At 32.2% G+C, this 72089-nt stretch overlaps 6 protein-coding genes across 14 annotated transcripts in view; 4 read left to right on the top strand and 2 right to left on the bottom strand.

The window, feature by feature from the left end:
* Positions 1–4105, top strand: part of LOC110825167 (flowering locus K homology domain-like) — a 19532-nt gene extending 15427 nt beyond the window's left edge. For 5 of the 6 annotated variants that reach the window (XM_088219361.1, XM_088219357.1, XM_088219355.1 and 2 more), the window contains 3 exons: positions 2984–3057; positions 3194–3210; positions 3626–4105. In XM_088219361.1, coding sequence (XP_088075487.1) covers positions 2984–3057; positions 3194–3210; positions 3626–3720 — 186 coding nt within the window. In that variant the 3' untranslated portion in view covers positions 3721–4105. The remainder of the gene's footprint in view (positions 1–2983; positions 3058–3193; positions 3211–3625) is intronic. The other variant, XM_088219360.1, reaches the window with a different exon arrangement.
* A 25351-nt stretch (positions 4106–29456) lies between these two features.
* Positions 29457–31939, top strand: HAT3 (homeobox-leucine zipper protein 3). Its single transcript, XM_022037052.2, has 4 exons — positions 29457–29790; positions 30167–30471; positions 30559–30638; positions 31311–31939. Exons 1-4 carry the CDS (start codon positions 29649–29651, stop codon positions 31609–31611), a joined length of 828 nt encoding a protein of 275 aa, XP_021892744.1. The 5' UTR covers positions 29457–29648; the 3' UTR covers positions 31612–31939.
* A 4025-nt stretch (positions 31940–35964) lies between these two features.
* LOC110810769 (actin-related protein 2/3 complex subunit 5A) lies at positions 35965–38922 on the bottom strand. Its single transcript, XM_022037055.2, has 4 exons — positions 38764–38922; positions 38609–38681; positions 38369–38469; positions 35965–36291 (listed from the first exon to the last, which is right to left on the bottom strand). The coding sequence occupies exons 1-4, from the start codon at positions 38859–38861 to the stop codon at positions 36156–36158; spliced, it is 408 nt and encodes a 135-aa protein (XP_021892747.1). The 5' UTR covers positions 38862–38922; the 3' UTR covers positions 35965–36155.
* A 159-nt stretch (positions 38923–39081) lies between these two features.
* LOC110810763 (FKBP-like peptidyl-prolyl cis-trans isomerase family protein) lies at positions 39082–50032 on the top strand. 3 transcript variants are annotated; one of them, XM_088220015.1, is made up of 7 exons: positions 39082–39284; positions 43242–43344; positions 43700–43920; positions 44060–44169; positions 44700–44808; positions 44939–45015; positions 49684–50032. In XM_088220015.1, exons 1-7 carry the CDS (start codon positions 39161–39163, stop codon positions 49801–49803), a joined length of 864 nt encoding a protein of 287 aa, XP_088076141.1. In that variant the 5' UTR covers positions 39082–39160; the 3' UTR covers positions 49804–50032. The 3 variants fall into 3 exon arrangements, with proteins under 3 accessions (XP_088076141.1, XP_021892737.1, XP_021892736.1); XM_022037045.2 differs by lacking the exon at positions 39082–39284 and adding an exon at positions 42681–42836; XM_022037044.2 differs by lacking the exon at positions 39082–39284 and adding an exon at positions 42685–42836 and having other exon boundaries at positions 43239–43344.
* LOC110810768 (cotton fiber protein) lies at positions 39290–41844 on the top strand (the record flags this gene model as incomplete). Its single annotated transcript, XM_022037053.2, has 1 exon — positions 39290–41844. A coding segment is annotated over one exon (2151 nt), but the record flags the coding sequence as incomplete, so codon positions are not given.
* Positions 50033–50456: 424 nt separating the features above from the next.
* On the bottom strand, positions 50457–54980 carry CAT9 (cationic amino acid transporter 9). 2 transcript variants are annotated; one of them, XM_022037064.2, is made up of 10 exons: positions 54794–54980; positions 54624–54657; positions 54277–54540; positions 53578–53984; positions 53323–53499; positions 52963–53187; positions 52699–52875; positions 52169–52399; positions 50916–51011; positions 50457–50793 (listed from the first exon to the last, which is right to left on the bottom strand). In XM_022037064.2, the coding sequence occupies exons 1-10, from the start codon at positions 54827–54829 to the stop codon at positions 50659–50661; spliced, it is 1782 nt and encodes a 593-aa protein (XP_021892756.2). In that variant the 5' UTR covers positions 54830–54980; the 3' UTR covers positions 50457–50658. The 2 variants fall into 2 exon arrangements, with proteins under 2 accessions (XP_021892756.2, XP_088076140.1); XM_088220014.1 differs by having other exon boundaries at positions 54812–54980.
* Positions 54981–72089: the final 17109 nt, after the last annotated feature.

Genomic DNA, 72089 nt, shown 5'->3' with positions numbered 1-72089 from the left:
AAACCTATGCATATAATGGCAAAGCCGAGGAGATTTCTTGGAAACAAAAGTCTAGAGAGAGGTGGGTTAAAGAAGGAGACCGTAACACGAAGTATTTTCATATAATGGCCAGCAACAGGGGAAGAAGCAATTATATACCTGAAATCTGGGTTGATGGCAGCAAAATCACTGGAAATACAGAAATTAGAAAGGCTGCCAAAGATTATTTTGCCAAGTTGTATCAAGAACATTTGAGAAAGCCTACCCTGGATGGTATTAATTTTAAGAGATTATCCGAGACCAATAAAACAATGTTGGAAATGGAATTTTCTGAGGAGATTAAAAAGAGCTTGGATTTGTGTAATGGGGACAAAGCTCCGGGTCTGGATGGATTCAATTTGAAATTTATGCAGAAATTCTGGTATGTGATCAAGGATGATGTTATTGCGATGTTTAGGGAGCTGCACAAAACTGGAAAATTTGTAAGGGCTCTTAATTCTACCTTTATTGCTCTTATTCCCAAAAAGAAGGAGGTTAAGGAGTTTGGATTTTAGGTCCATAAGTTTGGTAGGCTGTGTATACAAAATTATTGCCAAAGTTTTGGGTAGAAGACTTTCTAAGGTGCTTGGGGAAATTATTAGTGACAACCAAAATGCGTTTGTGGAGGGAAGACAAATTCTTGATGCATTAGGCTGCTAATGAGATTGTTGATGATATTGTGACTAATAGAAAAGAAGGAATCATTTGTAAGCTTGATATGAGAAGGCATATGACCATGTTAGTTGGAGTTTTGTTGATTACATGCTTGAAAGGTTTGGTTTTGGGACAAAATGGAGACTTTGGATGCGTACTTGCATGACAACAACGTCTGTCGCTGTTCTGACTAATGAGGTCCATCAGAATTCTTGACGGCAAGGAGATCCACTCTCTCCTTTGCTTTTTATCTTGGTTATGGAAGCGTTGGACGGGCTGTTGAATAAGGCTTGGGAACAGCAACTGTTTAAAGGTGTCTGTGTTGGGCGTGGCAGCAGCACCCTTGATGTGTCCCATCTCTTATTCGCTGATGATACTTTAATCTTTTGTCATCCTGATTTGAGAAACATCCTTCATTTGAGGTGTATTTTACTATGCTTTCAAGGGGTGTCAGGTTTGAAGATCAATCTCTAGAAGTCTGAATTGATTAAATTGGGTAATGAAGGGGATGAGAGAGTATTTGCGGCTGTTCTAGAGTGTAGAGAAGTCACGTGACCTATTAAATATCTTGGATTGCTGTTGGGAGCTAAGTATAAAAACAGTGCTGCATGAGACCTTGTTTTGGAATTGTGTGAGAATAGGTTGGCTGGTTGGAAGAGGAAATTCCTTTCCAAAAGGGGGGAGACTTGCGTTAATAAAAAGCACCATGGCTAACCTACCAATCTATTATTTGTCTACAATCTCGATCCCGGTACATATTGCTAAAAAGCTGGAAAATATACAATGCAGATTTCTTTGAGGCGATGACAATGAGAATCATAAATTTCATCTGGTTAAATGGAGAAAATCAAAAAACCGATTAAGTGTGGAGGTTTGGGAATCAGGTCCATTGTTGATTTAAACGTGGCTTTGCAAGGGAAATGGTTGTGGCGTTATTTACTCGAGGAAGACAGATTGTGGAGACAGATTGTTTGGATCCGTTGGAGTGACCTTGTGTCGGACAACAGTGGGGTCACAAGGCTTAGAAGAGCCCATGGAACGAGTTTACGGAGGAAAATCTTGATGCAGTGGCCTATTTTTTTGGAAAATCTGATGTGGAAGGCTGGCAGGGGCAATAAAATCAGATTTTGGAAGGATATTTGGATAGGTAATATGTGTTTAATGAGGAGGTTTCCCAGAATTTTTTTCCATTTCTCAGACAAAAAATATGCTGATTCAGGATGCTTACAAGATTAATAATGGTTGTGTTGTATGGCTGATCAATATCTCGAGAAATTTGCAGGACTGGGAACTCGGCGAGTTTGAAAATTTACTACTTTTATTGGCTGCTCAACAGATATCTACTGGGGAGGACAAGGTGTTATGAAAGTTGGATAAAAGGGGTGTTTTTTCAATCATATCTTATTATAAGCACTTGACAAACAAAAACAATGTGATAAGTTTTGATTTTCCCTCTAGCCAGATCTGGAAGACGAAAGTTTCCCCTAGAGTCGCTTTTTTTGCATGGGAAGCAAGTAGAGAATGTATCTTGACAATTGATAAACTTAAAACTAGGGGTTTGGCCATTCCAAACTGGTGCTATTTGTGTATGGCTAATGAGAAAAGCTGTGTGCATGTTCTGCTGTGGTGTTCTGTGGCTTCTGGGTTGTGGAATGCTATTTTTAGTATGATTGGTGTTAACTGGGTGATGGCTGGATCTATTAGAGAGGAATTATGGGCTTGGGAATGGATGCATATAGAGAGGAAGTTGAAAAATCTAATTCCTTTATCTTTGTTTTGGATTCTATGGAAGGAGAGAAATTCTAAAGCTTTTGAGGGTAAAACTAATGATTTGTATAGTTTGAGAGATAGGTGGTTGCATTATTTTGGATTCTTATTGTTAGGGTATGACATAATTAGTGATGTGAATTTTAAACATGTCATTGATTCGCTAACAACATTGTAAAGCTTTTGTGTAGGGGCGTTACTCCCGTTTGTTTGGTATCATGTTAATAGAATTCCACTTTTTATTTTTAAAAAAAAACTCCTGCTGGGAAAACAAAAGAATGTGCAAACATAATTATCAAAATGTCATTATGCTAACTCACAGCTGCTTATTCCACTCAAATAAAAAATGCACAAATTTCTTAAGATATTAGAACATTCATTATATTTGCCAAACTTCATTTGGAAATTAAATGAATTTCATTGTCTTTATTTTCAACTTTAGTCTTCTAAATATTTATAAATTTTTTTTCCTGGTTAATCAAGTCTGAGTTCTTGAGATTGCTCTGCTATTATCTGATAGTTTACGATTTTGGATGCTTTCTAGGTAGCATTGGCCAAGCAGAGGGTTGATGAATACATATACTCTCAACTGATACAAGCGGGTGCTCAACAGCCAGCGTAAGATTTCCTACACTTATTGCCTCGATTTCTAATTGTTGGGTTTGCTAGTTTACATCAATGGCAAGGATTTGTACTTCTATGTGGATTATGAAATCTGCTAGGGATGGTTATTTTTTTATTTCTTTGTTCTCAGCTTGAAAGAAGAACGAGGTAATGGTGTTTAGCATGGCAAACTTGTTGACATCCGAACCTAGGGTTTGTTTTCTTAATATCAGGCATGGGTATAAATGCAACAAGGATCTAAATTGCTGCTTAGTGATAAAGTTGTGGGTGGATGGTCTTGGTTTTGGTTAATAAATTCTATTTTATAATAGTAGAAGTAAATCCTCAAGGAACTGAAGGCCCATATTAGAAAAAGAAAAAGGAAAGTGGGATGTGGTACGCTGCCAATCTAATCCTTTTGCACGGTAGGAATAGAGATGGTATGAGACATCATGACATGTAGTAGAGTTCAAAACTTGCAATGAGTTGTTCCTTTCGTCTCCATATCAGCCATCAGTAACTGCTTAATTCACGTGCTATTCTTATGATGAATTGCAAAGTTAATGGAGGTGCATTTTTTCAGTTTGCAGAGATAATAAATTTGGATACAATGCCCTAAAATGCAGAAAGGAAAGAACAATAGCAAGACACTTGTCCGTAGATGTTGGCACTGAGTAGGAGCCATATTTGTTTGGTTAGTCTCCTATTCTCTCTGCTGCTTGTTCCGACACCGATGTATCTGATTTTGTAACTTTGATGGTTCAAAGCTTACAGTTACTGTTGTAATTTACGATCGGTAGTTGATTGATTTTTTTTTTTTTTTTCTAGAAAGAGAAATAATTAAATGATTAATTATGTAAATGTAGACATGGTTGATGGAACTTGTTTGCATGATTATTGGAGGTGTGGGAGTAGTTGTAATTAGGCAGTGGTGAAGAGAAGTTTGTGTTGATGAGATTTCAGATTGTGCTTGTTTCATCCTGGAAATTAAGACATTAAATACTCTAGTACGAACATGGGTGTAAGTTGCTTGAATATATACAATGTGTACAATTTGATCTCCTATGGGTTAGTTATAGCTCAAAATCTAATCTTCTTACCATCCAATTGGGTGCCCCTCAGCAATCTAATAATATAGGGAGATTCTTTATTAATTTTTATATATCTTCTATAAACGAAAATACGTAATTATTTCGCCAGAGATTTAAAAATTACTTTCACTATAAAATTAAGTTTCTTTTGGACTTCAAAAAGGTTTGCAATTTAAGGACTACCATGTGTTAGTGTGTGTGTCGTATTATATAATTTTTTAGTAATAAAATATTAAAATTCTTTTTATAATAAAGGCAAGAATCTCGACATGGCTGGAGCACGTGGGTCCGAATGTTTGTTGTAGTCGTGGGTCGCACGTGCAATCATCCACCCCCCCGTATCATCATCAATCATCAGGGATGAGCAGATGGTTTGACTGTTGACTGCACATGCCCACACGTGTGCCATCCTCCACGTGTTCAGATTTGGGAGAAATTGTTAGTATGAAGTTCCAGGTGGTCAACTTAATTAATCAATTAAGAAATAATTCTAATAGGAAATGAATAATTCAGAAATTATACACTAAAATGAATCCATTAATGATCTTGTAAGTAAACCATTCTAAATAGGAAATTTCTTTCTAATGAACATTCGAGATTATTTTCAAGTACAAGACCATCTAATTAAACCCTAATTCTAATTGTTAATATTCAACTAATCTTTTAAGCTAATACTCAGATATTAATTAAACTTTCTTATTACACTCCAAAAAACATGTACGTATTACCCATATTGGTTTGAATTTTTAAAACTTCTAAGAAATACCCAACAAATAATTGCTAGAGAGCATAAAAAAAAAAAAAAAAGTTTCAAATAAACTATTGAAGAGCTTATATGCTCATGCTGACCACCTTATAAGGTTTGCAGAATATTATCTATTCCTTCATTTGTTTGTAATTGTCACTCCCATAATCACCAAGGTTGAAAATTTCCATATTAATATTGTACTGGTGTTTCGACAATTCCATTGAGTATTACTTCTTTTCTATATCAATTATTCTTAGTCTCTTATTTGTATGATTGTAAATAAACTTTTAAAGAAATTATAAAAAAAGTTCTAAAGTTATTATGGTTGAACACAAAAAGTACATCAAGAATACCAAGTGATCGAGTTGGAATTTCATATTATCTTTTTATATTTTTATTTTAAGAATACTTTTTGAACATTGAATTTTATGGATGAAAACCATCATCAAAGGAAATTTTTTTTTTTTTTTTTTTTTTTTTTTTGTGTTAGATCATACATGAGTCGGCAGACAATACTCTAACTTGAATTTTGGACTTTTGGTTTCCAAGTTACTAAATAGAGAAACTTCAATGTTGAAACTTTTTTCCAACTTTTCCCTAGAAACTACTCTTCTTAATGATGAGATCTTAGACAAGAGTACCTTTATTCATAACTTAGGAATCACAACTACCTCTAACTTTTTAAGTTTCTAATTTCTAATTTGGCTACATCATAAAGTTAAAAATTATACTTTTGGTATTTACACATATTTAAATTCTATATTTTAGGAGACGTCATCAAGTACATGCTTTAAATTTTATTTGATCACTTTAATCAAGGTTAATTTTTATGATAGCATATAATATTCAATTATTATTAAATATATGCTGGCCAACTAATATTATCATAGATATTTCCAACAATCTCCTACTTTAACCACATATTCCACTTTATAATTATACTCTAAATTATATTATCATATGATCAAAGTAGTTTTTATTACATGTATTGTAACTAAACTCATAAGTAATCACATTTAATAATATAATAAAAGACATGTATGTATCAAACATTGATGTCTACATAAAAATTATATGTAATGTGATCTTACCATGTTTCTTTCTAATTGGTCTAACATTATTTTTTAGTGAGATCAATCCCAATCCATTGAGAGTAAAAGTAAACCACAAACTTTGATATTGCAGTGAAAAATAATGAACTATGCATATGATATTGATAAAGTATGTTTATAACTGATAGTTATCCAAAAAACAAACTCTTAGTAGAAAACATATCTCCAAGAGGTATAACACTTATGCAAGCAATATACTTATGAGAAACCTTAAGTGATAAACCTTTTGTGAGTGGATCCACAACCATGAAGTTGGTGCCAATATTTTATAGATACCTGACCATTTTGAACATTTTCTCTAACAATAAAGAATTTGATATCTATGTATCTTGACCATATTGAGCATTTACTATTATTAGAATATAGTAGTATCGATTTATTATCATGAAACAGCTTTATTATTATTTTAATTCTGTACAAAATATGCAACTCACTGACAAAATTCTACAACCATATTCCATTATTAGATTCCTCATAACATATTATAAACTCTGCTGCCATTGTGGAAGAAGCTAAGAGAGTTTACTTGGCACTCTTCCATGAAACAACTCCTTCAACTAATATGTAGATACAGCTTAATGTAGATCTCCGACTATCTTGGCATCTAGCAAAATTGAATTCAAAATCCCAATTATCTCTAACTAATTTAATCTTCGATATGAGTTTGTAGTCTTTTGTTCTCTGTGAGTATAGATGACTTATTTGGCTAGTTTTTAATGATTCATTTATAAATTACTCAAATATCTTCTGAACATCCCTATAATATATGTGATATTTGGACGTGGATAAACTTGCATGTACATTATTTTCCCAATTCTTGATGTGTAGGAAATCTTTTACATCTCTTTTACCTCAAATTCATTCTTTGGCAATGATTTAGATTAATTTTGTCCATTTTAGCAATAAGGGTATCACTTCATTTACAATTTGGCAGCATTTCGGACATCAATTTGAGTAAGAATCTCTCATCTTATTCTCGGTTATAGAATTGAAGTTTAATTATAAATAATATGGTATTTTGCGTAATTTAGAAATATCAATAATTAAATGTTACTAATGGGGGCGGAACCAGTTATTTATTACTGTTTGCCATGTTTAACTGATTGATTGATTTTACAGTTTCGAATGCATGATAATACACTGAAATTAGTATGATAATTCGATTGTGTTTTCTTGATGCATGTATTGCTTGTTTTACGTGATTTATAGTTAATTGAAAAACTGAAAATTAAAGGCAAATAGAAAATTATTTGATTAAGTGAATGAATGAATGATAGCCTTCCTGGATATCTTAAGAGATGGTGGATGGACGGAGTACATAGGGAATCCTACTGTGAACCCTCATATCGGACGGAGTATCGTGGATTGGTAATTTAACGCTAATACCGGACGAGGGGGTATGGGGACGGCTCGTTTCACTCTCATACCGTATGGGGTATTAAAAGATGACATTTTTTTACGCTCATACTGGACAGGGTATGGGGACGATCCGTTAGTTGAAAATGTTAAAAAAAGTTTCACGCATAGTGGGAACACCCCTCTGAACCCCCATGGATACCAGTTGGCTGATAAATGAGAAAGTTGTTATTCCGACTGATTGAATATGAAATTATGATATTATTTATGTTATTGACTGTATAGGTTTGTTTTGAAAATCTCACTACAGTAAACATGCGGTAAATGATTTAATTTATGGTAAATGAATTTTAATTAAATTAAGAGCTCTATTAATTGTTTTTATGATTTTTATCAACCTTCATTTCTATGTCGGTGAATAGCGTGATATTCTTACTGGGTTAGTATAGCGCACTCTTTCATTAACCATTTAAGATCAAGAGAATCAAAATCCAGAGCTCAATCCACAAGAGGGTTGCGAGTATGACGTTCAGTTTGTTTACTTTTCATTTATTTATTTGATTATTAGTTGTTCTTTTAGAATGATCATTCTCGTAACCCTATTGGGTATCCCGAATAATTATGTAAGGAATATAAATTCTAACGCTATTATTTTACTTCCGCACTTAATTTAAAATTTACTTCCTTTCAAGTTCACGGATAATCATTACTGCATGTCTCAATGATACGTAATCTTACATATATATATATATATATAATATGTATGTATGTTTGTTTAGAAGCAAGTTATGATTGGTGACTAGAATTTCAGTCAAGTTAGGTAAAGATTATGTCCCAAGTATTGGTTTATAATAATGACGAGATATACAAATGATACATATTTTTATTCCCATCTGAATTTTTAGAAATAATCATTAAAATTGTTATTTAAAAATTAAATAAATAATTTGAAAAAACATTTATCATAGCCAGTTACAGAAGTTTTTAAAACGTTTTCATAATATATTAATAAATTTATAAATTCTGAAATTATATGCATTTATATATACAATTTTTATTCATAAACAAAGTATATAATTGTTGTATAATTTATAAAAATAAATAAAATAATTTTTTAAAAATATTAAAAATAATTGTTTTACATTTTTTAGTTTAGAGATTATTTTTAATCTAATTTATATAGTTTTGTAAACGAAATATATATATAAAGTTAAAAAATAAAAAATTATTTTCATTATACATAAGAAAATGAAAGTAATTATAATTTTGGGATAAGTATAAATTTGGAAATACAAATTTTAAAAAGAATAATTTTTTTTATAAGATTTAAATCTCAACTAATTTTTATATAAGAGATGATATTTGAACTGTTATTACTTTTGTAATACAAATAAGTTATTGAACTATTATTATTTTATACTCTATATATAATTATTATCGTTATATGCTAAAAAAAAGTATATTTTTACATATTTTAAGAGAGTAGAACTTCATATAAAATTCTAATTATTCTCTCCTATTATAAAAAATAAAATTGAACTTCTATTTTTTTGTAATGTGATTAAAATAACTTTACAAAGCTATTGAGAACAACATATATGATTACTTTTATAGAAGAGGTTAAGAAAAGTTAGTTAAATTTCTATAAAAAGTTTTCTTCATATATTGTGGAATTGTGGGATATATTTATATATGGATATATGTGAGATTTTTAGCAATTCCCTATTTATTTTCTTCTACAATGTGAGATTTGGGGATAGATGTGTGATTTCCTCATGGGATTCAAATGATCACCAAGTTATTTTCGAAACTTGACACATTAATAGACAAGTTGTAATCTTGATAGGGAACGCAAGTGATTAACTCCTTGATAGCTTATTGTAATACTTAGAAAAAAGTAATGAAACCTCGAGTAGTTAACTTGAGAAAGAGAACATAGGTGCAGATGGTGTGGCCAAACTATTATAAAAGAGTTTGCATTCTCTCCAATTCACCTCAAGTTTACTTGTTCATCATTAGTTGACATCACACATTTTTTATATCACATATATATACTTAAAAAATAATTACAAGTATACTATGGTGTTCTTAATTGTTCATATCATCATTATTTGTAAAAATTTGATTGATAATAATGTACATCACTATCATTCAAATAATATATATATATATATTAAATAGTGAAAATTATTCAAATAAATGAACTTATCTGTCTTAGTCAAATATTATATTAAATAAAGGATTGAAAATTTTGCTAGAAATTTAGAATTATAATAATTAGTTCATTTTTCCTTTTAGATTGTTCTAAGTTTCGGGCCAATAGTCAACAATCTAGAACCATACAACTTAACTTTGCCTCCTCAAACATCCACTAGTAAGGTTCTTATACTTTTATCTCATCATAGGGTAAAATGCCTCAACTTTCAGTCACAAAACAGATATCTAACATAATCCTCATATAAACTCATAACAAAAAGAAGTAAAAAAAAAAAACTATGGGCAAACATCTTCCTATATCCTACAATTATGGCGGATTACTTATATTGGTGGAGAAATAAAATCATACACTCTCATATCTTAGTTTATCCGGTATACTGTAATTAAGTAATTCAAGTCGTATATAGGTAAGAAGAAAATGTATATCAACTTATACATGTTAAGCTAGTTACTAATTCTACTATTTAAAGTACATATATTGTATAACTTACTTGTTTTGCAGTTATTAATGAAAGTAAGTTTTATCTCTATATCATTATCCAAGTCAAAGATGAGCTTAACTACATGCATCTTTTATCATTGGAGCCTCTCACAATGGTGTCCAAGACTTCACTCTTGTGATTAATTATATTTAAACTTTATATAAGCAGCATGTTTATATATCATTGGACTTAAATTTTTTATACAAAATTTTGTTAATCGATAGCTTTCATTAGTTAGTCATGAGCTGACTTATTATATGCATCGTATTAAAGTTCGTCTAATCCAATATCTCATACAATAGGCGTGCACTCAATCACATTCGAATTAATTTTATCACGATATCTTATTAAATTAGATTATGCCACTAGGACTGTACTATATTAGTAGGATTCACAAGTCCACTTTTGCATTGTGAATTTTCTAACAACAGTGTATACTAATTCTTTTTTTTTTTTTAATAAAAAAAGTTGAATATATATGTATATATGCTTAATGACATTCTTAAGCATATATACATATATATATATATATATATATATATATATACACACACGCGCGCGCCTACTTAAACAAATAAGTGTCAAGATGACACAAACAAATCACGTGAAGGAAAACTTAGCATATGTGACATTAAAAATCAAAATTGATAAAAATTGAAAAATGTGGTCCAAGCGGAGTGGGAGTTGGAATGCAATCATTGATTCGTGTATACATACACATTGTCGGTTATATAATTTCTTTTTCTTTAAAGAAAAAAAAAAGAAAAAGAAAAAGAAAAAGTTTGGAGTGTTGACCACGTGCGTGTGCACGTGGTAGGTGGCCCACGTGTCCAACATCACACCACCCGACAACTAAATCTCTTTCAAGCGCATGCCGTCCATTACCATTCGTCTCTATCCTTTCCCCACGTGACACCATATTATATTTTACTACTAATATATATATATATATATATATATTTTTGAACTTTTTCGTTTTACTTTTCACAATATAATAATCATAATATACAAAAATTACCAAAAGAACTTAGTAATATTCAAATATAAAACTTTTATGTAAATTTGCTAAAAATTTTATAATTATTCATATATTACACATTATCACCGTTAAATCTAAATCTTAACTTTAACAACAATAATAAAATCACTACCTATAATACTTTAACTTTTAGTAATAGAATTATCATAGATGTATAATATATTTAAATAACATGAATATATAGGAATTATTAGATAAATTAGCTATTGACATTAATAAAACTATCATAAAATAATTTTTTATCCTCACCCAGATAGGAAAATTTTAAATAAATTGTAAATAAATATTTTTTGAGAATGATTTAAAAGCATATATTAAAAAATTATATTTAATAAATTAATTTATTAATACTAAATTCATGATTATTTATTTACTACTACTTAGTTAAATAGTTAACATATTAATTTTTTATATAAGAAATTATGAATAAAATTATATTTTGATATGTACCTTTATTTAGAGGTTATTTTTGTTATATTGTATTTGGTGTATATATATATATCACATGATTAATTAATGAATGTATAAAATTTACTAAAAAGAAAAACCTATGACTATTTGGAGGGTCATTAATTATCTGTGCATGGAGATGCTACGAACCATACTATATCTATATTTATATTTATATCTATATATACAATTGTGTATAAATATATATGTGAAAATAATATTAGTGGCAGTCATATATATCAATCACAGTGATTCCAGTATCACACAACTTTATTAAACACCAATCCTAGCCAGAGGTATATTAGTTTATGTACCTTTTTTATTTGTCTTATAATTAATTAACCTATATATATATGTATCTATTATTTACTTAAGTACATAGAATAGAATAATATATAGATATATTTTTAAAGAGTTTTATTCTTAAATTGACTTATGGTTACCAAGGGACTAATTTTGTTAATTAAATTATTAAACTGATGATTAATATTTTTATTTGTATTTTTTAAGAGCTTTTAGTCATGCATTTGGGAAGAAAGAAGAATAAGTCCTTCACCCGTATATATGTACATATACATGAATGCATATATACATATATATATATATATATATATATATATAGTATTCTCTCACTTGCAATTATATTCAGTTGCTTTTTATGTCACAATTATATATAGAAAACAGGATTCTCTTTTAAAGCTACGACTTTTGTTCTGGTCTCTTTATATCTTTTGCAAGCCAGACAGGACTTTTTGTTTGTTGATAATCAATTGCCACTCATTAATTCAGTGTTATGGAAGTGATTAAAACAATTGTAAGTCTCTCTGATTAATTAATTTAATGATACAATAGAATTTTTAATATCTTTATTGTTAATACAGTTGATTATACATATATATATATATATACACACGACAAATGGCACTGACAAGAAAATAAACAAATGAATAACAAGAGTAAATTTCTTTTAGATTTATTTATTTTTTTGGTAATTAGGGACCTCACAATTCAAGACTCAATAAGATTTTATTTGAAAAATCTCTAAAAAATATCAAAGTTTCGAAAGTCAATTTCTCATTATTTTTAAAGAGATTAATTTTGTAAAAAATAATTCTTAAGTTTTTTGAAATAATATTTATAAATTAAAGAAATTTTGAAAGCAAAATATTTGATGAAAATATTTATTTGTGCATCAGCATATATTATTTAAAAAATTACTTTTATATACTCAAAAGATATCGCCTAAATAACTAATACGACTTGAGAAGAGATTTGGCATAACACTCCACATATACATAGAAAAGAACGTTTTCAATGTTACTTGTGATTAGTTGTATATTTATTTCGTATTTTAGTACGAATTCTCGTAGTTTTCTAATAAAAATATTTTTTTTGAACATTAAAAGTACTAGAAAAATGAGGTTTTAAAATTGTCAGTTAAGATTAGTACGTGTCATTAGAAAAAAATATGTTAAGAAAAATCAGCTTATAAGAGTTGATTATCATTTTGAGGTTAAGTTGTTAGTGTTTTAAAATACATCATATGAAATTTCTTGCACATTTTGAGTAAAATTCTGCACCACCTTTTTACAGGCCAAATTGAATTCAATTGTCTCTAACTACTTTTAGGCACTTTTATATACAAATACGTGCCTCAAGCATATTTCAAAGTGGCAGACTTTGAGCGAAAAAAGTGAAATAAAAAAAAAGATATTTATTCTCTTGAGCCTCCATTGAACCCCAAGTGAACTTTTCATTCGTAAATATATTCTTTTAGAGAAAAAGTTGTAAACTCTTCATCTTTATTTTATAGTGCAATTTATAATAAGTTTATGGAGACCTTTGGAGACCTCTTGTATGGAGGATAAAAGTGAAAGGTGAGCATGATGTCCTTTATAGACAAGGTATAGTTTTGAGTAACACAAGTGATATGTAAGTTCAACACCTTGAAAGACAAATTATAGTATTTTGAGGAACACGAGTAGTTGGTGAGTTAGACACCATAAACAACTAATTTGTCCTAATTCTTTTGAGAAAGTAATGGAATCTCAAGTAATTATCTTGAGAAAGAGATGTAGGTACAAGTGGTGTGGTCGAATCTCTATAAAAGAATTTGTACTATCATCTTCTCTTTCCTCTTTACTTTAATTGTTGCTCATCAAAATTTTTCTACTCACATTACACTTACACACTTAAAAAGATACTAACACACACTCTCAGTTGTTAGTCTTATGCATATTATCACTATTATTTGTAAGAACTTAATTAATAAAAATAAACTTCAATGACATTCAAACAATCTTATACACATTAAATAGTAGACCTGACCATATAAATGAACTTATCTATCATAGTTTAAACATCACATAAGCGAGAACGTTGGGAATTTTGTTTAAAAGTCTTAAAATTTTAATAAGCCAATTCACCCCCCTGGTTATCATAGACTTCGAGCCAATAGGTTGATGATTAATAGCGGATAAGAATTGTTCATGGGCAAGGTACTCTTTTTTATGATCTTTTATGGTAAATTTAGGGAAACAACCATATTTTTGATAGATTTTTAGAAGCTTTAGCAAAACTACTACATAAAAGTTTGCTATTTCCTAAGATTGTTTATGTTTACTTGACATGACTATGTAATATGAAGCAAAGAAATCAATCCTTCCACATTAATGTCACGTCCTCAACCTTAGGAGACGTATCACTCGACTTCAACTAATTTTTAAGTGATATACCTTTCTTGAACAAAATATAGTAACATAATTGCTTTTGAGTTATGACAAACTTATTTTCCATTAATGATGCATTAGGAGTTGTTGAGATAACATGAAAGGCTTGAATAAAGCTAAATGAATAGAATGAAATAAGAGCATCAAAGAGAAGACCAACAATTGAAGTTGAGAGAGTGAAACATTTAAAATTGTTAATCTTTGTTATAGAACTAATAACCTCATGGTTTAAGGTTCAAGAAATTTTTTTCTTAAAAAAAAATACGTTTAAAAATACCATTTTTTCTCAAATTTAAAATTTTAATATTTTTAAAGAGATTTTGTGAAAGATGGTTCGCAAAATCATTTTTGAAATGAAATTTACATATAAAGAATTTGAAAAAAAAAAGAAGTTTTACTCTATATATTTGTGCAATAGCATATTTGATTTGAAAAATCACCTCTATATGCTTAAAAAATATCAACTTTAGAGGTTGATATAACCTTAGAGTAATTCAGCATAACATAACTCGAAACACATAGAAAAATGTGTTTAGCGTTATATGTGATTGATCATGCATTTAAGTTATATCTTACCATGTCTCATAATGGTTTTTGAGTCAAAATATTATTTTGAACATTAAATATATAGAAAAAAAATATTAAAGAGGTAATACGAAAAACAGTGTTAAAATAGTTTTTTCATATAAAACCGTCATTTTAAAGTTAAGTTGTCAATGTTTCATATACATGATAGAGAATTTCCTATATATTTTGGAAAAAAAATTATAGAGCACTTTTTGGAGGTCAAACTAATTTTAATTGTCTCTAATGACTTTTTATCTTCTTTTTATGAAAACTATCTCTAACAAATTTCAAACAAGAGGGACATTATGCATAAATGTATAATTCAAAAAGGATAATCTTTTTAATTATCTTAAGCCTTCGTCAAGCTTCTAATTGAGTTATTCATTTGTACATCTATTATTGAGGAGTGAAATCTATAATTTTTGTATTCTTACTCTTTTGGGGCATTGTAAGAAATGTTTGTGAAAATCTTTTGTAACCATTATGTAGAAGGAACACAAAAGATCTTTGGTGGGCTTGTCACGTTGATAGATAAGCTATAGTGTTCAAGGGAACACATGTAATAGGTGAGCTTGACACCTTAATAAGCAAGTTATAGTGTTTAGTGAAGTACTAGTAATAAGTGAACTTGACCCTTTGATAGACAAGCTATAATGTTCTATGCAAAACAAGTGATAGGTAAACTTGACACCTTGATAAACAAATTGTTGTATCCAATAGAACATGAGTGATAGGTGAGTTTGACAACTTGATGAAAAAGTTATAGTATTCGATAGAACACGAATTATTGGTGAACTAGATGCTAACCAACTAGCTTGTTATAATATTTTAAAGAAAGTAGTGAAAACTTAATAGTTGCCTTGAGAAAAATGTAATAGGCGTAGTGATATGATTGAACCTCTATAAAAGATATTGCATTCTTTTTCCTATCCTTTTTACTTTATATTGTTGTCAATATATAATATCACATTACTGTTCACATCATATATACATATATTAAATTGGTCACATGCACTCTCATTTAGACTTCTGCATATCATCTTTATCTTCTGTAAGTACTTGAGTAACATAAACAAACTTCATTAGTTATAAATTCTTATGTAATTAAATAATAAAGAAAAATATATTTAAGTAGCTTGTATTTTTCAATCCGAGACTTGTGTAAAAGAAAGAGTTGAGAAATGTGCTTAAAAGTCTAAGATTTTAATAAATGAATTCACTCTCCCTTCTTAAGTTGTCCTAAACTTAAGAAAAATGGTCTTAACTCTAATAATCAAAAATTGCTATATATATATATATATGTAATATTAGTATATAAAATTGGTGCATAATATGTGGTATTAAGCTAGAAATTTCATGAGCAAGTATACTTAACAAAATTTTCCAATCTTACATGTTTAGGACAAGGGTTGACGAGGTCAAGAGTTGATATATCCCTCTTTCCTAGTTATGATGATGAGGGTTGACGGAATAGTGTTGATGAGGCTTACAGATTCAAGTTGACTTCTCCTTCTTCTAAGACATAAAAATGAATCTTTCTCTTATGTAGTTTATTATTATTGTCTTATATACATTTTTTGAATTATTTTTTTAACATGTTACTCACTTTTCCTTGAATTTCAGGTATATCATAATCCTAATTAATTAGCAAACTTACAATGTTATATTTTGATCTAGTTTATCATGTAGTGAATTGTAGAAATATCAACACATATCTAATAATTATAGATGTAACACCCAGGTTTATATAAATTAGAAATTTGAGTAAATTCATGCTTTGAAGAATTTATTTACGCCTTTTAGGTATTTTAAAAGTTTAATAAGAATCCTGGAATCTTTAAATTTTAAATAGCAACATTGAAAATCAATTAAATTTGGAAAAAAAAGACTAAATTGAAAACAAATTTGGAAGTTTGGGCCTTTCTATAATTAAACAAGGACCCAAATGAATAAAATTACATGATTTAGGGCCATTTAATGATTTTCAAAAACCAGGCCCCGTTAGTTACTGACTTGTTCGCATGCCAACTAAGAGCTAATGCATTGCAACCACACAGGTTAACCTGCATGCATGGTCAACCACACAGCCAGCAGGGGAAGGTAGGTACACGGATTGGAAGGTGGAAAGGAAAGATGTTAAACGTGCGATTAGGAGCAATCAAGGAATGAATGGCTGAGATTTGATGAGATTTTTTATCGAGTAGTCGAGATCCTTTCTACAACAGATGAGTCAGATTTCATTTGGCCTAAGCAGACGGTTCTGATCTCATCCTGCTTGAAATAAATGGATGGTCTATATCTAGAGGAGAAAAGATCAGGTAGCTAAAAAAAGGGATATTTAAAGAGACCCTAATCGAGTTTTCTTCTAAAGAGGAGATAACCTGAGCTACAGAGGGAGAGAAAGAAAAAGAGAGCTCGAGCAGTCGATCTGGTAAGAGAGAAGAGAATTGCCACCGATCGGGAAAGAGGGGAAGAACGATCGAATGATTACTGCTGCGTAAGAGAAGAAAAGATGTCGGCGAAGAAGAAGAAAAAAAATATAAAAAAAAATAATAATAATAAAGGAGAAGGAGATTGTGACATCCCATGTGCTAATTAAGGCAAATAGATGTTAGATACAAATTCAGAATAACGAGTGCATGATAAAATTTTATGCAGTGAAACAATTAACACAAATCTCTTACAGATATATATATGAGTTCAAATTACATACATATAACTGAAGCCTAAAGTGACTATAAAATGCAAAAATAAAAAAATAAAATACAAAAAAATGCCACTTCTTTCACTATGCTATTGGACTCATCAGAGTACAGAAACAATCATGCACTCAAATTTTGTGAATCCACGGGATCCTCATAGAATTTCAAGGGTAGGTCAGCTTGCTGTTCCTCATTTTCTTCCTTATCTAGGGGGGCGAGGGGGGCAAGGAAAGAGTGAGTTTCATATACTCAGTAAGAAAATTAGTATTAAATTAATATTGTAAGGTTTTAAAGGTGAATTATTTTAACTTAAAAGCTTATCATTTGGCCACCTCGTAGATAGATCTTATATTATGAAAATAATTTATTTATTAAGAAAATAGTACATTAATATGAACATATCAAGCATACATCATGCCAGATAATAGATAAAATTAAATAAATTATAAAATGCTCAGATTTTTGTGTCATGCTTCGCGAAATCATTACAACTTCCATCTTTGAAGGCAAATACAAATTTTCAACTACCTAAGTGGAATAACCGCATCAGATACAGATATAACAATTTGTTCAGGCCCATTTTTGGCTGTCCAAACTGTGACACGATCTACGATCACGGTTGTATTAACCATAATGGCCCTATAAGATATCTACAGTCACGACAGTACTTAGTCAAGAATGACCCCTAACAGATATTCGCGTTAGCACTCTCGTTAGATGGTACACCATCATCCACTAGAAGCGGTCATCTTATGTCTTTACAGACCAAATGGGGGAGGGAGAAACAGATATCTTGAAGGGTTAAGAGAACATATACCCCTCAGAGATAAAAAGTCTAACGAGACACTTGATGCAATATACATGTCAATATAGATATATATTTCGGATCACTCATGCTTCATTCCACTTTTCTCTTTTCTTGTTCTTTTTTTATTCTTTATTTTTACCAGGCAATAATACCGATTTTATATTATATTTTATTATATGCAAATCATCAAGTGTCTATAATTCACATAATATATTTGAAAATAAGAACAATTCGACTTATGTGAACTATAAACACAAAGACATACAAGCAGGCAAAATCACAATAATCATGTTTAGTAATTTTATTTTATCTAAAAATATTCCTTAAGATGTTGAAAGAAATATTAAATTTCTTATCGAAATCTTGATATTTTTTCTTTCATCGTTCCTATTTTCTTTTCGTCATTCTCTCACTAGATTACTCTCTCACTCTTTTTCTCTCTCTAAGTCTAGAAAAATGGAATAATGAAAGTGTGGGGAAGAATGAGATAGGAAGACCTATTATAGAATTTTAGAACCATCGGATTCATGCCAAGTGGCAAAATCTGGTGAAGAGAGAGGAGAAAAAGATATTCAGCACGAAAAAACGAGGGAGGTAGGCCTCCTCTACTGGCAGCGAGGGTGGACATGTCCCGTGTGTGCGTGTATGCGGATGGGATGTGCACGTTGTGCGCATGTCCCACGCCTGTTGTGTGCGCATGCGTGCGCGCATAGTGTGCGCCATCCGTGCGGGTAGCTCTGCTTCCCCGCATGATTTTTTTTCATTTTTTCGTTTTTCTGATTTTTTCTAATTTTCTAAAATTAAATTAAATAAAATTAAATAATAAAAATTAAAATTAAATAAAATTAAATAAAAGTAAAATAATTAAAAATCAACCAGATTTACAAATTACGATAAATAATACGCGGTGTAATTTAAATAAGTTTGATACGGCTAAAGGCCCGAACAAATAGGATTTTCTAAATTAATTAAGCACAACAATGGGCAGGGTGTTACAGAGATCTGACACACCAAGGAAGAGGAGAAGGGACTTGATGGGAGAGAACATAAGGTGTGTGATAGGTAACCAAGGGCCGACAAAGCTGAGAGAATGAGAGGAATTCACGACAGGCTAGCCAGAAAAGAAGATCGGTGTGCAGCGCGACTAGATTTACTTCTGATGCACATCATATGGCAAACGATCGATTTGTACGCATTTTCCATATTCGTGCATACCAGAGGAAGGCTAGATCCATGGTGTTCTTTCGGTTAAATATGTGTGAAGACGCAGATCTATGTGCAACAGCACATGGTGATCCTGGCAATGATGCATGGATGGCACATGGTGATCCCAACGATGGCATGTGAGACGGTTTGTGCTGATCTCGGTGACACACGTACGGTGGTGTGTGGTGACTCCGACATTTAAGATCGCATGTTCCAGGAAAAATTAGTTTTTCCTGGAGTATTATGTTTATTTCAAAAAATTTTAACGCGCGTGTTTTCTATTTATAAACGAGAAAATTATTCGAATGATAACCACAGTTAGAGAAGACCGTGGACCTGGCTTATCGGTTGAGATGAAATGCCACTAAGACCACGAACCTGAGCAGTTTCTGAAACCCATTTGTGTAGGTGAGTTCAAAAACCCTTAATTTTTATAATGCTTTAGGGTTAATTAAATTTTGTTTAATTTTAGTCCGATAATTTGTTTTCTTTGTTTAGAGTTAGGGTCAAAAGTTAGTATAGGGTATGAAATTATGATATGTTTGCTCACCACTAACCTGAGATGGATATTAATATGTCAGGTCGATCTTGTATCTCATAGACAATTTCGTGAGAAAAAGATTTAGGTGGGAAGGAGGTAAGTGTATTTGTGCTTTAAAATATAATTTTAACCTGTTTAAGGGATAAATTAATGGCATCTAACGAAATTTTTTTATATAATTAATGATTGTGTACAAGATTTCGAGGAGGTTTTTATTCTGATTTTACATTAGTTCCTTTATTTGAGTTTCTTTCTTTAATGTTTTCTCTATGTATTTCGTTTTCATTTTGAAAAATGTATATGATATTAGATATTGTTGATTTCTTTTGAAGAAAAGGGAGATAAACTAGGATTAGGGAACACATTTAGAAAATTTTCAATAAAATAGTGGGTTGACTTCAACTTAAGAATATAATAAGAAAGGAAGCTAACTTAACGTAAGATAACATTAATGAAGAAAATGAAGGAACCTTAAAGATAATTAAATCACAAAATAGAAAAGGTAGTAGTGTGGTGAAATAAAAAATAACAATTGAAAGACATGAAAACTCATTTAATGAGTATCAAAGATGGGATGGTGTATGTGTAGCCATAGTGGTAAGTGAATAGAGGTGAACTCTGCCCATAAATATAGTCTTAGTTAGACGTGACTGGAAAATCCCACACATGATCGTTCTGTGTTTGAGTTTATTGAAAAAGTGATAAGTGATATGCGATATATGATATGTGATGTTCCATATGGTAGAAAAGATCTTTATTGCCATTGATTGTACCGGTAGAATGACATCACGCATTGATCTCGGTAGCTACGCCACCCATAGAATTTAAAGAACCTAAAGGGGCATGAGTCATATATTCCGCAGAACGACGTTCTTGCCAAGGTTGTATGTCTTTTTTCAACCTACTCAAGTCCAAACCATTAGGACCCCTTAGAGGTTCTAACCAAGGAGCACGCAGATCCCAAAAACGCATAGTTTCTCCTCCAAAAATAACTTCTCCAGTAGGGGAACGCATTAAATATTTACCTAAACCCGTAGGCCCTTGAGCAGAACCCACGTTAGCCCCAAGACGTTGGTCTCTAACTAGAAAAGTAAATGCTTGAGCTTGAGAACTTTATTAATAAAACAAAAAATGAATAAAAATGAACCTAGAATCAAGTATAAAGAATACAATATAGAAAATAATTGAGATGTGAATAGTGGGGGGATTTACTAAGAATTTTATTTTAATAATAATTTAAGATTATTTATTTCTTCTGCTGCAAGTATCTATTTTGAAGTATTAGACAAGTTTTATGGATATTAAATATATAAATGATGTAATTTTTTTTTTTATTTTAAATCGTTGCATAAAATTATTTTCCTTAAATTATTTTACTGTTAAATGGTGGTGAAGTGAGAGTTTTGTTGGTCACAATAGACATTGTTTTGTACCTTATTATTATGGAAATACAAGGTTTATGCATGTATTTCTTTTACAAAAAGTATAAAAAAAATTAGAGTTATTACGAGTATTAGGTGGCTCAGGCGTACCCAAATCATAGCATGGGTTGATATTTTGGTAATTTAAATTAATAAAATGGACTGTTTTGAATAATTAATAATATTTATTATTGTTGTCGGACGTAATTAATATCTTTTTGGACAAAAAGAAAATTAAAATGTTAATTCAACAAAATAGAAGTGGATGTGATGGAAGGAATCCGGCAATGATTGTAGATAGGTGGTTGTCTGGTTATGGAGAGACAAGGCCCCACGCACGTGCGTCATATGGGACCACCTCTTCACACGTGGGAACTACAGGTGACTTTGCACGTGAATCTTTTTTGTTGGAGAGATTCTGCATTTCACAATAATTTAAAATAAACAAAAAAGATATTTTAACCGATTATGAATTTTGGATTTTCCCAACTTTTAACATTTCTTATTAATTTTAATTAGTTATCACTTGATAATACAAACAAATCTCCTTTTTAGAAATTTCAATTCAAAATCATCGTCAATATTTTTTTATTATTTGTCTATTAGAATTAAAATTAGCCAATTAAACTTTTTTTTTTTTTTTTTTATAAAAAAAATGAATTATTGGAACTATATAAAACTTTAATAATTTGAAGGAAAATGATGACCAAAGAGAAACATGAGAAAGGTTCATAAGTAGTAGTCATTTCAATTTTTACTTATACAGAAAGAACTCATACCCTTGGATTAAGAGTATAATTCAATCATTTTGAAGATCTTCAACATGATATTTGGAAAAAAAATTTAAGAGAAAATAATCAAAAAAACATTTTTGTAGAAAAATCCTAGAGGAGTAATTTTAGGGAACTTTTATTTTTTTTAGAGAATAATAAGAAATAGTTATTTTTTAACAGTATTTTATATCCATATCTAACACTACACTGCATCTTATTAGTATTTTTCTATCTATACCTATAAATATCATTATACACTTCATTTGTTATAACTTTTGGAGAATTTGTGATTGAAAATAAAGAGCAAAAAATATTTTTCTCTTCTCAAGCTATAAATTTAAAATCTTTGAGTGTCATCTCGTTCAAACTTTCATCTTTTCCTACCCATTCTATTTGGGTTTTATAAGAAATGAGGGGTATTTCTTGGGTGACGCATTTAGAAGAAACACTTGTGAGAGATGAAGTTAGGGACCTTGATCAACAACAATTGTGTAAGGAATTTATTGAAGATAGTTGAACTCTTAAAGTCAGAGATTTAAAGATAGGACAAAGGCACGTGTTGGGTCGAACCTCTATCAGTTCCCTCACTCTTATTTAAGTTTATTACATTTATTTTTCATGAGTTGCATTAATTTGATCATAGTTGAATTTATTTAGCTACATAACATTACTTAATTATATAAGTTACCTATTAAAAATACTTTATTGTCAGGTATTTGAATAAGTTTAAAACTTCATAAAATTTGAGAAAGCCCAATTCATCGTCATCTTGGGTTGCCTTGGCATAGGACAACACATATGGTAATGTAAGATTGCATCATATTTATCTTTATTTATATTTATTACACAATAACTCGTATGATGATTTAAGTGTTAAATCTGTCAAGAGTATTCACTTGTTATTTCAATTATATCTTTGTAGGAAGTTGGGGCCCCTTGAATGCATAAGTTGTTGGTTAATAAAACAACTAGGGTTCTAAATGAACAAAAAGATGTTTTTTTTTTTAAATTTTAAACAGAGATGACAGTTTATATCAGAACTCACTTAATCTAACATGTTCTCATATGATCTAATTTGTTTTTTTTTTTGTCTTTAAAGTAGGAGTTTAAATCTAGTCGAATTCGAGTTGGTAGGAAAAGATGGTCGACTCAAGTTAGGTTTAGGTTTGACTTTCCAAAGCTTGTCCAAATCTGACCCAATATATATATTTATTTAAATTTTTACTTTTATAAATATATTTTTGTTTATATTAATAGATGTAATATATTATATTGATAAATATAATTATATCTATATTGATAAATATAATTAATATATATTACTACATATTAATTAATATGGTTTAATATAAATATAATTATAGCGAGTATGGGTTGGGGTAACCCGCAAACCTGTCACCAATTAAAAAATTTACATAAAAAAGATTCAAACCTATCACATGTTTGGGGTAGGTTCGAGTTTGTTCCTTATAAGGGTAGGTTGAGTTCAGATTTAATAAAATTCACTCCAAATCCACCTTATCATCATTCTATTTTTCTAAAAATAGTTTGAGAATCCACTTGGATTAGGTTAACAACCATTGTATCTAGATAGAAATAAATAAAAGTAAGGTTAGTTTATGATGACATAATTTCTTTTCTTTTCATGCATGCACACAAATTATCATCTTAGGAAGACCTTGATAGATGGACTTTCGCAAATCCAAGTGATTTATCTATTGTATGAATGTACATGAAGCAAGGCAAAAAATTTCCATTGTGACCCATGATGGTAGAAGTAATTTACTTATCTAAATTACTTGTGAATATTCTTATGAGGATTCAACTCTTGATTAGTCACGATTCACTTAGAAGTGCTTATAAATCATTTTTGGGATCTTTTATCTCATTTGGTAATTTTCTCTTTGTATATATTTAATTTATCACATCCATATACAAATCTTTTAATTCTACTTGTAAAAAAAATTATAAAATTAGACACTAGGACCTTATGTAAAATCCCGCCCATTGCTGTGCTTAATTAATTTGAAAAACCTAATTTATTTGGGTTTTTAGGTCACATTGAACTCATTTAATTTACTCCGTAAATTATTATCGTAATTTGTGAATTTTGTCTATTTTTAATTATTTTAATTTTAATTAGTTCTATTTAATTTTAATTTAATAGCATTTATTTTCCTTTATCTTATTTCAGTACAAAAGAAAACATGAAATTTCGTAAAAATGGCAAAGCAGGGAAGGGGAGTTACAAGCGTGGGCACCTGCGCACTGTGGAGCACATGTGTGCATAGCAGGCACGAGACGTGCGCATAACGCGCAAGTCCAATCTGTGCGCAGGGCGTGGGATCAGACCTTGCGTGCGTCTTGTCATGCGCAGGCGAGCGTTTGCCCGTCACCTCGCACGCAGATAGACCCCTATGCGCTGGGGCTTGCGCATAATAGGCCTGTGTGCATGGTACCCAGCACGAGCACAGGCTAACTCATGCGTGCGTGGCAAGGTCGGCTGTGCGCCTACAGGTTAGCCTGCAGTGCACCGAGCAGGCCATTATTGCCTCAGGCAGTGCACTGCTATCACCTTAGGCGGCGCACCGCAGCCGCCAGTGGATGAGACTTTCCTCCCTTGTTTTTTGTGCCAAGCATTTTTTCCCTCTTCACTGGATTTTGCCACTTGGCGTGAATCCGACGGTTCTTAATTTCTATAAATAAGGTCTTCCATTCCCATTCTTCTCTACACCTCCATTCTTCGATTTTCAAAAATTAGAGAGAGAGAGAGAAAGAGAAAGAGTGATATAGAGAGAGAATGAGAGAAAGCAAAGAAGAACGGTGTAGAAGAAATTATCAAGGTTTCGGTAAAGAATTTATTATTTCTTTAAGCGTCTTAAGGGGTATTTTTAGATAAAAGAAAAATTATTCAATACGATAATTGTGATTTTGCACGTTTTGCACGCCTTTGTGATTGTAAGTCTAATAAGCTGAATTGTTTTTTATTTCAAGTATTATATGTGATTTACAAACACTTGATAATTTGTATGTAATAAAAATAATATGAATTCAATATTGTTACCTGGAAAATAAAAGAAACACAAAAAAAGAAAGAGAAAGAGAAATGTGGAATGAAGCATGAATGATCCAAAGTGTGTATTTGTATTAATAAGCATAAATACTTCAAGTGTCTCATTAGACTTTTTATCTCTGAGAGCTAACTGTTCTCCTAACCCCATATGGAGTATCTGTTTCTCTCTTCCCCATCTGGTTTGGAAAGACGGAAGAAGACTGCTCCTTGTGGATGACGGCGTACCATTTGACGAGAGTGATGATGCAAATATCTATTAGGGATCACCTTTGGCTAAGTACTGTTATGACTATAGAGTATATAATAGGACCACTACGGTTGGTACGATCGTGGTCATAGATTGTACCATAGTTTGACATGCCAGAAATGTGCATGAGCAAATTATTGTTATATATATTTGATATAGTCATTTCACATAGGTAGTTAGAAATCCGTATCTGTCTTCAGAAATAGAAGTTGTAACGATTTCGTAAAGTATGACATGAAAATTTGAGCATTTCATGATTTATTTGATTTTCTTTATTATTTGATATGATATATGTTTGTTTTACTTCTATTAACGTACTGTTTTCATAATGTAAGATAAGTTTATGAAGTAACCAAATAGTAAATATTTATGTTAGAATAATTCATATTTAAAACCTTACGATGTTATTTAAATACTATTTTCCTTACTGAGTATATGAAACTCACTTTTTCCCTGCCCTCCCAGATGATGAAGAAAATGAGAAACCACAAACTGACCTACTTATTAAAGTTTATGAGGATCCGTGAATCCACAAAACTTGAGTGCATGATCGTTCCTGCACTTTGATGAGTCCAATAGTATAGTGAAAGAAGTGGCTCTCTTTCGTTTTTTGAATTTTGTAGCCACTTCTGGCTTCAGTTATATGTATGTAATTGGAACTCATACATATTTGTCAATGATTTGTATTAATTTATTCTGCTGCATAAAATTTTATCATGCACTCGTAATTCTGTTTCTATATTTGACACTCATTTACCTTAATTAGCATTTGAGATGTCACACCTTGGCTAATACACAAATAAAATTGATGCAATCTAAATGTTAAATAGTCTATACTATAAAATAAGTATCTGACACGTTCATATCCTTAGTTATTTTGGACTCAAATATTTGAATATTGATTAATGTATATACTAGTGTCTAATTTTGTTTCCAATTGGACCAGCTAATACTTTATCTTAATTTTGTATGAATATTAATATTTTTGGATAGCCTTCTCGTGGTTTTGTTGCGACACCCATTATTAACCTTTTTCGTCCATGTATGAGATCTTTCATAAATGAATCTTTAAAATCAACTCCTCTATTTGATTTACTAAATAGAGAATAAGGAAGACAAAGGTTACATGTTTGATATTGAAAGTATTTTACCCATTTTAGGAAAGAGCTTGAACTAAATATAAGTTAAAATTGATTATTTTTACCTAATGAATAACTTTGAAAAGGATGTTATATGATCTAGCTTTGATATAAGCTCTTCAAAGTTTCTTATTGTTGGTTAAAAGGATAATATATTTGTGGTGTGTTTTCCAAGATCAAATCCAAAGATGATATGTGAAATTTCTCACAATCAAATGAAAGAGCTTTAATTGGATGATATTGAAGAGTTGTCTTTTTATCAATAAATGATGTTTTGAAATCGAATTTTCTAGATTTTAGACTAAATTATGTAAAGATGAAGGTCCATATGGAATTGAAGTTAAAGTGAGTACATCAAATTCAAGGATTTGAGAATTCTTCTTGAAAAAAGGAATTGATTATTGTGTACTTCCCCATTTATTATCTTGAAAATATAATATATCAAATAAGATTATTTTTGTAAATGCTTCTCATTTACACTAACAAATAATGTAGAAAATAAGGCTTAGACAAGGTGGAGACATTTATCGTCATAAATGTATACAATATAAGGCTTATACAAGGCAAAAAAAGAATTTACTTTAGAAGATTAATGTCGGCTTGAGAAGCAACTAGGTAGTAATTAGGTTGAATTGTGATCTTGTAATAGTGTATAAGATGGCTTCAAGTCCTTAAATCTTATTATCATTGTGTACTACAACTTAAAATTTAATATTTAATTAACAAATTGAGTGTCAAATCATAAACACTTATGAGCAAGTAAAAATGAAACTCGTCTAACACTTATTATTATGAGAACAAATAAGACACCACTTAAATAACATAAAAACTAAATATCACAATTCAAATTAATGCATTGCATGAATAAAGTAAAGCGGTAGGAATGAAGGTTAAAATATTATACAAATAAGGAAGCATATCAAAACATCTTAATAGCCCAACCAATAGAGATATATAACACAATATAAATCAAGGAGTACAGTCTTAAACTGTTAACCAACTCTAACTGAAAAAAAAAGAACCAACAATAATAATGTTGCAATTGATACCAAGATATGGACAAAACTAAAGTAAGAATAAAACTAAAAGATTTTTGGAACCAGTTTATCAATTAAGAAAATGCAATGAAATGGAACTGTGATTATAATGTCTCATAGAATATTTGTGTTGAAAATGGAAGAGTAAAGCAGAGAGAGTAAGGATCATTTGATATAATTTTGTGATTAGGAAGTCAAAGAGGGACGTGTTACTATATCGTAGGGAGAGGGACGAGAAAGCTTTTAAAGAGCAACCTTTTTTTCCCTCACTAAATAAATCCTTGAGGGTTGGATCTTCTACCAAATACAACCGAAATGACTCCCGTTATATATTTTTCTTTTATAAGATTTGAATAAATTCTCATATGCTTAGAGAGGTATCATTTCCTTAATTGTTAGGTCAGTTCACGCGCGTGCAAATAAGCACTGGTCGCAACAACGAGAGAATAGAACTTTTTATGAATAAAATAATATTAAAAATGTGTATATCCACATTCAATAATATTAGATAACATAGAAAAGAAAAAAAGGTAAAATAAAAACGATATGAAAGATATAAAATTCACGAGAATGAGCAATAATTCTTGTTTAATTGAAAGAACATTTAAGAATAACAAGTCACAATGAATCAACTAGTATATTCTTCTACTTTATGTTACTTGAATAACACGAAAATTTTTACACAATATATAATTATAATCATAGACCATGATATTATTCAACCAAGTTTATATTAATACAAAACAAAAATTGAATCTAAGTAACAAGAGATGACTCTATACATGCTCAATAATTCTTTTAATATCTTTTCATTTAATTCACTGTAATTTCTTTAAAGCATATTCTCCAACCAAATTTACATCAATTTGTTCATGAACGCATTTTGCATTCCAAAAATTAATTTACTGTTTAAACTAAAATATTTATGCAACAAATAGTAAAACTTCAAATTTTCCTTCTTTTTTTTTTTTATAAAAAAAATATATATATATAGATATAGATTAATTAAAAGTAAATGGAGTAAGCGTGTAATACGGTTTTGTGATGGAATTGGGATTCAAATCAATCTGCAATTACTACTTACTGTTAAAGTATTAACATTTATGATTCCTTAATTATGATTTAAACGTTGTTAGTTTTGACTAGTAATAATAACTTTCTTTTTAATTAATTGGAGCATTGAATATTAATTAATTACAGCAATTAATATTTTTCAAACACCATATATGCGTGTTCCCTTCCAACAGGTAATAAACCCATGCATGCAGCATAACCTACGATCAGCGTAGGACCCATTTTGAGCCCACCGCCAATCTCCCCCACGCGCCCCTCCTGATTTGATGTACCCTAAAAGTCACGTCATGGGTCCCACGTGACACCACATGATTAACATCATCAACTCATGATTTCCTCCCCCCGCGCGTGGCCTACAACACCATGTGGGACCCCCCCCAACACCCAGCGTAGCAGCCTTTCCTGCAGTCAACGGTCAACCGCCGAGAAAGCCGCTTTTTAAGCCAAGTTAATAATGCCTTTAACCCATTGGTTTAAAAAGGTTTAAACACCCTCTTACTTTTAACCACGGTTAAAAATCTAAACCCATCTGACACAAGTCATCATTGAATCTACACCCACAGTCTCTTTATATATATATATATATATATATATCTGTTTATATACACTCGGCCTACCCTTCCGCCGTATGTACTGCTGCATAGAGGAGAAATGGCTGTGACTCTGTGACTCTACCTGCTCAAATCCTTTCTTTCCATCTTGTTTTTTCGCCGTCCAAACACCAGAAGAGAACGAGTTTGGTTGGTTTTGTTTGAAAGGATAATATAGACGGATAAAAGAAACGTTGGGAGAATATGGGTGAGAGAGACGATGATCTGGGATTGAGTTTAAGCTTGGGGGGTGCGCTAAACGAGTCATCTCTCAAGTTGAATCTCATGACACCTTTGGCGTCTAACCAACAAAAGACTATATGGAATGAACTGTTTCACTCATCTGGTATGTTTTCTTCCCCTTATTCTGGAAACGGGTTTAATCTGATCTTATGATTTTTCCGCCGTTGATGTGCTAGTTCTTCTGTCCAACTTCTTTTATATGAACTCCGTCATCTGTTTTCAAGTGATTTCGTGCAGATCTGGTGGAATCCATATCTCGTTTTAATCTCATATATCATATAATTATATCATTCCATTTCAACCGGGAATATTTCTTATCAAATATTTATTAGTCATTGCGAGAAAATTTAAGCATGAAAGAGTTCTATTATGATGAGTTTTGGATGTTGTGGACTCGTGCTATTGCATTCACTGAAGCGTGTTATGAAATACAAATGCCATTGGTTTTCAATTAAATTACCGAAATGCCATAAATTCAGAGGGCAACGCAGATGGGAGACCATCATTTCGTGGTATAGACGTGAACAGAGTTCCATCGGCTGTGGAGTATGAGGAGGAGACCGGAGTTTCATCGCCCAACAGCACTGTGTCTAGCATAAGTGGGAAGCGAAGCGAGAGGGAGGTCATAGGAGAAGAGAATGAGGCTGAAAGGACTTCTTGCTCGCGCGGCAGTGACGATGAAGACGGCGGCAATGGCGACGCTTCCAGGAAGAAACTCAGATTATCCAAAGAGCAGTCAATGGTGCTGGAGGAGACATTCAAGGAGCACAGCACTCTTAATCCCGTGAGTTGAATTTCGGTTCAGGATTTAGGGCTTGTTTTAATGGGATTTTGATTTTGATTTTGACTTCGAATTTTTTGGTGTATTCAGAAGCAGAAATTGGCGTTGGCAAAGCAGTTGAATCTGAGGCCGAGGCAAGTGGAGGTGTGGTTCCAGAACAGGAGGGCAAGGTAAGATACATTAAATTAAACATTAATGGTGGTGTGATAGATGGAATCGTCGTTTTCATCTAGGAAGATTTGGTAGGATTTTATAGCCAGCTTTTTAATGATTTGTTTGAACTTAAGAAATTGATTGTGAGGTTGCCTAATTTGTTAGCTTCCCTTGAATAACTCTAGTTAAAAAGGGATTTAAAATATCCAAACTAAACATTATTTATTTAATATGGTAAAACCCTTTTTCCATGACAGAAATTTGGGTTAATTGGGCACTCTAAATTTTATTTTAGAAGAATATACATGCTCAGGTGGTGTGTGTGTGTGTATAAATATTTGGTCAATTGGATTGTTGCGGGAACACTTGGGGTTATGAACTTTGGGCTTGGGCTTGGGATTTTTTTTTTTTTTTTGATGGGTGTGAGAAGGGATGATTTGTGTGTAGGGGGGATACGATCAGGAATTATTAAAAGATTGGTGTGAATACATCTTTTCGGGTCATCACTACATATATGGGTTGGGTGGGGGGTGATTTTGAGAAGTTTATTAATGTTATAACCGAGATGTAAATATTTTGTACATGAATGTCCTCTTAGACCTCATACACTTGATGCATATTCCTTTTTTTATCTCCGAAAGAAATTTAGAAGAATATTGATAGAAGAGAATGAATTTGGTTGGTGCCAGAACCAAGTTGAAGCAAACAGAAGTTGACTGCGAGTACCTAAAGAGGTGTTGTGAGAATCTAACAGAGGAGAACAGGCGTCTACAGAAGGAAGTGCAGGAACTGCGAGCACTCAAACTTTCTCCACATCTCTACATGCACATGACTCCTCCCACTACTCTCACTATGTGCCCATCTTGCGAGCGAGTTGCAGTTTCCTCCTCATCATCCTCGGCATCTTCCGCAGCCGCCACGACTGGACCCAGTTCTCAACGCTCCGTGCCCATTAGCCCATGGCCAGCTATTCCCAACCATCGTCCTTAGTTGCTCATTATCAGATTGAACGTTGATAATTTTGGCTTCTTTCTTGGTTTGATTAGAGAAAGAAGAAAAAAGGGTGTTGTAAAGGGTGAAGAAGTGGGGAAGGAATTTCATGTTTGTAGTAAGTCTTTTAAATTCTGTTTTGTGATTTGACATGAAGAAAGGTGATGGATAATTTTTGGGAGATTTTAATTTCTAGGAAATAATTATGTTGTAACAAGAAAAAGGATATTTTGGTTGTCTTCTTTAATTTTTTCCATGATCGATTTATTATATTGTTTTACTAGATGGTAATATATTCTAAGCTTATATAAAATAGTTTATTTATCTAGTTTTCTAGATTGCTTGAAAATTTTTTTTGTTATTTTTTTTTAAAAATAAAAACTTTGATTAAATTTTTAAGGTCCCGTAATTTTTTGAAAATATAATAAATTTATTAAAATTTAATTATATTATGTAATAGTTCGAATTTCAATAACAGACGTTAACATAATATTTTCAATTAATGGAATAGATAAATAATAAATATACAGCAGAATTACGTTTTAATACATATTTTTTATGATTAGATAATTATTTATTTACACATAATCATCGAGACATCTAAATTAATTTATAATATTTGACTTTCTGAGGATGAGTTTTACGAGTTCACTAAACAAAATAATTTTATAACAGAGATTTACGTACATACATTCACGCAATGTGTAAAATACAATAATATTTATAATCAAGAAAACATCACAATCAAAATATATAACAAAACAGAATTCATCACACGAAACATATTTTAATCATCACTCTTATAACTTAATCTTGTTCTTATTTAAAATCAAACTTACACTCTAAATATCACATCTAAGATTTCATCGCGCGACAAGATGCGAAATGGATCCTCCCATCATATGGATAATACACACACAAATTTTACAATAGTTACAGTAGGTACGTTTGCTAGGTGACCCACTCACAAACACCTATTTACGTTTGGAGTAGGTTTCAAACTCTATCCATGTCCAAGTTTACCATGCCTGCTGAACTTTAACTACACACGCACCTTCCCCTTCTCGATTCAGACTAAACGAGTAGGTACTTAGGGTTCATATACTCTACACTCTTTCCAAATCTTTTTCATTTCTAATTCATTTATTTCCTACATAAAGATCTTAATTTCTATACATAATTAAACACAAAAACATACATACAAAATACACAATATCATCGCGCACATAAGGGCCATATGTTTCAAAACGCTTTTTGAATCATCCTGTACCAAATCACACAGCCAACACATGATATTCAAATTTCTCGCGCAACTGTACTAGATCATACAATAAGTACAGTGCACCGTACATTTGAACTACATCACACAAGTTAGTGTAGTATACCCAAATTCTACATGCACATACTGGATATATATTTCACATATATAATATACGTACACACATATTAATACACACACACACACATATATTACAATGCAGACATGTATCTTTACTATATGTATCAAACAGAATATATATTTATATTCACACATACATACACACACAATTTCCACACATACATACGCACACGTTCATACTTAAACACGTACACACAATCACACATAATATATCATATACATATTTATTCATATATTTGTTATTATCAATTTTGTTTTTATTAATTCATATCATATTCATCGTATATTTTTATATATATACACACACATGCATAACAACATATATATATACACTACATAAACACAAATAAATACAAATTATACATACTAATTATATTCTTATTATACTATACATAAATTTAAACATTCACACATAATGCACTATATATATACATATTTACATAAATATATAATTTATGTATCTGTATAGAATACACATAATTCTTATCTATAGTGTGATCAAGAAAGTTTTGAAAATCCTTTCTGCCTCGTCATACAATTCTCTTAAAATCCAGATATCATTTAGATACTTTTTCTCGTTTATAATAAAAATATATATATTAAATTATGAATAATTTTAAAAACTATATTATGTGCAATTAAGAATGAATTTGACATTCGGATAGGCAGTCCTGGTTGCTAGTGTCACCATGCTTAATTGTTTATGTAAATTAGAGTAAACTAGGGGATACTACTGTATCGAACAGCCACTCTTAATCCTGAATTTGAATGTCACCGAAAATACCAGGCACTGATGATCGAATCAGCAGGCGTTGTCGCATGCAGCGCACCAAGATCATATTTGGTCATCACCCTTTCATTTTTCTTTCTTATTTTAATTTATTTTTTTTCCTTTTCTTTCATTTTATTTTTTTTCTTTTATTCTTTTTTTTTTCTTGTTTTTTTTTCTCTTTTTCTCTTTTTTTTTTCCTTTTCTTTTCTTTTTCTTTTCTTTTTTTTTTTTCTTTTCCCTTTTTCCTTCCTTATTCTTCTTCCTCTTTTCCCGTAGCTTCCTTTTTTTTTTTTTTTTTTTTCTCTTCTTCTTCTTCTTCTTCTTCTTCTTCTTCCTTTTCTTCTCTTTCTCTCTCTACCCGACCATGATTTTTCTGTCTTCTTCTCCTTTCTTCTTCTCTTCTTCTTCTTCTTCTTCTTTCTTTTTTTTTTCTTCTTCCTCTTCTTCCCGCGACGTCTCCCCTTCCGCCGCGTCTCACCTCCTCGACTGCCGCTCACTCCTCCTCTCACTCCGCTCTCTCGGCTCCGACCCTCACTCAGCTCGGCCTCCTCTCTCACCCACTTGAACTCTCTTCCTCTCTTTCTTTTTCTTTCTTTTTTTCTGCTTCTTCATTATATATATATATATACACACACATATTTGCCCCTCCTTCTCTCTACATTCTTCTTTTTTTTTTTTTCTTAATTTATAATTAATTGTATATATCTATTTTATTATATATTATTATTTTTTTAATAAATTGGACACCAGCTGGTTATTACATATTATATATCAATGAATTAATTTTTGAACAAGTATTATAAGTTGGCTATTTTCATAAAATGTGAATTTTTACGTTTTCATTATGATTTTCAAGTTTAACCCTTGTAATATTTTTATTGATCTCATTTAGTTTTTAATCCATTTACTTCAAAATTTTTAGTTTTTAATTAAAAAAAAAATCAAAGTTGAAAACAGAATAAACCAAAACATTCACAAATCCTCATCGTCTTCTTCCACGGCAACCCCGCATCGTCTTCTCCTTTGCCGCCATAAGCATCGGGCATATGCCTCATGGCATGAAGATGAACGCAGCGAGCATGATGAGAAGCAAATCAAAGGAGAACGTGAGTGGTTGATGGATTAGATACCATGAATAAATTTATGTTGTAATATTTTCAAGAAAGTAGTTGAATTGAAAAATAAGACGTAGGCATGGGTGGTATAATTACAAAAAGAATTGAATTTGCACTTTATTCTTTTTTATTATGAGTAGTTGATAAGTTAAAGCACTATGAACAAATATGTATTGCAATATTTTTAAGAATAGTAGTAAAATTTTAAGTGGTTAACTTGTTAGGGCAAAAGAAGAATCGGTATGCTGTATAAGAGGTGTACATCTATCTCATTCATTGAAGGTATAAATGCCTCTTTTTCATTCATTTGAACCATCTATATAATACAAATATAAAAACCCTATTAGGGTTTTCTCTCAAATCCTTTCATTCTCTCTCGATCTCCCTGTGTCTTTTCTTCATTTTTTCTGCAGATCGGGTAGATCAATCGCTTCACAGAATATTCTTACACGTAATGATCTTATGATAACCGTGTTTAATGAAAAATATTCTATTTCCAAACCACACCTCTTTAATAACACACATAATTATAGTTACTAAAACGGTAGAATGAAAATCTTCATTCGAACTGCTGACTTTTGATATGTAGAAAATAATTGTAAATGATTTTCATATCGCATATAAAGAAGATGACCCTGTAGAAGTCAAGAATAAGAATGATGAAAAATTAGTTCAAATAAATGCTCAAACTAGAGATGTTTTATATTCCAATGAAATGGAAGACTAGAAATAGAAGTAAACCTTCCCTCATGCAAAAGATTCTTCCTATCGATTAATATCTCATTTTCCACGGCTTAATCAATTAGTAAATCAATACAGAAAAGAAAATAGAAACAAAGTAATAAATAATCAGTCCATTAATCAAACATTCAAATTCAGGATTAAGAGTGGCTGTTCGATACAGTAGTATCCCCTAGTTTACTCCAATTTACTATCTCAAAAAAACTCTTTAAGATTCTAGCTTCATAAATATTCTATCCTATTTTGTTCTCTTTTTACTTTTTAACATAAAATTCCAAATTCTTCAGTAGAATGCAGGTAACAAAGAAAGACAAATCTGTCAATGGTTTGATAATGCGAATCATAAACACTTTTACGCATTAAAATGGCCGTTAAGAAGCAGCAGAAAATGGAGGCCGTAACTCAAGCTGTAATTTCAGTTAACTGAAATTTGAATTTGACAACAGCAAAAAATAAGAACAAATGATAAACAAGTATTTATTACATTCATATTCGCAGATGCACAGAGCGATGAGAATCAGACTGTATTGACAGTGTCTGCAAGGGATCGAAGTATACATCCTAACCCTGCTCTCTCAGTCAGCTTTTCATGAATCCGTAGACACTGGTCACATGTGGGGCGGTCACCAGTAGACAAGCCTCTATACAAATACCTGATTCATTGGATAATACCAATCTGTTATGCTATGCACACATTATTTACATTATCTACCACAGGATACTGAACTACTTATGATTTCTTTTATCATCTTCTAAACTTTAAAGAAAATACAAAAAGTTAAAATGGAAGTTGTAGAGGTTTTATACAGTGCCATTGTCCAATATTGCATAGTTCAGATGTGCATTATAAAGAAATACACCCAAATGAGAGGATAAGGTTCCTAATGTCGTTTCAGGTCTGGTACTTAAAACTTGTCAAGGCATCAGAAAGTGAAAAGGAACCACATCTTGAAAGTCTCATGCAGTTCAACTAATCATTTTTTTTTTTGGATTAGAAGGTTGACTGATCATTTTTTTCACAAATAAGCTAAGTGCACGAGTACATCTAGTGCAGTAGAAGTGTTTTCCTTCCATTGGGTGGAGAAAGGGATGGGGGAGCTGATTGTAACCAGATAGCTCTTGATCTCTATATGAGATGAGACACAGTGATGTGCGCCACTGAACCAAAGCCCAGGGTGGGATGGATTACATAATTGTAAGTTTGATGAAGCTCAACATTTGTCAAGTAATTTTGTATCAGTTGCATCTAAAGCTTTCTATAGGTGCAGTAGCAGCTTCCTAAAGGAGAGAGTTGATGGAAAAATGAGATTCCAATGTCCATTTCAATGAATCCAAAAGAAAGTTTTCTTGTCTTCTTTTTTTCTTTCCATAGTTTCAGGGAAGATTAGAAAAGGCAACTGCCTTATATGAAGGGACTCATTTTGCTAACTTTGACTCATGCACTGGCTAGAAATCAATATCTAGACAGATTAAAACCATGTAGGCAAATCTTATTTGCAATGCAGCAATGGATTGGCTCAAAAAGAAAATGAAAAAGAGGATAAGGAAGTATCTTCAATTGTTATATATGTAGTTCCGGAAACTTGGGAAACACGACTAACATGCTACATTTGGAAATATAGACGTGTTCAAACGAAAACGAAATAAGAGCAGCAAGAGACACTTTTTCTCAACGGGACAGATCTTCTTCTCTTCCTCCCCATGTTATTTCCAGTCCTACACTACAGCAGCACCATTAGTATACCAAGCTATTACAACTAAAACATGAGATTAATTTGGAGGTGGAAACTGCAGTATGGTGAAGATGCATAAAAAGAATCCAAAAATAATGCTTTTCTTTACTCTCTAAGCTTCTCAGTTTTTGCAAACTCAAGTAAGCTTCATTTAATCCTTTTCCTCCTCAATTTAAAGCCATATTCTCCGAGAGTAGCCAATTCCTATACATACCAAATAACACTTTAATTTCTTTGATACCATATAAAGCATCCACATCTCACATGTTCTTGGCTTATGTTCGGTTCAAATGTTAGTTTTGTTAAATACGAATAAGAATGTCATAGAAATGGGATAAAGATGTAACTGATCAGAAGTCAATTTATATCTAATTCTAAGTTACTATTTCTGTAATCCCTCCTCACAAACAGGAACGTAGACCCATCATTTTATAATTAAAGATATAAACTTACTTGATTCAATAATTTATCAAATGTACAAATTCTAATTACGCTCTACATATTAAGTACCTAAAATCTATAAGAATAAGATAAGAGAAAGTACGCTTAAATCAAAATGAAACATTAGAATTATAAACTGGGATTCTCAGGTTCATAAAAGAACCCACTGCATAAAAAGGACACGAAATAGAACAAGCAAGAAATAAGATTGAATTGCCATTGCAAGCAAATTTGAGATCATAATTGAAACAAATAAAGTACTTTGAGAGAATTAATCTTGAAATTCACACTTATTTTAACTGAAAAATTGACAAAAATCTAACATAGAATATTTCCGGTAGAATTTAAATAACTGTGTGCTTTATATATTTTAATAAAATGGCGATATTTTCGTACTTTTGAGTGAGATTTTCATCATCTCTTGACTAAATTTAGTGTGAAATTCAAAATAAATGTCAAAAAAGAAGTTCAGCAAGTCAAATTGGAAATAAAAAATAATTGAAACGCCACTTACTATAACAAGCACAAAATAAGAAGTGCCTACGAAAAATCTTACTTCATAAGGATATCGTAGTACTCAGGATCCAGAGAATTTAACATCCCATCCACATCCTTTATCGCCATGATCGCCCTATGCACCACTATCCAATTCGCGGACTGCAGGGAAAAAATTCCTAACATAATTAAATAACAGACGGAAGAGTAAACCGGAACAACCTAGGATGCACATAAAAGAAAATTACAGGAGCTGTTTTTCTCCGGAACCAAGAAGGATTAGGCGAAGAAAAGTAAGTACCTTGCAACGCTCATCTCGGGTCTTCGGGGGAGAGCCTTCTAGAGCGGTTTTGAGCGCTTCAAGCGGTTTAGACCTGAACACGTTAAATTAAATTGAGAATGTTAGGGTGTTTTAGGGAAGAAAACCGTGTTGATTGGATTGATTAGTTGTAGTACTGTTTGAGTAAGCTTTCGATCTTTCTGGATTTGTGCTCGATTCTCGCGATTATGGCCTCTACATTGTCTGCTTCAAGAAATCCCTCCGCCCCCGCCATTTTCAGGAGTGAAGGCCTCAGTTTGGTTTTTATGTGAAAAGCTATGCTCGGTGCGGTTAGAGATAAAACGATATCGTTTTTTTCCATAAACCAAATACCAGGGACTATAATTGCTTACTCAGATAAAGTCAAGGGTAATTCCGTCAATTTATTTGTATAATCATGGCGACAGCCTTTTGAATTCTTCTCTCTCCCTCTCTCTCTCTCTCTCTCTCACTCTCTCTCCTTTTCCTTGGCTTCAAAGTCTTCCTTGCTTTAATCAATTACCTTCTCCTCTCTCCCCATTTTCACACAGAAGGATGCAAGGAAGAAAAGAAGCTTCGTTTGGTTCGTCAATGGCAGCTCCAGATCCACACATTAAACACCATTTCCCATCGAATGTCGCCAGAGGACCAGGCACCAGGTCCTACACTCACTTCTTTTGTAAGTCTCTCTTCGTTGTTCTCTTTCTCATTGCTCTTCCTCTCTTTCCTTCTCAACCTCCAGATTTCGTCACACAAACCATATTCACCAAGTTCTGGGAGCTTATTCATCTTCTTTTCGTTGGCATTGCTGTGTCTTATGGCTTGTTTAGTCGAAGAAATGTCGATGTAAACATTGATTTTCACCACACTACTCTTGATGATTCACACTCATACGTATCTAGCATGTTTCATGTTTCTTCCGTCTTTGATAATGGATATGAAAATTCGTGTGGATTTTATGATAAAAATGCCTACCAAAGTTTGAATTCTCGGAATCGTAAAGCTCAATCTGAGTTTGAGGAAGGTAAGGGGATTTCTGCGGTTCACCAACAGAATCAACCTGTTGTTTTTAATGTTGAAAATTGCATGTCTAGCTCTCATGAAAATAATCTAGTTCAAGCTTGGAATTCCCAGTATTTTCAGGGTGAATCTATGGTTGTACTGGCTCAATCAAACTATGATCTTGGTGAATTTATTGATTATAAACCCTTAGGGTTACCAGTTAGGAGTTTAAGATCAAAAGCGAGAAACCCTGGCACTTCTGAGTCTAGTAATGGTAGTGAGTCTGGTTCAAGTGACAAGGCTTCGTCTAACTTCTCTGTAAACGGGAGATCTGGAGATTTGGGGGTTTCAGATGTGAATAAGTTAAATGAAAATCTGGTTTCACCTTCCCCAATGCCTTGGCGTCCGAGAACTGGAAGGATGGAAATGAGAGACAATGTGGAACCGGGAAGTGCTACTCATCCTTCCCACTATACGCCTCCCCCTCTCTCTATCAATCAAACTGTTCAATTTGATTCTGTCAAATCAACGACTATGCGGTCTAGTGATGTATCTTCCTCATACAAAACTAGTTCTAGGTTGCATACACCGAGTGATCTATCTCCCTCACATTCTATTTCTTCAGACTCAGCGAACTCAAATATGGGAGAATTGGGGAAAGATAAGAGTTTCAGCAGGTCTTATCCTCATACTTCACCATCCCAGTCACCGCCAATGCCAGTGAATGGTTCGAGTTCTTCACATGCCCAGCACCACAGTTATAGCTCTTTTTTACAGGAGGGTGAGAGCAGCAGCTTTGAAGATGATTTAAATAATTTGAGTGGAAGCAGAATAAATAATTCACTTGGCAGGGAAGACTGGGGATCAACATCTTTAAAATTCAGAGGCGAAGAGTTTCGGAAAGACAACAGTTACCGGAGGTCTTACCTTTCTGCTTCACCATCACCACCACCAACAAAAGATAAATCTTCAGTGGATGGATTGCATTCTCGGCATTATAGTTATAGTCATGGCTCTTTCTCAGAGGATGATGTGAGAAGAAGCTTCGAAGATGACATGGAGGATATGAGTGGAAGCAGAAGAAAGCATTCGCTTGGTAGGAGAGAGTACAGGGTGTCGAGTTCTTTAAGGGTGGGAGAGGGAGATGAACTCAAACAAATAAATAATATAACTTCAAATGTGTTACATTCCCGGCACTACAGTCATGGTTCCTTGCTAGAAAGAGATGTTAAAAAGAAGAAGGAGGATCATTTGGAGGAACTGTGTGGGAGTGGAACAAAAGATTTACGAGGTAGCAAAGAGCGAGGAACAAGTTCTCTGAAATGGGTGTCAAGACCTGCTACCATTGCTAGATCTTCATCAAGGGGAAAATCAGTCCGGACTATCAGAGGTAGCCGGTGCAACAAAGGGGCAACCGATGACGGAGAGATGGGGGAGAGGCACATTGATGAAAGTCTACAAAGGAGTTATGAAGCAGGATATACGAGAAAGAGTCATTTTACAGCAGGAGTTCATAATTTGAAGAAAGAAACCAGTAAACAGAATCTTGATCATAGCTATCATGTTCGAAAGTCAGGGCCCTTGCGGAAACAGGATAGGGGAAAACAAAAATGTTGTGATGATTGTGTCGTAGATTCGAGAGAAAACTCAGAAAGAGAGGATGAGAATTTTCAAGTGACCTCAGAGGAAGAAATGCTTGTGGATATGTATAGTGATGCAGGCCATGATTCCAACGAGGTTGATAAGAAGGCTGGTGAGTTTATAGCCAAGTTTAAGGAACAGATTAGACTTCAGAAAATGGCAACCAACACGGAGAGTGTTTATTCCCAGTGATAACAATTTTAGGTGAAAATCAACTTGGATTTCCAACTGCTTTGTAGATTTCTAACAACTGAAAATCATAGTATTCAGTTTTTTATATGTCATTTCTTGTCTGTAAATACAATTTATAGTTTCAGCATAAGCTTGGAAGCTTTCTAATCTTCATGGAAGTTGAAAGCAAAGTTATAGTTGTTGGTTTACCAAGCCGGCTTTGTTAGCGGGAAGCTGTGAATCGAAGTACAGAACAAACTGTTGTTTTACCTTTTATAGGCTGGTTTTAGTTGTCCTTAAAATTTTGTCAAGTGTCAGTATGACTCTCCATTATTAGAATCTGTGTACATATATTATTCAACCGTGTATGCAGTTTCTGCAAATTATTGAATAAAATGATATATGAAGAAACTGTATGTTGCATACGTCCATTGATTACTACTATTTAGTAAATGTTGTCCAGTTCCTGATGTAGTAACAAAGGAAACAGTAAGAGTTTGTTGTATTTTCTCCGCCACAACCAACTTTGTCTATCCATCTCCAATCCTTAGAAGAGGAACGCTGAAATCAATAATTTCATGCAAATACATCTTGAATTTATCAGGAAAATACAACAAATAGCAGCAGCTACACAAATCCAAACCCATTTGCTCCAAATCGGAACGAGAAGCCTATGATTTCAAATGGTGAAGCTTTTTACAGTTTTTAGGAAATCTAGTTTGTGCTGGTAAATTAGAGTTTAGATGTGAAAAATCATCAACTTGCAAAGAAATATAAATAAAAATCCATAAGTGTTGGGATTTTTTTAAGTTTTTATTGAGTAACTGAGAAAAAAATCTTTGTGTCAAAAAAGAATTTAAAAGATGAGTTATGTGTTAAGAGATTGAAATATGAGTTAAAAAGAGACTAAGAATAAGGAAGCGATTGAAATATGAAATTTCGGGCAGTGTCTTAAATTTTTTTTTTTTTTAAAAAATAATGAAATGGATGATCGTAATAATTTCAGGTGATTAAGTTTTTTTTTTCTAAAAAGTTGTTTTTAGTGTTAATATCTTTGGAACTATTTTATAAATAAAAAATTAAAATAATAATTTATTTTAGTTTTCAAATAAAATAATTTTTCATTTATTATTTTTTAAATTGATAAAATAAACTGTAGCCAGTTGCATCAAAGTTGATTTTATAATACTTGTAGTGATATTTTATTAAAAAAAAAAACTAAATGAGAATTAAATCACCCAAGCTCCAACTCTACTCGTTTAATTTCCAAAATGCCCCTCAAAAATTTGTTAATTGAAAAAAAATGCCCCCGCTGAGGATAAGATGATTTTTCTTAAGTTTTAACGGGAAGCAGATTCCAAACAAGCCATGCTCATGATTTTCTCCACATCTGCTCTCCCTTCTCCATATTTTCCCTGTAAGTAACTCTTCTTCTTCAAATTTCAAATAACATTTTCTATCTCCAGTTGAACTCTTGCTTTTTGCAATGGAATCGGATTCTCATAAACTCTTCCTTTCCACAATGGAAAAGATGATAAATGCTTTTGAGAAAAAAGAAATTACGTCAAATTTAGTTAAATTTTCAAGGAATCTAGTTTGATTGAGCAGAATGTATACCTTTTTTCAAAGTGCTCACAGCTTGGTGGCGTAATGAATTTTCTTTACTCCTTTTCTTTATTACTTTTTACCTTAATATATTATTAATGATAATATTCCCTTCCTGTGCTTTTGCGAGTTTCCTTTTTAGTAGAATTTTTTTTCAATTTTTTATCTCCGTATTTATTGGTTACTATGTTCATGCGGGCAACATGCTTTCTAGCAGGTAGAGCCCTTCCAACACCTACCAGTTTAGGAGCTTTATGTGCTCAAAAGATGCAAATGGTTTGTAATTGTAGCTGCCCAAATCATGACTTGAAATATGACAGGTAAGACTTTTAGGTTCTGTTTAGTACATAAAAATGTTTTCTAGTTTTAATTTGTATCTCATTGATGAAACCATATAAGTTAGAACAATAATGAAAATGACAATGGAGAATGTTAATGAAAATCATCATGGAGTTTGAGATTTTAAAATATTTTTTTAGTGTCTTTTGGAAAAGTTATTTCGTTCTTGATTATTTCACGAAATTTTGCAACTCATATATTTAGAATAAACATATACATATTTAGAGAATGATAACTTAAAAAAAATTGTATACCAAATGAAGCCCTTATATTTTCTACTAGTCTTCGTGCATTTTTTAGGTTTATTAAATTTCTTAAAATGAATCCATGTTGCAGTTCGAGGTTACGAAATGGATATATATTGCATTGTGGTGAGAACTTAAGGCGGAGGTTCTTTCTCTCCTTTTTGGTTTCATCAAGCTTGTTTCCAACTTTATTTTCTTCTGCAAAGACAAAGAGTAAAAACCCCTATGATGAAAGACGGCTGCTAGAACAGAATAGACGAATTCAGAAGGAGAACAATGCTCCTGACGACTTTCCAAATTTTGTTAGAGAAGGTTTGTGTCATCAATTGATATGGTATGGTGTTATCCATTTTCAAATTTTCCCTTCTGCTCCTTAGAACACAATAAGTCATGTATTAACATATTATAACAACTCTGTACAACCATCACTGTTTCTGAAAGTATGATTCAGGTTTTGAAGTGAAGGTAGTAACATCAGAAAATTATATAAAGCGTGATTCTGGGCTTATTTATTGGGATATAGAAGTTGGCGATGGTGATTGCCCAAAAGATGGTCAGCAGGTCTTTTCTTTCACTCTTTCCAATTAATATTTTGCATCAGTGAAAGCAACATTTAAACTTTCTGAAAGACTACCTCCAATTTTCCCACAACCTTTGTTCATATACAAGGTAAATCTTCACCATTAATTATCAACCTCATGGGCATCTATATTTCGGTTCATGCAGCCTTCTTGCGTATTTAGCATAAAGAACCAGATCAGGAGTAATTTTGCCTCTTACATAACACAATAGATGTGAGGCAATGTGTACTTGTTGAGTACTAGTAATTTGCCTTAATTTTGTTTTACCACTGCCTATCCAGCATCATATGCCATTATACCTGTTTCTGGTACTCTATTTTGTTCTACTAAGTTATTGAAAGAATTTTCCCAGCCCATACATGAATTGAATTCAGATTTTTATGCAAGAGATGACAGGGAAGAAATACAATTAATTAAGGATGACAGTTTTGCTTTACAACTCTTCTTGTGATGTATAGTGAACCTTTCTGATCAAGTTATGAGTGCATTTCTGGAACAAAAATCTTGCAGGTTACTTTCCACTATGTGGGATATAATGAGTCAGGCCGGCGCATTGACAGCACCTACTTACAGGGATCTCCTGCCAAAATCCGCATGGGTACTAATGCATTAGTTCCAGGTAAAGAGATCTTATAGGAATTTAATGTGTCTATTATTATAAGCTTCCTGCTCTATATTTTCCCACTATCCACTGCCATTTTCTTTATGAAATGAAGTTTAGATTTGCTGAAGTTGAAAACTTTTGACAGGATTTGAAGAAGGAATACAAGACATGAGACCCGGTGGGAAAAGAAGAATAATCATTCCTCCTGAGCTGGGACCACCTGTCAGTTCTCTTTCCTCAAGTTTGTTTTTTTTTTGGTACCTTAGCAACATTTCTCTTTTTTAAAATGAGCTAACATAGAAAAAAAAAAAGCTCTATTTAATACATGAAAGATGTTTCTATTTTTTATTTTCTAAAATCTTAGTTTAGTATCTTTCTAAAGGGGGGAGACTTACCTTAATCAAGAGTATGTTAGCTAACCTCCCAATCTACTATCTTTCTATATTAACTATTCTAGTTAGCATTGTTTTAAAGCTTGAAAGGATCCAATGTAGATTTCTCTGGGGTGATGATGATGGTTGTAGAAAATATCATTTGGTAAGGTGGGAGGAGGTGAAGAAATGTATGGATAGGGGCAGGCTGGAACTTAGATCCATTGCGGATTTGAATGTTTCACTTCATGGGAAATGACTATGGAGGTATTGTAATGAGGATGAAAAACTTTGGAGGAAGGTGGTGGAGGAGAGATGGGGGGAGAAGAGGGAAATACAAACCGCATGGAATGAGTTTATGGAAGAGAATCAGTGGGGAAGGCTGTAGATTTCGGGAATGTATGGGATTGAAGGTGGGGAATGGAGAAAGGGTGAGTTTCTGGCTAGATGAATGGGTGGGGGCTTTTAAACTGAAAGACAGATTCCCTAATATCTACAATATTGCTTGTGAGAGGGATATTACTGTGGATAAAATGTATGAGAATGGTGGTGGGGGGAGGGGTGGAGTGTACAAGTTAGAAGGAACTTGCAGGACTGGGAAATTGATGAATATTGCAATTTACTCAATGTGTTGGCAGAAATTAATATGGATAATTGAAAGGATAGGAGGATATGGAAGTTTGATGAGAAGAATGGGTTTTCGGTGAAGTCCTATTACAATTTTATATCCAAATGGGACAATGGGAATAATGTGACAGCTCCATTTAGACAAATCTGGAAAATTACAGCTCCCCCTAGAATGACTTTCTTTGCTTGAGAAGTCTCAAGAGAAAGTATTTTGACTATTGATATGTTAAAGAGATGGGACAACATTCTTGTTAATCGATGTTACTTATGCAAGACTGATGAGGAAACATGTGACTACATCTTATTATTTTGCCCGGTTACTCACAGCTTATGGATGTCGGTATTCGGGATGATGGGGTGAGATGGGTTATGACAGGTAATGTAAGTAAAGAATTGTGGGCTTGAGCAGGTTTTTGTAAAAATAAAAAACATTTATTTTTTATTTCACTTATCATTTTTTGGGTTGTGTGGAAGTAAATGAATGTTAGAGTTTTTGAGCGAATTGAAATGGATTTTGTAAACATAAAAAATAGATGGTTTCATACTTTTACTTCCATTTTATTAGGTCATGACATATTAGATTGGGAAGATTTTGGGTGCGTTATTGATCACCTAATTGATATGTAACTTCTATGTAATCGGATGGTACTTTCTTATTATTTTTGTGAATAATAACACTTTCGCCTTTTATTTAAAAAAAAAAAAAAGAAAATCTTGGTTTGATATAGTGTACCTGTGACTTGTTTTTGTTATTTTCAGTTTGTTTTGTTAATAAGCTAAGGTAACATTGATACTATAGAGACGGGGATGATGAGGATTTGAAAATTTCTTACATGTGGAAGGCTAAATTTAAACCTTGTAAGATCTAAAAGATAAAAAATAAAAAATTTGAAATCTCAAATCAGAATTTACCAAATTTTAACTTGTCTCACTAATTATAATTTTGTACATAGATAAAATAAATATGTAAAAAATAAACAAAACATTATGTAACATAATTAAAACAGTGTGGTAGTAATGCGATAAAAAGTATAAGAATTGATAATAAGAACAAAAATGATATCTATTAGTAGTTAAAAAATAAAAAATACATTTGAAATTTACTCAGAAACTGCATTAGCATTCATTAACATACCCTTCACCCAATTATTTCCTTTGCCTGGATGGTTAGTATTTCACTCTTCTTTACGAGAATGTGAGTATAAATGATATTTAACTTGTAGTTTTATGTCCCCTTTGTGTTGGTGTTAGGAGGTTAATTATGTTATTATTTATGTATGTATATTAGAATTTATGAATTTCACTTTAAAAAAAAATGCATCTGACTTACACTGACTACAACAAAGATATCTGGCATCATCAACATTAAAGATTAACTTATCCTTGTCTAAGAAGCCTCTGCTCTTTAAGCACTCTCACCACTTGGTAAGAAACCAATTTGCATGGTGACATGATTTTAAACTCATTTCTGCAAGAAGACGGAATTGCTCACATCACTTGCTGATGCCACCATAATGTTATAATTCACATCAGCCAAACCGGTTGTTGATCATATCAGGCCAACGCTTGATTAGATCCGTTCACCTATTTTTGTTCCTTTCTTTTTTCAGTTAACTTTGCTGTATCTAATTGTACAATCACTGTCTTTATATTCCATCTCTACAAACAGGTTCTTCACTTAGTTTTCTTTTCTTTTTTCATTATTTTCTTCATTGATTCGTACTGTCAAATTCTTGATGTATTTTTATCTCATTAATGTTGTTTTTATAGTTTGAATCATGATTTTTGTGTCCAAAAGATATTTAAATTTTAGTTTCTTTATTTTAAAAAAAAAGATATTTAGTTTCTTAAAAAGACACCTCTTCCAGCAATGGGAAAGTATCAAGATTCTTTGTGATTTGTTTTATGCACGAACTTAAGTAATTGATTATGAGAAGACCTTTTACTATAGTGGCTCAAATCACTTTTGTTCAAGTCTTATTTCCATTGCTCCTATAAAAGGTTGGTAGTTATTTTAAATAGATGTTAAAAATCTCTTTCTCAATGATGACTTTTCTGAAGAAGTGTGCATGGAGGCTCCTTCTAGTTATAGTCATCCTCCTAATAAGGTATCATTTTCGCAAGATTTTATAGACTCAAACAAGCACCTCAAGTTTAGTTTTCCAAATTTAGCTCCATGTTACTTCAATTTGGACTTAAGTGTATTCCGTGTAATCATATGCTCTCTTCATTCACATGATCACTCAAGGATGTATTTTCTTCTACCATATGTCAATGACATGATTATTATGGGAAATAACTTTATTAGCATATAATATGATGATGGAGGATCCTGGTATTTTTACCTATTCTTTTGGTACATTGTGTCATTTGATCAACATGTCTCAAGCTAAGTATCCTCAAATTTTATTTCAAAAAAATGTGTCCTCAAATCTTATTTCTCTCCATTATGCTTGACTGATAATAAAAACTGTTAACGGAGCTCAGATTCTCATTTCTACTCCCTCAGCGATTGTTTGCTTCGTTGAACTAGTTGAGAGTCTTATCTTACTGTCACTCAACTTAACATTACAGTAGCTATTTTTATTAATGCGCCTTGCTATTTTGTCGTTGTCCCTTGCATTTTTTATCTTATGAAAAGTATTTTATTTCAGACTTCACTTTCCTCGCCCTCCATTCTTGAATTGAGAGCTTATTTTGATTTTGATTGAGCAAATAATCTGCAAATTAGCACTCCACTACTGGCTATTTTTCTTTCTTGATAAGTCACTTATTTCTTGAAGGAAGAGAGATATAGTCGCCTCCATATCAATACTGAAGCTGAGTATTATGCTCTTGCTGAAAGTCTAAGCTTCTATGGTTACATTGGTTACTTCAACATATGAGAGTCACAAATTCATCTGCTGCACCATATTGTCATGATAACCAATGTGTTATACAAACAGCACTCAAATGACGTATTTCATGAATATATATTAAAAATGAAATTGACTTTGTTTTTCATCATGTTGTTCAAGGGAAGATCAATATCATTTTTGTCTCCTCTCAGTATTAGACTGTAGATATTTTCATAAAGGCTCATCAATGTAGTGGATTTTCTGAACTTGGTTGTTGCAAACTTCAATTGATAGATCTTTTTTACCACCTTCATTTTGAGGAGTTGTTACAATAGAGGACACAAAATATATTGTTGACAGTATAAGTAATATATTAGCAACATAGGAAAGAATACTTTAGGAAAATTATTGTACGATGTTTTTTCATTTATAGTCATGGCTATCCTAGACAATAAAATCTTTATGTAAGACTGCTGCATAGAAATCACATAAGACAGTTCAGCCATAGCGGTGGTGGCCATGGTATTTAGGAATTCAGTACTTAACTATATAGGATTTAAATTATTTTTTTTGCTAGTCATGGTTAATTCTCCTATACTAATTAATAGTAGCAGTATTTGTTTCCTTATCGTATTGATATTTTTTAAAAGATCCTTGTAGTATTAGTATAATTATCTATGCTTCTGCAAAATCTTCAGCCATTCTTATTACGATTACAAAAGGTTATTTAGGACTTCATAAAATACCTTTGCCGTGTCATCTACGAGGTCATTGTCAGTTCATTGCAGATTACTTTTAGAATTTTCTCAATATCTTGGTTGTGTGATCTGATTTACTTAATTTGATGCTTTAGAATCTTAGATATGATATGTAGGTTACTCCAAATCCATTAGTAGGTGAATTAATCTGATTTTTTTTTTATATCAATTAGTATCTGAGTAAAAAATTATTTCTCGAGAGTTGTAGACAAGGCATGCTATGCTTGGAGTGAGCAGATTTTCCTTTGGTACCTTTTTTCAGCTTGATCACTTGGATAATTGGTGTTTTAACTGCAGGTAGGACCTTCCACATTTTTCAGCTCAAAACAGTTTGAAGTTTTTGATGTGGAATTGCTTAGCGTGCAGAACTGTCAAAGAAGAACAATAGCTTTTTATTCTGATGTTGTGTGTAATTGAAGAGCTAAAGCTACTCTTCTTGTGCTCAAAGAAGCACAATAGCTTTTTATTCTGATATTGTGTGTAATTAAAGAGATAAAGCTACTCTTCTTGTGCTTCGAAATGGATCATGGTGTTAATGCCTTACATGAAGAGAACATGAGTTTTGTAGTTTGTGCTACTTGTCAAGTCACCATGAAACATGGTTGAAGATTCTTGTTTTAATGGAAAATAGTTACAAAATTCGCTATCTCTGGACAAACTTTGGTTGAATTACTATCTTAATTCCTTGCAAAAGATAGATTGAACCACCTGAGGTGGTGGCTCAGTGGTAGGAAGCTTTAAGATTTAGGACCTGGTGTATCCTATATCCTTAATTTAAATCATAGCATGACCCATTCGAAGTTAAGGGAGTTAGGTGTAATTCCAATCTGAGTTTACATTGAGAAAGAATGACGATCTCCAAAAGTTTCCAAAACAAAATGACAAATTTGACATCTGGAGGGGACTTGATAGTTGTGTTTGCAACATAGGTTGCAGCTTTACGAATAATGAGTATTTAATCACCATTTGTTAAACACCACTGGAGCGTGGATTCTAACAACAGCATTTCCAACAAAAGAACATAATCCAATGGATTAAGACGGGCGGGAGGGAAGAAAAGAAAAGAATAATAAATCTGAAACAGCTCTTCCACCAAATGCATAACTCTCTAAAATACCAATTACATATACTTACACTGCTTTTACTCAACAGGTCTAATAAGAGTAGACCCAAGAATAACGTATTACATAAGTAATGAAAAGGTGCAAAACCAGAGCCAATATGCAAGACCAGGACAGTGGAGCACTGGAAACATATTGGCAGAGGCAGAGTTTATTCTTCAGGTGCCCGATGATAGACTATGGTCTCAGCTGAGCTTGGATGGGCGTGATACTGCCCATAGCATGCATAAATAATTGTTGTAATAATGCTGAGAACAACAAACCTCCCCCATGCTTCATAGTGCAACTGGACAAATACAAAGAAAACATTAAAATGCTTATTCTTTTGGTTGATTTCTGGTAAGGTTCATAAAGACACGAAAGGATAAAGGAATGCAAATTTATAGCAATTCTACTTCATAAGGATACCTGAGCAAACAAGAAGATGTTGAAGAATATGCAAATACATGGTATAAAGGGCACCCAAGGACAAGAAAACCCTGAATCCGAAGGAAGCGCATAAGCCTAGAAAAGGGAACAAAAGAGGGTTAAAGGGTGGAGAATGACGACAAAGTCATAATCATGAGACATTTCTCATTTCAATTACACTAACATGCCTTCACAAATACATATATGCATATTCAGTAAGCTCTTCTAATTTCTTTCCTCTAACTACTCCTCAAATCCATAACAAAATAAAAATTCCAGAGCTCGCTAGTTAACACCATCAGTTCCAACATGGAGTATAAGATAGATAATAGCTCAAACAACTGCTAAGTATTATTAATTTACTTCTCCAACCGTAATGTCGAAATGCCCAACACCCTGCTTTTAAGTTGCAGTTTGTAAGATGGGTTTAATCATGTAAAAGAACAGAAATGTTTTGATACCCTTAATGATTAAACTCAGTAATGTACTCCTCCCTTTAACTCTTTATCATCATTGTTACCATTGATTTTTTTAATGTACTTTACAGTTTTATCTTCAAAAAAATTCATCATTGTTAATTCTTGAGTAAAAAAGGGAGATAAGATAAATTAACGGTAAAACAATAGTTATTATGATGTGCCTTGACTTCATCATCCTCTCAGCTATGTGAAAAGGCTAAAAAAACTCAGAACTTTGAAAAGTTGAAGCAGAATAGGGTTTGTGGTGCAAGGACAAAAGCACCATGATATGGTACTGTATATTCTAGACATCTTTCCCCCATACTTTTCATAAATATATTAGTTTCTATGCAAAAACATGTTCAGTCTTCTGAGATTTTATGTATTGGATTTAGAACTTAAGCATGAGTTATATAATTGGAAGTTGAAGTTTTTCTTTAAAGTGAATCCAAATTCAACCTGTCCCATTTGCCTGGGTCAAACTGACCAAACTATGTACTCTTATGCCCTTATTAATTTTTAATTCTTCATTGCTTGGAAGTTTCTTTTTCTCACATAACAGTAGTGTCATTTTGAAATCTGACCCCAATATGGTCATAAACTAATGGTCAAACTGGTGTTTGATGATAATTCTGGAGTAAATTTCAAAATCCAAGAAAGTCATTTTTTACTCCAATGCATGTCTCTATAGATGCACCTGTAAACAGCAAATTCATACACTTTTCCTACAGAAAACTCCCAAGTAGAAGTGTTTCAATGCCATGACAATAATGTGTAGTGTGGATTTATACTCACTTGGCGACAATAAAGAACTGTAGAAGCAAGAATTGCCGCAGCAACTGGAATAACCAGAAAGTATAATGGAACACCAAAACGGAATAGCAGTCCAGTAGCAAAGCCACAACAAGGAACTATGGTGAGGCAAATGACACCTTCCTGCCAGGTCGAAATACAAGAAAGTTGATTTGCTTTCTTATCCTTCCAGCGCAAAACTACAACACAAGCTGCAACGACCGAGTAACCTGTCTGAAATAAATTGAAGCATGGTGTGAGGTACATGTATCGCATTAGTCATTAAGTCAGGAATATACTTCTCCATTATTTCATTCCGACTGTACATTTTCCAGAATTGCTTACTTAACTATCATCAGATACACCTCTCAGAAATTACAAAAATGTCCAAGAATTCCACATTAAGTAGTCAAGAACTAGAGATCTATGTTATCATTGATTGTTTGGACTTGGTAATAGTTTCATATGCACACCAGAGAGCAATTGATTTAATAACTAAAACATAATGCAACGAAAACAAGGAAATGACATACCAATGAACCAACAGAAAGAATGTGTGAGAGAACATGCACGTTGAATAACCCTGCCAAGATACCAGCAACAGTGCCAACCCAGACTTGAGAATGAATAGGAGTATGACGAGTTGGATGTACTTTAGCAAAGATTGAAGGCAGTAAACCATCCCTTCCAAGCCCAAGATATAGTCGAGACTGTTTATGAGAAACATCTTACTGTATACTCTGGCGTAGAATGCAAGATGAAGGCAGAGAAGGACACCTTAAGTTCAATAGACTCACCTGAACATAGAGACCAACTAGAAGGGTTGTTGTAAGTCCAGCAACAGCACCTACACTGATTAAAACTGAAATGTATTTCAAACCCTTGGACGTAAATGCTTCAGCCAATGGAGCATCTTCATCAATTAAATGGTATGGTACCATCCCAGTGATCACTAAGCAGATGGCAATGTATAATGCAATACAAACGCAAAGGCTTCCAAGAATTCCTATTGGTAAATCCCTCTGAAAGGTAAAAGAACAGAGGAAATATTAAAAAAAACAGCATAGAATTATTTTAATAAAGATCATACTGTGTATGAAATAATTAACATTAATGGAAAAACTTGGGAATAGTGGATTTCATGTCAATAAGAATACCTTAGGTTTCTTTGATTCTTCAGCCGAATTAGCTACAGCATCAAATCCAACGTATGCAAAGAACACCACAGTAGCTGCACTCAATACTGGTTTGAAACCATTTGGAAGGAAAGGAGACCAATTTGAAACATCAACATTGAAAGCACCAGCGAAAATGACGATAATAACAATGATAATCTGCAAGGAATAGGAAGAATTAGGAAATTAACATCATTCTCCAAATACAGTTAAGTTGAAAGAAAAAAAACAAAGCACCTTTAATGAGGTCATGATGGCGTTCAAGACAGAGGATTCTCCAACTCCCCGGCATAGAATAAGTGTCAAAAGCAGTAGAAGAATTGGAGCTAATATATTGATGGACAAAACTCCTGCCAACTGTTCACCATTTCCAATCCAGCTTGGTATGTTGTCTTTAAAAATTGTAAAAAGCTCTAGAACTGCAACAATGTAGCCTGCTAAACTGCGCGCTATACTGGCAGCGCCGATATGATAGTCAAGCATCAGTTGCGAAAAAACAAGAAAAGCAGTGAGTTCATTGAAAGCTGCATATGTATAGAGATAGGCTCCCCCGACAACAGCAGGAAATCGAGAAGAAAGCTCAGCATAACAAAGCGCATTCAACACGCATGATGCTCCGGCAAGTATAAAACTGATCGTCACTCCTGCATTGAAGCAGCAACAAAAACCACCATTACAACTAATTCACCTTGATATGGTGTGCTCAGAACCAGTACAAAACGTATCATATTCTCCATGGCCAATAGCCAGGAACAGAGCTCTCTCTATTCAGTTAATTTTGCATGTAAGACTTTTTCTTTTTTCTTTTTCAATCCAGAGCAAGTAACTAACGGGAAATCATCCTGATATTACAAACGGAAAATTGAAATCCAGATTTAGGATGAAAAAGAAAAGAAGAGAGAGAGAGAGAGAGAGAGAGAGAGAGAGAGAACAGACCAGGTCCGGCGTCACGAGCGGCGGTGCCTGTGACGACGAAGATGCCGGCGCCGATAGAGGCGCCGATGCCGATGAGTATGAGGTCGAGGATGGTAAGCCGGCGGACCAAACCGTCGCCTGAATTGGTTCTGGCGGAACAATTGGAGGATGAATGAAGCGGTTTGACCCTGCGAGCTGAAGTGCAGAAATGAGAAAACCATGAAGAAGAAGAAGAGTTAGCGGTGGCAGCTTCTTGGCCTTCCATTTCTCGAATCCAATAAGAATCTGGTAAAAAGAAGACCAGAATTATGGCCAAGAAGACAAAATTGATTGAATAAAAATGATTGCTACTCCCTAACAAAACTAGCCTTTTCCTGCATCTTCAGTCTCCAGCAACTGCAACTGGTATAGATAGATAATGAGAAAGGCAGAGGAAGAGATTAGTCCATGAATACTACGAACACATCTACTTCAAGATTATACGGTCAAATCTAATCAAAATCTTACACAGATTTGAAAACCAACAAATAGATCTTACCTTTGTTGACAAACACACCTGATTAGGATTCTCCATTCAGATCTTCTGAATTTCAGATTCTGTCTGTATCTTTTGCCAACAAATAATTATTCCATTCTGTCCCACTTCCTCGAATAAGAAAATTGAAAGAAGACCTTGTTTCTTTGTTTTTCTTTTTTCGAATATTTTGTAAAAATAAAATTCTGTTTGTCAAAAATTATTTTTATTTATATTTATGAATGAATATGAAAATAGAGTAGTTTTTATAATTTAATTAATAAATAAAATTTTGAAATCTGTTGTCTTCTTAAGAAAAAAAAAAGAAGAAAACATTTATATCTTATTTAGTTAAAGATTAAATTATATCCAACGGTTTATATAAAATTATTTTCTACCAATTTACAAGATGAAACTTATAATAGTTTCTAAATTCCTTCATCTCCTCATTTATCTAACATATCTATTATATATATATAGGAGAAATTGTCTTGAAAAGAAGAACTACTTATGCTATATATTTGAGTATAGAGAAGAAAGATTTCCTTTTTTGTCTTGTCTATTTTCTGTTCTTATATAATTTTTTTTCTTCAAAAAAAAAAAAAAAAAAAAAAAACTCTTTCATTCTTTCGATGCCAAATAAGCAATATGAGTACGTCTCATGTCTTATTATTCGTAAGAAAAAAAAATCATTACATTTATGAATAAATCCGTAAGCTTAATATCATTACAAATGCTTCATCTATATTGTATCTTATCTTTCACAATAAGCATTGGTTACTAATAATTAAATTTGTCAAAATATCTAAAGTATTGATGGCTATGGTTTTTATTCACTTTTTAATAAAATTTATAATTTTAAAAAATAATATTCAATAATATAATCAATAAAGTTGACCAACTGATAACTAAAGTAGTAAATTTAATTGATTTAGTCATTATATTTTTTTGAATTAAAAAAAATTAAGAATTTAATTAATAATAGATTGTTTTTCAATAAATGAAAAAGATTAGTGAAATTTTTATACAAACACACATTCAAATTACATCCAACACCTATGTTAGGCAACGAATGGAGTAGTGTCACGTTGACTAACATTCTTACAATATTATACTTTTTTAGGACATTTGGTAAGGGTTGGACGTGATAATGTAATAACCAAAATACATTTTTTTTTAATAAATCATCTCATTTCAGAACCCAAATATAAATATAAATGAGAATGAAGAATACTTTCAATTAGTGTATAAAGCAACAAAGAACATCTTCAATACCGAAATGAAGCTTAACATTCCCATGAAAACAAAACTATAGCAAAATATAAACAAAAAAGAAGTCAAATGAATAACCAAAGTTAATACCCCAAAGTTTAAACTTTAACAACATATACGAGATCTTTAACATAAAAAAAACTAGTTAATGACTCGATGAAGTATAATATATACACATGTCTAAATTGTCTTTGCCAATTAAACAAGTAATCAAAGAAATTAAGGAAGTGCAACTTGTAAATGACGATGAGCTTGTCAATTTGTGTTTCTTTTTAGTTTTTGAATTGGTCTTTTAAGTTTTAGTTTTTTATTTTCTCTTAAAAGAATTTGCCATTGAAATAGAGGAAATAGAAGGAAGCTAGAGATAGAGAACTCAAGAAGGAAATGTTGAGAAAGAAGATGTTAGGAAAAAGAAGAAGAAATAAGAACAAAAGTGAAAAAAAAGGAAAAAACAAGGGAAAGGGTATTTTAGGTAAATATTACAACATTCATTTCAACAGTATTTATTTGTTCCATGTCTGTAAGGTGAATAATATTATCTATTATAGAATAAGTGACATCTTACCCTACCAAAAAACTAAACTCACAAATATCATATATGTTAGGATAATGAGCCTTATGCACCATCCATACTTCTTTCTATAGACTGAAATGACTTCACTTCAACTAAAATACGATGAAACTTTTCCATAACATGACAATGAATTCATTAAATTTGTGGAATTCAAACTTTATTATTATAATCATAAATTGTATCAGTCATGTAATATTTCAGTAAAATTTGTACTCAATCTTAGTTGAGCTGTATATGAATTTATCGGTGACGAATCTGGCTTTATTAGTTATTCAGAAATTATGTTAAATCTCTGCATTATTCCAAATATAGCTCCGTAGATACTCACTCATTGCAGTGATTATAAAAAATATGACAAAGTACAATTTAATACTATATAGTTTGGGATTTTTCAAGTTCAACAAATGTAGTTTATTTTTAATAGCTCAAGTATATAAGGTTTTAATATTTAATCCTATAACACCATTAGTTTAAACTTGTAGAAAGTCTATATTTTAAACAAATTTGATGTATGAATAACTTAATTTAGACTATCCAAAATTATAAACAAAAACTATAAAAGTTATATTAGTTTTAATACAAAGATCCTCAAAACTTCTTTAGTACGTATTTTTTGTAACTTTTTTTATTTTAAGCTTTATTTTATTTTTTTTAAATCTTTTTGAATTTTAGTTTATTTTGCAATAACATGAGATTTTAGGGCTTTAGTGTACGAATATAAGCTTTGAATCTTGTTTATGCTAATTATTGCTTCATTTGCTTTCTAAAGTATAGAGCTACAGTTACCTAAAAAGTAAAAAAATAAACCATGTTTGATATAAGAAATCGAGGTAGGATAATGTAGAAAAGTATTGGATGAAAACATAGAGCTACAATGTCCTAATTAAACTCCTCACACTTAAACTCTTAGTTTTTCTTGAGCAAACACTAAATAAAAACAAAAGAAAAAAACTCAATATTAAAAGAAATACATTAGTAGAATGATAAAATCATTTAACTTCTATATGAAGGCAACAAAATGATAGTTTAACTCACCCCAAGGAACATAAGAGGCATTTTCACTTGTTAACAATTTCGTTCGAAAGATAAATCTCCCATACTCTAGATTTTATGCATGTGTGCTAAGCATCCACACTTAACTTATTATTTTCTTGAATAATTTTATGTAAAAGAATAATATTTACCTAAAATCTCAAATAATATGCTCAATTTTACTCTAGATGCTTCCTTTTCTTAATTCCTCTCAATATTATGTCTTTATAATCAATATGATTTTTTTTAAACTTATTACTTTTTAGCTCAAGTTAAAGGCATGAAAGATAGGTATATATGTCGCTCTTTTACCCATGAATAGATTATGAGCATTTATTGAAAAAATAAAGTGATTTATTGATTTTGATAAATGATATAAATTTATTTTTACATTAATGATGTCATTTGAATTTTTGGGTTAGTATGAAAGGTATGATCTAAGCAAGAGAAATAAATAGTGAAAGGTTACAAAAAGTACCAATAAGAGAGAAATAAATGGAGACCAAGAGTAAATCTATTTTAGATGTGTTTATCTTCTATATAATTAGGGAACTCATGGTTCAAAGCACAAGAAAATTTTCTTTAAAAATCTCTTTAAAAGTACAATTGATTTTAAGGTTAACATCTCACTATTTTTAAAGAGATTAACTTTGTGAAAAATTATTTCTTAAAATTCTTTTTGAAATGAGATTTATATGTTAGAGGAAATTTGAAGGCAAAAGATTTTATAAAAATATTATTTTGTGCATTAAGACATATGATTCGAAGAACCACTTTCATGTGCTCAAAAGATATCGCCTTAAGTGGTGTGTATAGCTTGAGAAATGATTCAAAAAATACTACTCTGAACACACTAGAAAGTTCACTTTTAAATTTGCATGTGATTAGTCTTATGTTTCTATTATATCTTAGTATTAATCACATTAGTTTTCAAGTCAAAATATCTTTTTGAACATTAAATATGTTTGAAAACAGGAGATTTTAGATTATTAGTCAAAAGTAATATGTGTTGTCAAAAAAATATTGTTCGTAAAAATTAGCTTTTAGAGTTAACTGTCTTTCTAAAATAACTATTAGTATTAAGAGATTTTTTAGAACATGTAACACAATTTTTTGCATATTTGAGCAAACTTTTGCAGCACATTTTTTAAGGTCAAATCAAATTCAAACTATCTCTAATGACTTTTTCGACCTTCTTGCATATAGATACATGCTTGAAACATATTTCAATGAAAGAACTTCGATCATTAATGTAACACCCAATTATTTTTATTATTTTTATTAATTCTATATAAATATAAATATGTATTAATTGAATTTAATTTATTTTCATGAAAATAATAATAATAAAAAGGAGTAAAAATTAGTTAGGGATTTAATTGAAAATAATTTTGAGAAAATGGGTGAAAATTTGGGTTCTGGGGGTATTTTTGAAAGAAAAATAAAAAATCGGGGGTCAAAGCGCAATTTAAAAAAGTTATGCCATGTCATCTGCTCTGTCAGCAGCCCCGACTAACCAAGACGCACTAGGTGGCAGAGATACTGACGTGGGAGGCCATGCGGGAGGGAGCCATGTGGGCGATCTGCGTGCGCACTATCGAATAGTTAAGATCCGTTCCCGCGCGCACGGACGACCTAGATCAAAAACACGGACGGACGGCCCAGATTGCATCGCGCACGGACAACCCAGATTGAATCACGCATGGACGGCCCAGAATGAATCGTGATGAACGGTCCAGATTCACTCTCTATTTAATCGCGATCAGACGGTCCGATTAAAAGCGATGAACGACCCAGATCAAAAGCAGATGGGTATAAATAACCCCATTCGCACCCAAACCATAACTCTAGCCGCCAGAGCTCCTCGCTGGAGAAGATAGCCCAGCCGCCGGAGAGTCGACCGCCGCCACCCGCCGCAGCACCGGAGCAATTTATGACCCCCAAACGAGGTAAAAATTCTACCATTTACTTAGAATTTGATTCCAAACCCACCCATGGCCAAATCAGAGTGAAAGAACCGGCCAATAGGCTGAAAAATACCGCCGAAGCTCAGCGGCGCCGCCGCGGGGGGGCTTCAGTTTTTGCCTCCGATGAAGCCCTTCCCGATTCCCGTTCGATGTGATTTTTTCACCGTTGTGATCTTTCCACCATTGTGATCACCGTTTCTTCCTCTACAGGTTGACCAGATCAAAACACTCAACCGCAACATGAGCCAGAGGAGCCGCTGTACCGGAGAGCCCCACCGGTGGTGAGTTTCAGTTTTCTACGTTTTTCCGACCCACCGAGGGCCCTAAGTGTGTTTTCTCACAGGAATTGATGCAAGTTTGGCTGAATTCGGCCGAAAATAGCCAATCGAAGCGGATCACCGCCGCGGGCAGCGGCGCTGTCACCGGAGCACGGCAGAGCCGCCGTGCCAGAATTCTAAAATTGGTCGAGTAGGCCCTAGGTATGATTTTTGGGTTATTTGGGGCATGGATAGGTACCATAAGCGCGTTTTAGTTCCTGAAGAAAAATTCAAGGAACCTAGGGACCGTCTGTAGGCGCAGTAACAATCTAGTTTTTAGCATCGAATCAAGTAAGAACCCCTCACCCTATTTCCTATCATGGGATTAAAGTTCGAATAAATGGTAATACTGTATTTTGTGCAAATTAATAGATATGCATAATTAATTAAGATTGCTAATGGAGCCCGAACTGGACATTATTCTCTGTCGATTCCTGCTTGATTTATTTTACAGTTTAAATGCATTATGGTATCTGGTCTCTCTATTCTATGGTTTTAAATGCATGTATTACTATTTTACTTGACCACTTTGTGATTTTAGAATTTACGATACGATTGTATTACCAGGTGCATGTTTATTGTTTATGTGATTATGTTCAAACTAGTAACGGAGACTAAGGGAAAACAGATAAGGTGATAGCCTCACTAGATATCCTGGGAGATGGTGGACGGACCGGGTTCATAGGGAACCCTACCGTGAACGTCGTCTTATGCCGGTCGAGGTATAGGGACAACCCACTTCACCCTCATACCGGATGGGATATTGAGATTTAATGTCTTGGCACTCATACCGGACGGGGTATGGGACAGCCCTAGAATTAAGACTGTTAAGGAGAATGATTCACGTGTAGTGGGGACACCCCTATGGATCCCCATGGATATTAGTAAGCTAGTGAAAACGAGAAACGGTGATAATCAGCTATTGTTAATGAATACGGATTTATGATATGTTTTATGTTACTGATTATGCATAAAATTATGATCTGTATGATGTTATTGTCTTTATAGGTTGTTTTCACAAGTTCTCCAAGGGTAAGAAAAATGGTAAATGGTTTTATTTTAAATAAATGTATTGCTTTAAAATTTGTGCTCCATTGGTTATTTTTGTTGGTTTTTTACCAACATTTGCTTCTGTGATAGTGATATAGTGTGATGTCCTTACTGGGTTAGTGTAGCTCATTCCTTAATTAACCATTTCAGATCAGGATGACCTGGTTCCCGAGCCCGATCCACAAGAAGACGGCTAGTAGATGCTAGATACTTTATAGTTTCCTTTATTTTTCTCATTTCTCGTATTTTTTTTAGAGAATTTATTCCGTGATATTGTTTAGTACTTTTAGGTTATTGCATAAGGGATGTTAACCTTAATATTTTATTTCGCTTAACATCATCTAGTGTTGACATATCATCAAACCCTTGATCATCATGTAACTCTTCCCCATCTGTGGCATCTCTAATCGAAGGAGAAACTAGTGCATGAAAAAGAATATTTTCACTTGTAATTTTCTCTGATGTCTCAAAGTTAGACAAGATCTTGTGCTCATCAAAAAATCACATCTCTGGACCTAATGACTTTTTTCTTTACTGGATCCCATAATCTATACCAAAACTCTGCATCTCCATAACAAGAAAAATACATGGAATTGTTCTATCATCAAGCTTCTGTCTCTGTTCCTTAGGTACACACATAAATACCTTGCAGCTAAATACCTTCAAATGAGAATAACCGACGTCTTTCCCATACCATACTCTCTGAGGAATCTCAAAATCTAAAGGATCTGAGGGAGATCGATTCATTAAGTAACAAGTAGTGTAGAGTGCTTCACCCTAAAATGGCTTTGATAAATTAGCTATTTTTAACATGCATCTGACTTTTTCAAGGAGGGTTTTGTTTGTTCTTTCAGCTATACCATTATACCGAGAGTATCAGGCATTGTCTTCTCATGTTTGATTCCATATTGTAGGTAGTAGTTATTAAACTCATATGAAGTGTATTCACCACACTATCATTATGAAGACACTTTAAGGATGTTCATTTCTCTCTTTTCATCATGGCATAAATTACTTAAAATACTGAAGAACTTGGTCTTTTGTTTTCAACAAAAATACTCAAACTTTTCTTGAAGCATCATCAATAAAGGTAAGAAAATATCTACTACCTCCTATGGTTTCCACATCAATAGGATCACGCACATTAGATTAAACTAATTCAAGAACATTCTTTTTTCTTTGAGATGAGCTAGTAAAAGAAATTCTATATTTTTTAGCATATACACAATAATGATAAGGGTTTAAACTCATTCCTTTTGTAAAGGGAATAAGAGACTTCTTTGTGAAAATCTGCAACCCTTCCTCACTCATCTGAGCCAGCCTTTTATGCTACAAATCTGGTAAAACATCATCTTCAGCTGTATTTAGTGCATCTCTAATAGTATTCACCTGAGTCTTGTAAAGTGTATAACACAAATTGCCTGTAGTAACCACAATTAAACCTTTAGTGAGATTCTATTGTCTACCACCAAATAGTTTATAATAAACATCTAAGTCAAGACATTAGTAAAAATCAAATTAAAGCGTAAATCTGGCACATGTTGCACACTCTTTAGAGTTAGTGTACAACCAACGTCTATCTGCACATAAATATCAATAATATTCACAATATCTGTGTAGTTGGTATTACCCATCTTCATTCTGCCAAAATCTCTTGCTTTGTATATAGTAAAGATATCTCTTCTGGTTATAGCATGATAGGATGCTACAGAATCAATAACCCTCTCAATATCATAATCAGTGATGTGGCTATGATCTTCAACAAATGAAATATAGCCAGTTCTTCATTGTCAAGCGCTACAATTGCAGTAGTATTTTGATCATCTATCTGTTTCTTATTTTTCTCACTATTATGTTCATTTTTCCAAATCCTGTAGTTTGTTTTTCATATGTCCCTCTTTACCACAATGATAACAATTAAAATTTCTTTTCGATTGTGATTTACCTCTTGATTTATAGCGCCCCTTAGGACCTCTACTTTTACTTTTACCCCTATTCTCTATTGTAACAAGTGTTTATGAAGTCTCAATGCCCATATCTTTTTTTCTATTCCCTTCATTGTACAAATTATCTATTATCACATTTAAAGATAAAATATAATTTGAGACACTACCAAGATTTTTCACTTGTTTAGCAAAGAACTTAAGAGCAATAATGCCTGTAATTTATCATCTAGAACTATTTTTATTATGTTCAACTCATTTTCTAACTCTTGAAATTTATTCAAGTGTTCTACAATTGATTGTCCATCTCTCAGCTTCAGATTGACAAGCTTTCTAATGACAAAAGTTTTATTCTGAGCATTTATCCTCTCATACATTTTTCTAATTTATTCCACAAAACTTGTGCATTCACTTCTTTGTTTATATAATGGTAGACACTATTATCTACCCATTGTCGGATAGTTTGTACAGTCTTTTTATGCATTTTTTCTCAATCAACATTTGATTTTTTCAGTGGCTTAGCAGTTTCTAACTTAATAGGATCATATAAATCCTTACGATAAAGAAGTTCCTCCATCTCTGACTTCCAAACTGAATAGTTTAAAAAAGAAAATTTTATCATTGTACCAGTAAATTTTTCCATCATAATTCACACAATTAATCCTAGACCACAGATCAACCAAGAAATCAATTAACTTGGCTCTGATACCACTTGTTGGGTCTTCCAACTATTCTAATTTTATTTGTGTAGATTAAGGCAATAACTAAAATTAATTCAGATGATCCAATTAACAAATCCAAGCCAATTAATCTCTAAATCAATATTAATGCAAAAAAAAAAAAATCACAAAAATAAAAGAACATAGTATTTATGTGGAAAATCCTCAAGTATAAAAGAAAAAACCATGGGACAAATTCCGAATCAAATCCACTATCACAGAAATCAAGTACACAATATTTTGAAAAAATACACAAATTCTTCTCTAATCAAATTTAATTATCTTAAATGATCACACTAAGATAATTAGAGATAATAATCCTCCAAAAATTGATTCAAAAATACCAAAGAAAAATTACCAATCTTTGTTAATAATCCCTATCTCAATTTTTGAATAGATAATAAAATAACCCTTCCTTTTATGCTTCCTCGATACCCCTGCTCATAGAAGAAACAATCTGTTTTGCCTTTTGCTTTTCTTTATGTTTTTTTTAAAACCCAAGCATTTCTCTTTTTCTCAGTCTGCATGCGTGAGAATGAGATAGAACCAATTTGTTTATGCTTTTCTAGTGTTGTTATGATGCCCTTCTATTTTCGATTTACGTGAAGCCTATATAAATGTATGTGGGAAAAAATCGCTCCCATTCAAAGACTTGCAACCCCTAATTTTTTCTTTTTATTTCTTTTAATTGACTAATTTGCCTTGTGGGCTGGACATAAAAACCAACAATTACCTTAATCATATCAACAATTGTAATCACTTAGATCACATATGACACGTTTAAAAGTAAAATTGGAATCATATTTATGTAAATAACATGACTCTCCCAAACCCTAACTTTTCAAAATTCATAAAATATTCATTTTCAGTGTTTTACAAACCCGTCATTTTTCCTCACGTGTCTCAAATTAGTTTCTTTTTCCATTACATTACTAGATCCTTTAACCTATAATCAACATGCACCCTCAACCATTCGTTTGGCCATTGATTCACTATCCTTATATCGCTTCATTTTCTTTCCTTCCTGGCCATAGATCAATGAATCAAGTTTGCCATTTTTATCTTCATGTAGTCACTCAATCCCCCTCACTATGGCTCACTGAAAAGAAATGACCCAGAAATGAACCAACCTCAGAAAGCCTCCACTTTTGTCACCGCTCCTCCTTCAAAATCCCTTTTTCCCTCACATGTTCATAACCCTAGTGATTCTTATCCACCACCACAAACAACATCACTACCACCCAAACCTCAATCTTTGCCCCTTCCACCTTAAAGACTAATGGCTCTAGTGGGCACTTCCTCATCCTAGGACCATCCACCTCTTGTAGAACCCACTCCCGCAAGTGATAACCCCTTTGCCTCCAACTCATTTCAGCCCTCTATTTCTACCAAGCTATTTCCCTCATAATCACTCAATTTTGGCTTAGATAGAGCCTATATTAAATGCATTTCCCAATACATAGATAACAAGGATTTTAACTCTCTAACTGTCCATGGCAGGTAGTATATTGAGTTATTTGCCTCCTCCATTTTTACATAGAAGAATAAAACTCTTATATATCTACTTACATGAGTTTTGGTTTATCGTGTTACTCAAGCAATAAGAATAGGGTTCCTTTTTGGCTAACATTCCTAAAATGTATCAGTGAATTATTTACTTGTTCAACACAAACATGAACATCGATATCTATGGACTAATCAACACTTGAATAGGCATGACACTCTCTTATAGACATGTGAACTATTTATTCGATGGATGGAAGTGCTCAACTGAGGAGCTGCCTTCTATAAGTAGGTGTTTAGTCTACTATAATCCCTATTTAAGCATAATGAGGCCTTCTAAATTTTTACTAGTAACTCAAACTTCCTTAAACCTATAAGACCTAAAGCAAAAGACGTCAGTCAGGATCTTTATGTCATGTATCACATTATTCACACAAATATCCTGGCTAGCTTTGGTGCCATCAACCATATATCCATCATAGAGACTCTCATTCAGTAGCACATGGCAATATAGAAATAAAGTAAACCTACTGCACATTATTTTTGAATGGATTAAATACTTCAAGTCTAAACCTTCAATACTCTTTTTGGTTTCCCCATTTCCCTCATTGTCACACAATGCTTCAATCCAAGTAGATTTTAATAGGGATTAAGTCCTTAAGTTCTTAACTACTTACATTTACAATCATATGGCTCTTAAGACTACGAAGTCCCTTTTATCTTCATCTAGTCCCAAAGATACCAAGGACTATTACTTCACACATATAACCTCCTCGCACATCAAACGACCTTAAACATCTACGTGAGTGCATACAACACATTCACAACCACTAGTCTCCTCCTCTTCTGTCCCAGAATATTTGTCTTAACACGTTATTTTAGAGAATGATGAGTTAATTGTCAAAGTGAAGGCTCTCAATCACTACTTGAGATCCAAGTGATAATGCATAATTTAGCTATTTGGTCTTTTTTGACAAAAATTATATAATATTTTCTATATGCATTTGGTGTTTGATTGAGACCATTATAATTATGTTATGTTTCTTGTAATAATTTGATTTTTCTATGTTTATTTTTTTATTTTTGTTAATTGTCCCACTTGATGTGATGTTCTTATTACTTGATTACAAACATCTTTAATGTTTTGAATTTGATATCCCTGACTTTCCTACATTATTTTTGGGAATTCTTTTTCTGTATTTTTGCTTGTGTGGCCAATATATGTGTCTCTCTTGTTCCTTTGTCTATTTATTTATCTTTTTGATTAATGAAAAAAAGGATAAGATTCTTGAAGGAAAAGAAGCTTCGGGGAAGAAGAAACTAGGGGAAAAGAATCCTTTGGAAAGAATCCTTAAGAGAAAGAAAAATTGTGTTCTTCTATCTACTTTTGAATTTATGGGTATTAAATTTTGGTTGAATATGGAAGTTTTATTGAGAAACATTGTTGAGCATTTTGAGATATTTAGTTGAATACTAGTCACTTGAGGACAAAAATAACTATTTTTTACTTATGTATAGAAACAAAAGTTGAATAAGGAGCACTTAGTGAGGGGAGATACGCACTTAGTCAGGAGAGATATTTTTGAATTTATTTTGAATACTTCATATATGATACATATATATGCTTTAAAGAAAATAAATTTTTGTCATCCATCAAAAAAGAAGATTGTTGAACCAAAATGATTAACTTTGATAAATGTCTCAAACTTATTTTTGTACTAACAATATCAATATATTGGGCCTCAATACATCAAATTAAAGTGTGGGCTTTATTTTTATGTGTAAAGACTAAATTTGTAATTTTCAATTTCTGATGGGTCAAATTAAAAATATAAAAAATTTTCATGCATGGTTTGTTTATAAATAGGCATTTATGGTCCCCAAATTATACGTATGATTTTTATATTATGATATCACATTCTCAGAAATAGAGAGAGTGAGAGAACTCAAAAAGCTACTGCTAATTTGGAAGATCTACCACAGAATGTGCAAATTTCTTCCGAGATGGATTCAAGTACGCTTCTGTTGCATATTTAATCTCTTTGATTTGATATAAACATGATTATTTAGAATTCAGATCTATTTTGAAATTCCTATAAGTGGTATCAAAGTCACCTCATATTAGATATTTGAGATTAAAATTATTCTTGGATTCCGTTTACATATTTTTTGAAATAAAATTTTGGATTCAGTTTATGAAGATACATGGTTTTTGGTTTTAATTTCGGATTAAATTTTTAAATAAAGATTATGGATTCAGAAACATTTTTTTTAGATATGGTTTTTTGGGTTTTATGAATTCAGATATGTTTTTCGAAAATTATAAAAATATGTGTGTGTATATATATATATATTGCAGTTCTTTTTTTAAGAGGCCGAATGGCTTCACCGACTGCCACGACTAGACCATGAGGCACGATCATGATGGTCCTGCTGTAGCCAGAAAAACATATGTATAGATATGCAGTGGCCTTTGTGTGTATATATATATATAGAGGAAAAAAGAAGAAAAACATGAAGAAAAAGGGATAATTCGAAGGATATTTTTGATTTGTTTCTTCCTTATACAGTACAAATTCAGTAAAATTTTGAATTTGAATATTGATGTATGTGTATACATTTTGAAATGAATCGATTTGCACAATATGTTACCAGAATGACCTCTCTTATGTTAAGTTGATTTATTTTAGAATGTAAACAATTGTATAGGTATAATTTATGTGAATGTTAATCGGTCCAAAGGAAGATTAATGTTTAACATGATTGCATTCTTATGTTAATAAATATATGACAGTTATTTGGTTTTGCATGTAAACTATAAATTGGCCCACTTTAAGATTTATTATTTGGTGTGTTCTTACAGTCAATATTTGATTACTGCGTCAAGATATCACTTGCAAGTTAATATTTTATCTAAAGATAAAATGTTAATGGAGTGCTCGGTATCTTGAGATAAGATTCACCTTTATTTGAATTCATTATTATTTTTTCTAATTTAAAGTTTTATGTGAGTATTGATTATTTGTTTATTATTTATTCTCTATTCAGTTCTGAGTTCTGCTTCAAATATCTTCGCAATATGTTAATTTAATCCCAATGTTAAATGGCACAAACTCCAAGGCATGGAAAAAATGTTCTCATTATACTTAGAGTTATGGATTTGGATCTTTCTTTACGGGTCGATCAACCCTGCTTTCTGTTAAGAGTACCTCTAATAATAAGAGGGGGTTTGATAGGGGGATCGATTGAATCATATAAGTTTGATGAATATGAAACATGCCATTGCAAAAGCTTTTTGAGGCACTATGTCCGATGAAATCACTATGGATAGGGGTTTCCTTAAGGATCTCGAGAAACATTTCGCAAAGAATGAGAACACCAAAGCAATTGCACTCTTGGCGAACCTTATTTCCATGAGATACAAAGGAAAGGAAACATAAAGGAGTATATATGGAAATGTCTCATATTCATTTCAAACTCAAGGCATTAAGACTGGATTTATCACAAGAATTACTACTGCACTTAGTTTTGATATCTCTTGCACAACAGTTTTGTAAGTTTAAGGTGAGCTACAACTGTCAGAAGGACTCTTGGTCCCTTAATAAGCTCATCTCTCACTGTATTCAGGAGGAGGAAAGGCTGAAAGCATGAGAAGACAAAGAGTGCTCACTTAGCCATAATTTCAAAGGATAATATGAACAAGAAAAGTTAAGAATATTGTAGTTTTAGTAGCACAGAAGAAACAATAGAAGGTCCAAAATGAAGATGTATGTTTCTTCTGTAAAGCTCTAGGTCATTAAAAGAAGTAGTGCACCAATTATCACTGATGATGTATAAAAAAATGTATGCTATTTAACTTTGTATATTCTGAGATTAATTTATCTTTGGTAACGAAACACACTTGGTGGATAGATTCTGCTGCAACAACTCACATTAGTGTGTCTATGTAGGGTTGCCTGATTTGCCGAAAGCCAAGTGAAGATGTCAGATTCATTTATATTTGTGACGTCAAATCAGTAGAAGTAGAAGCGATTGGAATATTTAGATTATTTTTAAGAATTTGTGTTTATTTGAATTTGACTGAGAGTTATATTGTACTGTTATTTAGACATAATTTGATTTCTATTTCTATTTTAAAAAAATTTGGTTATTCTTGTTCATTTAGAAATAAAAGGTTTAGTTTTTTTTCGTGATTCAAAGTTGGTTGGTACGGGTTCTTTATCAGGTTATAATGATCTACATTTGCTTGATACAATTGCTTCTTGTCATGAATTTTTACATGTAAGTACACGAGGTATAAAACATAAATTAACAAGTGAGAATTCTACCTCATTATGGCACAACAGATTAGTTCACATCTCCAAAGGAGAATTGAAAGACCCGTGTCGGACAAAATTTTTGATCCCCTAGATCTTATAAATTTTGACATGTATGTTAATTGTATCAAGAAAAAATAAACAAATATCAAGAGATTAGGTACCAATAGGGTTATGGACATATTAAAACTAATACATATGTATATTTGTAGACCATTCCCTACGGCTTCTTAGAATGATCAATAATACTTCATAATTTTCATAGATGACTATTCTAGATATGGATACCTTTATCTCATTCATGAGAAATCACAATCATTGAATGTGTTTAAGAATTTTAAAGCTGAAGTTAAGGACCAACACAACAAAAAAATTAAGGTTGTCAGATCTGACTGTGGTAGTGAATACTATGGAAGATATGATGGATCAGGTGAACAATGTTTAGGACCATTTATTAGATTCCTAGAAGAATGTGGTATCTTTCCACAGTACACTATTCTGAGTTCACCTCGAATGAATGGTGTTGCTGAAAGGCGAAATAGAATGCTTAAGGACAAGGTAAGGAGTATGATTAGTCATTCTACCTTACCTAAATCTCTATGGGGAGAAGCATTAAAGATCGCAACATATGTACTCAATAGAGTTTCAAATAAAGTGATTTCAAAGACCTCTTATGACCTTTAGATGGGTAAAAGCCTAATTTAAAGCATTTACATATTTAGGGATATCTAGCTGAGGTAAGGCCTTATAGGCCGAATGAAAACAAACTGGAATCAAGAACTTTTAGTTGTTATTTTATTGGATATTCTGAAAGATATAGGGGTTACAAGTTTTATGATCCCACTATTAAATCAATTTTTGAGACAAAAATGTGCAATTCTTTAAGGATGTTGAGTTTGCAAGGGGAGAGAGACTTCAAAACCTTGTCTTTGATGAGGAATACATTGATATTCCATCGACTGCTATTTACAATGATTAAGATCAGACTCTTATACCTGACATTGCTAAAAAATAAATTCTACACTTAGACAATGTCATTGTACCTCTTGTTCAAACTCAAAAAGTTGTTTCAGAAGAATAAACTTCACAACCTCAAAAACCAATACCATTTAGAAGATCAACTAGAGAGAGGAGAAATATAATTCCAAATGATTATATTATATTTCTTCAAGAACATGAGGTTGACATTGGAATGGTAAAAGATGATCCAATCAACTTCCATCAAGCCATGGAAAGGTCTAACTCTTGAAAGTGGATTGATGCCATGAATGAAGAGATTAAGTCCATGAAAGACAATGACATATGAGATTTTGTCCCATTGCCTAAAGGTGCAAAACCCATTGGTTGCAGATAGATATTTAAAACCAAGAGGGATTCAAAGGGTAATTTGGAAAAATACAAGACTCGTTTTCTCACTAAGGGCTTCACACAGAAAGAAGGCATCGATTATAAATAAATTTTCTCTCTAGTTTTATTGAAAAGACTCTTTTAGAACTATAATGGCTTTAGTGATGCATTTTAAACTTGAGTTAAATAAGGTAGATGTTAAGACAACGTTTCTCAATAGTAACATTGATTTTAATCTTTTAAAGAGCTAATCTGGTCAAAAATGATTTTTCTAATTATTTTACCGATGATTTAAAATAAATTTATATGTGGAAGAAATTTCAAACTAAATAAATTTTTAAGAAAGTATTACTTTGTGCTCAGTAGAGGTGATTTGCAAAAACACATTCTTGAGCATAAAGAAAATTGACTTAAGTGAAGTGTATCATGAGTTATGACTTAACAAATCATTTCCCAGAATAGACATAGATGACACATTAAAGTTGGATGTGTTTTTTTGTAAATCATGTCATAAATCACATAGTTTTTAAGAAATATAACCTTTATTAATATTACATATATCAAGGGATTTGATTTCGGTAAATCAAGTTAAAGATCACACAAATTTTAAAACATACTACTTTTTAAGGTAAATGTGATATGTAGGATTCACATCATACCAAAATCTTAAATTTCTTAAATGATGTGATCACAACTTTTGAATGGCAAATGTAGTTCCCAAAAAACCTTCAATAGCTATCTTTGACTTTCACATGTAAATATATCCTTTCCATAAATTTTATATAAGCTTTTGGAGAATCAATTTTGAAAATCAAAGGAAAAATATTTTTGTCTCCTCTTGATCCTTCTTTGAGTCCTAAGTTTGCTTTTTATTTATAAAATCAACTTGTAAGATGGTAAATTTGTAATCTTTTCTTGTATATTTTTGGATATTGTAAGAAACGTTTGAGGAAATATTAAGAAATTTCTTGCATTGAGGATATACAAGTGTTCGATGAGTTTGATACAAAAAATAACTAGCTTGTTATAAGAGGTTAAAAAAGTAGTATAATATCAAGTAGTTGGTTTGTGAAAGATGTTGGCATAAATGGTGTGTCAAATCTCTATAATCTGAGTTGACATTATTCTCCCTCCTCTCATAAAGCTTTTCTTTGATATATCACTTTATATTACTTAGTTCTTCACTCTAGCTTACATCCTGCACACATATCTAGAAATTTATATATAAAGCTGAGTATATTATTATTATTCATCAATACCATCATTATTATATTTGAAGG

Source organism: Carica papaya, chromosome 5 (genome assembly GCF_054855325.1).
Source record: "Carica papaya isolate Zhongbai chromosome 5, ASM5485532v1, whole genome shotgun sequence".
NCBI classification, from domain to species: domain Eukaryota; kingdom Viridiplantae; phylum Streptophyta; class Magnoliopsida; order Brassicales; family Caricaceae; genus Carica; species Carica papaya.
Note: the sequence above shows the minus strand (reverse complement) of the source record. Positions and strands in the feature narration are given on the sequence as shown.

What these genes read in the sequence shown, in the direction of transcription:
- HAT3 (XM_022037052.2), top strand. Translation starts at nt 29,649, where the DNA reads ATGGGTGAGAGAGACGATGATCTGGGATTGAGTTTAAGCTTGGGGGGT. An exon ending in TGAACTGTTTCACTCATCTG is followed by an intron (nt 29,791 to 30,166) that starts GTATGTTTTCTT and finishes CCATAAATTCAG; the next exon opens with AGGGCAACGCAGATGGGAGA. An exon ending in AGCACAGCACTCTTAATCCC is followed by an intron (nt 30,472 to 30,558) that starts GTGAGTTGAATT and finishes TGGTGTATTCAG; the next exon opens with AAGCAGAAATTGGCGTTGGC.
- LOC110810769 (XM_022037055.2), bottom strand. Translation starts at nt 38,861, where the DNA reads ATGGCGGGGGCGGAGGGATTTCTTGAAGCAGACAATGTAGAGGCCATA. An exon ending in ATCGAAAGCTTACTCAAACA is followed by an intron (nt 38,682 to 38,763) that starts GTACTACAACTA and finishes TAACGTGTTCAG; the next exon opens with GTCTAAACCGCTTGAAGCGC. An exon ending in TACTACGATATCCTTATGAA is followed by an intron (nt 36,292 to 38,368) that starts GTAAGATTTTTC and finishes CCAATGAATCAG; the next exon opens with GTATTTGTATAGAGGCTTGT.
- LOC110810763 (XM_088220015.1), top strand. Translation starts at nt 39,161, where the DNA reads ATGCAAGGAAGAAAAGAAGCTTCGTTTGGTTCGTCAATGGCAGCTCCA. An exon ending in TCCAAATTTTGTTAGAGAAG is followed by an intron (nt 43,921 to 44,059) that starts GTTTGTGTCATC and finishes AGTATGATTCAG; the next exon opens with GTTTTGAAGTGAAGGTAGTA. An exon ending in TACTAATGCATTAGTTCCAG is followed by an intron (nt 44,809 to 44,938) that starts GTAAAGAGATCT and finishes AACTTTTGACAG; the next exon opens with GATTTGAAGAAGGAATACAA.
- CAT9 (XM_022037064.2), bottom strand. Translation starts at nt 54,829, where the DNA reads ATGGAGAATCCTAATCAGGTGTGTTTGTCAACAAAG. An exon ending in GACTGAAGATGCAGGAAAAG is followed by an intron (nt 54,541 to 54,623) that starts GCTAGTTTTGTT and finishes TCTTTTTACCAG; the next exon opens with ATTCTTATTGGATTCGAGAA. An exon ending in TAGTTGGTCTCTATGTTCAG is followed by an intron (nt 52,876 to 52,962) that starts GTGAGTCTATTG and finishes TCTCATAAACAG; the next exon opens with TCTCGACTATATCTTGGGCT.